We start from the raw sequence: 70,948 nt of genomic DNA on the forward strand, positions 1-70,948 counted from the left end.
CTCAGCAGATTCACTTAACATACAGGCCATTGAACCACTATCAATGAGTCCTCTCAGTTCTACTGAACCTTGCACGGTCACTGGTGCATAGGACAGACTTTCATTGCCGGTTATTCTCTGAGTACGTTGATATATCACATTTGTGTTGCCTTGATTTTTCTCTTTGTATGAAGACAGTTCTATTTCAGGATCAGTTTCATTTATAGTTTTTAGCTGCACCTTTCCCTTCAAGGTGCAGACCTATTAGTTTAAAGCTGGACCTTGATTTTGTGGCCGCTGCCTGACTGGTGCCTCTCTTCTAACCTCCTGCTTTTGTGGGCAGTCTATGGTTTGATGGCCAGGATTGTGACATTTGAAGCACAGGTGGTCATTAAGACAGTGAGACCGAGTGGATTGATCCACATCTTGACATATAGCACAAGGGAAGGAGTGAGACAGCTGTACAGTTCTGCAGGGCCCTCTTGTGGCAGGTTGAGCAGTGTTTTGGTTCATAATAAACTGTTCTAGCAGTGTTACAAGTTTTGTTATTGTCACCTGATCATTGCAACTCTGAACTCCTTGAACCACTGAGCTAAGGACGGGGTGCTCTGGGCTCACTGTTTTTTGGATGTCTTCCTGTAGTGTCAATATGTTTTGCTGTTTTGCTTCCTCCTTGTAGCCAATCTGTCATTTTGGTGGCTGTCTATCAATTTCTGAACTTCACCCACTGTCCATTTCTCCCTAGGCTTGCATCCGAATGCTGTGTACAGTTCATGATTGGGGCAGTGCTTCACAAATATCATGGCGACCGCATGACCCACGTCATCCATCTGTTTGCCCTGTCTTTGTAGACATTCATTAGCTAGATCTGCTACTCGGTTAAGGCGCACCCAGTAGTCTAAGTTATTCTCCCCGTGATAAGGTTTGGTTTCATAAAAATCTTGAATTGGCGTAGTAGAGGAGATGGTCTCACCAAAATGCTGTTTCAAAATACTGAAAATAACCTCAGGGTCTCTGCTGATGGAACAAGAGGGTTGCTGCAGATTCCTATCTTGACTAAATCCTTTGCCCTCCCCATTAACTTTTCCATGATTTCATTACCTCGCTCTGGCATTTTGTGACCTTTCTTTACCAAGTAAGTCTTCATAATTTCCTGCCACTCATACACAGTACATTTATCTGTTCCATCACCTCTGAAAGTGGGTGGCTCACACATGTCAGATTTCATGACAAAGTTAACCTTAGACCAATCTGGCATGCACACTGGGACAGTGTCGGCAGATACCTTGGATGGAGTGATATTACTTGCTGACAGACTCGAAGCAATACCGTGACCAATCTCTTGACCCATCTGCTTGACTAAATCAAGTATAACACTCTACTGCGTAAGGTATTCATCATCATTGGAGTTATCATATCCATCACTCTGACATGTTGTTAGATCAATAACATACTCTTGTTCATTTACTGATGTTACACCAGCACGCCCGGTAAAGCTATGCTCTACCATTCGAGCTATCTGAGCCCCCCTACCAATATGGGGGGTTACAATATCACAGTTAACTCCCCTAGGTTATAAATCCTCACTCACCAGTAAAAGTGGTGGATCACCATTGGGCTTGACCAGAGTACCTGGATTTTTTGGTGTGGACATATTTAAATTGACTGTCTCATGAAGTTGACGGCAGGTGTAGGTAGTCCTCTTCTCTGGAGCACTGCTGTGATTGGCGATGGCTGATCTTGTAGATCCGGGTCACCAACTTCACGTAGCCCCCAGAAGAAAGGCACACGGACTCGGTTTTTATCTGCAGTAAAATATATCAAACATTGATGACATGCATTGACAGGAGGGTCACAGCCACACCCTTACTGCTCTCAGAATATCTATCTCAGACTCAGGAGCGGGAAAACCAACTTCCCAAACAGGGAAGAAGCACTTAAAACCCACTAGTTGTTCTTTCAAAGAAAAAGTCCGAAGACCTCTCGTATTGCCAACCTTACTACAATGGCAGCAAATACTCTTATGCATTCAGCAACGCATAATGAAATGAAATTTTATTTATATCACCCCTTTTCCTGGAGTGAATGGTTTCACCCACTACTCTACCCCCAAACTGCGCGTTCTTTGACATCTACATTGCGCCCGAGGTTTATGGAAACTCAGCATTTACAAACTGATATTTTTTTTTGTGCAAAATACGTGGGGCTCTAACAGACCTATTTGAAGGGACATTAATAATTGGAATAAAGAGCCAGTATTTAAACAAATTCTAAACGTTTAATTGACATGTCACTTTCACTTTCCCTGTAAATAAAAGGTACATTCACATGTGGTTTCTCATAATTCAATAGCGCTCAATAATACAATACTTTTGGAGAACTTGCAAATGCTTCACCTTGAAATAATAAGTTAACATGTTTATCGATTCGTTATTAAATGGTTTAGGAAAAAGCCATCATTTACAGCGGGCAATTTAGCGAAATGAGGAATGACGAATTGTGGAATGAGGAAGAGAGACAGGAGTTGACGATTCTGCATGTACCATTTGCGTGGACCATTCTGTTTCCCAGGACTCGAGCAGACAGATGATGATCTCGAAGAAGTCAGACAAGTCTCCCGCTGAAACGTAAGTTACAATTTTATCTATTACAGATGTAAAGTTAAATGCAGGTGCCACAGTTTCCTTTGAGGCTTATCATCACGTTTTGGATTCACCTGTTACTCACACGCTCTCTATGCACAATTCAATATATGACATTAGCTATCTCTTTGCCTTCTCTAAACTTGTTTGACTTTATCTGTATTTTCCCAAGTCAATGGTATTGAAATTTGTGATCAATTTTGGATTGTGTTCATACATTTCCCTTTTCGGTGATACATTTATTTTTATTCCTTGACATCACAGAGGAAATGAGAGTAAATCATGTGGGTGTGGCATGATGGTGGCAGACTTGAAGCTGTGCCTGTGTGCATTTTTAGACTTGATTTTCCCTAACAAAATATTTAACAACCCCTACTGAAATGTCCATTAATTATAATCCACATAATAATTCACATTTCCTATTGCTGCAAGATTATTTTCCTGTTGTAGCAAACTGGCTCAAATTAAGATCCTACATCTGTATGAGTGCCCGGCAGCTGGTCCTGAGGCAGAGAGCAGAGCTGCTGCGTGCCCTGTGCTGTGGTGGCTCTTCTGAGGGTCTGGAGAGTGTGTTGGACCTACTCCTGTCCTGGGGCATGCTGTTCTGGGAGGAATACCAGAATGTACTGGTACCATGCCGTGGTCTGTGTGCCAACACAAGGGTGCTACTAGATCTGGTGTACACCAAGGGAGATGAGACCTGTCGACTGCTTCTGGCTGCTTTCAAACAGGTAAGATATGTAGGCACAGCTCTTCACAGGTGATGCCGTTCTAAAGGATGTATGAGCATGTTTTGAACAGACTCATTACTGATGTACAGTGGGGAGAACAATTATTTGATACACTGCCGATTTTGCAGGTTTTCCTACTTACAAAGCATGTAGAGGTCTGTAATTTTTAACATAGGTACACTTCAACTGTGAGAGACGGAATCTAAAACAAAAATCCAGGAAATCACGTTGTATGATTTTTAAGTAATTAATTTGCATTTTATTGCAAGACATAAGTATTTGATCACCTTCCAACCAGGAAGAATTCCGGCTCTCACAGACCTGTAAGTTTTTATTTAAGAAGCCCTCCTGTTCTCCACTCATTACCTGTATTAACTGCACCTGTTTGAACTCGTTACCTGAATAAAAGACACCTGTCCACACACTCAATCAAACAGACTCCAACCTCTCCACAATGGCCAAGACCAGAGAGCTGTGTAAGGACATCATGGCTAGAATTGTAGACCTGCACAAGGCTGGGATGGGCTACAGGACAATAGGCAAGCAGCTTGGTGAGAAGGCAACAACTGTTGGCGCAATTATTAGAAAATGGAAGAAGTTCAAGATGACGGTCCATCACCCTCAGTCTGGGGCTCCATGCAAGATCTCACCTTGTGGGGCATCAATGATCATCAGGAAGGTGAGGGATCAGCCCAGAACTACACGCAGGACCTGGTCAATGACCTGAAGAGAGCTGGGACCACAGTCTCAGAAAACCATTAGTAACACACTATGCCATCATGGATTAAAATCCTGCAGCACACGCAAGGTACCCCTGCTCAAGCCAGTGCATGTCCAGGCCCGTCTGAAGTTTGCCAATGACCATCTGGATGATCCAGAGGAGGAATGGGAGAAGGTCATGGGAGAAGGAGCATTTTGGTCTAAACTCCTCCAAACACTCACCGTGTTTGGAGGAAGAAGAAGGATGAGTACAACCTCAAGAACACCATACCAACTGTGAAGCATGGAGGTGGAAATCTTGGCCAACAACCTCCTTCCCTCAGTAAGAGCATTGAAGATGGGTCGTGGCTGGGTCTTCCAGCATGACAATGACCCGAAACACACAGCCAGGGCAACTAAGGAGTGGCTCCGTAAGAAGCATCTCAAGGTCCTGGAGTGGCTTAGCCAGTCTCCAGATCTGAACCCAATAGAAAATCTTTGGAGGGAGCTGAAAGTCCGTATTGCCCAGCGACAGCCCCGAAACCTGAAGGATCTGGAGAAAGTCTGTTTGAAGGAGTGGGCCAAAACCCCTGCTGGTCAAGAACTACAGGAAACGTATGATGTCTGTAATTGCAAACAAAGGTTTCTGTACCAAATATTAAGTTCTGCTTTTCTGATTTATCAAATACTTATGTCATGCAATAAAATAAAAATGAATTACTTAAAAATCATACAATGTGATTTTCTGGATTTTTGTTTTAGATTCCGTCTCTCACAGTTGAAGTGTACCTATGATAAAAATTACAGACCTCTACATGCTTTGTAAGTAGGAAAATCTGCAAAATGTAGTGCATCAAATACTTGTTCTCCACACTGTATGTACAAAACATTAGGAACACCTTCTCTATAGGAACACCTATTGAGTTGCACCCCCTTTTGCCCTCAGAACAGCATCAATTTGTCAGGGCATGGACTCTACAAGGTGCCAAAAGCGTTCCACAGGGTTGCTGGCCCATGTTGACTCCAATGCTTCCCACAGTTGTGTCAAGTTGGCTAGATGTCTTTTGGGTGGTGGACCATTCTTGATACACACAGGAAACTGTTGAGTGTGAAAAGCAGCACACTCAAACCGGTGCGCCTGGCACCTACTACCCTGTTCAAAGGCACTTAAAACTTTTTTCTTGCCCATTCACCCTCTGAATGGCACACACATACCCAATCCATGTCTCAATTGTCTCAAGGCTTAATTTTTTTATTTAACCTGTCTCCTCCCCTTCATCCACACTGATTGAAGTGAATTTAATAAGGGATCATAGCTTTCACATGGATTCACCTGTCATGGAAAAAGCAGGTGTTCCTAACGTATCATCTTAGTAAAAAGCCACTCTGCAAAAATGTTGAGCGTTACAAATCAGTTGCCATGTCCCAAAGATACAGATCATTACATAGATACAAATCATTACATAGGTAAAGATCATTAAAGATACAGATCATTACATAGATACAAATCATTACATAGATAAAGATCATTAAAGATACAAATCATTACATAGATACAGATCATTGAAGATACAGATCATTACATAGATACAAATCATTACATAGATACAGATCATTAAAGATACAGATCATTACATAGATACAAATCATTACATAGATACAGATCATTGAAGATACAGATCATTACATAGATACAGATCATTACATAGATACAGGTCATTACATAGATACAGATCATTACAAAGATACAGATCATTACATAGATACAGATCATTACATAGATACAGATCATTACAAAGATACAGATCATTACATAGATAAAGATCATTAAAGATACAGATCATTACATAGAGACAAATCATTACATAGATAAAGATCATTAAAGATACAGATCATTACATAGATACAGATCATTACATAGATACAGGTCATTACATAGATACAGATCATTACATAGATACAGATCATTACATAGATACAGATCATTACATAGATACAGATCATTACAAAGATACAGATCATTACATAGATAAAGATCATTAAAGATACAGATCATTACATAGAGACAAATCATTACATAGATAAAGATCATTAAAGATACAGATCATTACATAGATACAAATCATTACATAGATACAGATCATTGAAGATACAGATCATTACATAGATACAGATCATTACATAGATACAGGTCATTACATAGATACAGATCATTACAAAGATACAGATCATTACATAGATACAGATCATTACATAGATACAGATCATTACATAGATAAAGATCATTAAAGATACAGATCATTACATAGAGACAAATCATTACATAGATACAGATTATTGAAGATACAGATCATTACATAGAGACAAATCATTACATAGATACAGATCATTGAAGATACAGATCATTACATAGATACAGGTCATTACGTAGATACAGATCATTACAAAGATACAGATCATTACATAGATACAAATCATTACAAAGATACAGATCATTACATAGATAAAGATCATTAAAGATACAGATCATTACATAGATATAGATCATTACATAGATACAAATCATTACATAGATACAGATAATTGAAGATACAGATCATTACATAGATACAAATCATTACATAGATACAGATCATTACATTTTTATTTAATTGTATTGCTTTCAAACAGGTCCTCCCTGAGGCCCAAAGAGCTGGCCTTTCTTTTGGAAACTGTCGTACTGCCAATCTAGAAAATACAAGAGATGATACAAAAGAACTACATGGTACAGCTATCCAGACCCTCCAGACAGACAGGCCTGATCTGGTGAGGAGGCTAAGGGACCATATTGAAGGAGCTCTGGAGGTCCTGCTGCATACGGGCAGCTTTACACCATCTGATTGCGATGAAGTGCAGCTACCTGTGTACACCCCCTCACAACAGGTAACCAACCAACCGCACCCTGAGAACAGTATAACAGCTTTATTTATATCTACATTTCTGGTATGATGTAGAGTACTATGATATTACACAACTTCCCTGTCCTGGAAATTAAGTTCCAGTTTGCACATCTTTGAATCCAAACAGGTCATGCTGTCCTTTGACTTTTTTTGTAAGTAGACATGTTATTTAGGTTCAGATAGTAGGGGTGAATGTGAATTAATTGACTTCTTTGTCATGTAGGCAAGGCGTCTACTGGACCAAGTCAGATCAAAGGGGGAGCCTGCAGCAAAGGTCCTACTGCAATACTTTCAGCAAACAGAGGACCATCCCCCACCATCTAACCAAGAGGCTCCTCCCAAAGGTACTGTATTATATCACAAAGCACTAAAAGTCACACGGCTACTTGCAAGTCATTTGCATACATTTACATTACATTTAAGTCATTTAGCAGACGCTCTTACAGCACTAACACATAGTTGTTACACTAATACTTCTTAGATATTATTTTGTTTGCTATGATGTCCTGTGTATTTCAAACATTCTTATTATTTGTGTGCTGCTGCAGAGTGCTTGTCCTATCAGAAGAAGCTGCGCAGCACTGTGTCGGCCCAGTCACATTTCCTCAGAACGTATGGAGGAACCAGCAGTCTGTCTCTAGAAGACATCTACATAGAGGGTCAGCTGGAGCTTGCCCAGGGTGGCAGTGAGGCCCAGCCCCAGACTGGTGCTCTGGGGCTGGAGGACGTGGTGGGCCTGGTGGGCACCCTGAACCAGGAGGCTGACACTGTGCTAGTCTCTGGGGAGGCAGGCAGTGGGAAGAGCACCCTTCTCCAGAGGCTGCACCTCCTTTGGGCCAGGGGGGCGGCTCTACATGATTTCATCCTCCTCTTCTCCTTCAGCTGCCGCAGGCTGAGCTCGGAACAGAGGGAGCTGTCTCTCAGAGAGCTGCTGTTCCTGCACTGCTGCTGGCCGGACGGGGACCAGGACCGAATCTTTCAGTTCATCCTGGACCATCCGCACCTCATCCTCTTCACCTTCGACGGCCTGGATGAGCTCATGCAGAGCTTCTCGGACTCAGAGCAGAGGCACTGCTGCCCCACCCAGCGTGCCTCCGTCCCCACCCTGCTCTTCAACTTGCTGCAGGGATCCCTCATGAAGGGGGTGAGGAAGGTATGTTTTATGTATACGGCTAAATGAGATGTGTAGCATTTTTATGTGCAATGTATGTATTGTGTATGTGTCAACTGGGTAATGTATACTGTTTATTTTGTATAAAGCAGTTCCTGTATAGAGACAATTTTCCCCTCAGGGACAATAAAGTTTGTCCTCATCCTAATTTAATTTTACCTTTATCCTAAGGTGGTGACCAGCCGGCCAGAGGCAGTGGGTCCCACCCTGAAGCGGTATCTTCGCAAGGAAGTCTTCTTGAAAGGCTTCTCGCCTGGCGGGATCGACTGCTTCGTGAGGAAGTATCATCGCGACCCGACAGTGGCCACCAGGGTCCTGGAGTGTCTACGAAGCAACACAGCTCTACTGGGCCTGTGTCACATCCCGGTTTTCTGCTGGATTGTGTCCAAGTGTTATAAGGAGCTGCTGGGCTGTGGAGAGGGAGAGGGCAGTCCCCAGACCATCACAGATGTTTACCTCATGATCCTGCAGCACTTCTTCCAGCGCCGGGCCTCTCAGAGGAACACGATGGGGATAGGATGGGTGCAGGAGCACCAGGATACTGCCCTGCATCTGGGGCAGCTAGCCATGGAGGGCCTGGGGGCCTCTTGTTACATCTTCACAGGCACAGAGCTACAGAAGTGTGGGGTGACCGAGGAAGACATCTGCATGGGGTTCCTCATCCATAGTAAAGACCTCTCCTCCTCCACTAACTGCAAACACTACGAGTTCCTGCACATTACCATGCAGTGCTTCTTTGCTGCTCTCTACATTGTACTGAACAATAACTCGGACCGGTCCACCATCCCTAAGCTCTTTCAGCCCCAGAACAGGCAGCAACAGCCTGGCTTTCACAGGGCGTGTCTGGGGCACTGCTTGACCCAACAAGAAGGGGCCTTGAAGGAGGCCAATAAGGCAGCAGAGACCCCCAACCTCCAGATAACAGCCACTTTTGTGTCTGGGCTCTTGGCTCAGCGCCACCGTAGCCTGCTGCTCCTCTCCTGCCCTGGGCCCACTCTGGACAAGAAGTCCAAGCAGGTGGTGACGTGCCTGTCCAAAGGCATGCAGAAGCACTTTAAATCCATCCCTCGGCCCGTGGAAGGGGAGAAGAAGAGCATGCACGCCATGCCGGGCTTCGTGTGGCTCATCAAGTGCATCCATGAGATGCAGGACAGCAGGATCGCCAGAGACACTATGGCTAAGCTAGAGGTGGAACACCTGAAGCTGACCTATTGTAACATAGGCCCTGTGGAGTGTACTGCACTGGCCTATGTGCTCCAGCACCTTAGGAACCCTGTGGGGCTTCAGCTAGACTACAACTATGTAGGAGACGTTGGCGTGGAGCAGCTGCTGCCTTGCCTGCATGTCTGCCACTCTGTATAGTAAGTGTGGAAAGCTTTACCATGCTATTTACTATGGCACTCACTATGGGATTAACACAACACGCAGGACACTAAACTAAAGCCTAATAATAAGACTATTTTTTATTTCACTCCTTCAGCCTGAGACACAATAACATATCAGATGAGGGAATTCGTAAATTGATTGAAAAAGGCATCCAGTGTGAGCGCTTTCAGAAGATTGCGTGAGTATGGCCAAATCTATTTTCCACTGTCAGGAGACCTATAGCTAGGCTATGCTATGGCTATGTCAAATATGCAGATGTAAAAAAGAAAACTGATGAGGTTATTACCTTTATTGATCTGGATTAATGTCTCTGAAAGGCTCTTCAACAACAAGCTAACTGATGCCTGCACAGAGTGCTTCACTCACCTCCTGAAGATGAAACAGAATTTTCTCTCTCTAAGGTGAGGATATTTTTCAACTCTCACCATATAAGATACTGTACAATGTTACCTCACACAGCAATCGCTAATACCATATTCAATCGAACACTTTCTCTGACTTTGCATTGCAGGCTGGGAAACAATAACATCACAGCAGCAGGGGCAGGGCAACTGGCGGAGGGACTGAGGTTCAATCGGTCACTACAGTTCTTGGGGTAGGAAGCAGACTATGTCTCTGAGAATTACAAAGTTGTTTTTATGCCTATCACAATGCTGTAATAATATATCTGGTTGACAATTTTAATCTTCTCTCTGTTTTTTAGGCTTTGGGGAAATAAAATAGGTGATCAAGGTGCAGAGGCCATTGCCAATGCTCTCAAAGACAGCCAAACCTTGGTGTGGCTCAGGTAATGTTAGACTAATGAAACATGTACACTACTAACACATCCATACTATCATGGGCAACTATATGTTCAGACAGCCCTGTTATCATTAAAATACTTCCACATAGGAATAAATCTTACTGTCAGATGTATGTTTCATGGCAGCCTGGTAGACAATGGTGTTGGCAATGCAGGAGCATGTGCTCTTGCCCCACTCATCAAGAACAGTACGCTAGAGGAGCTGTGGTGAGTATATTGATAGCACATCTTGAATACTGAAAAAGACTTTGCAGCTACTCACATTCTGCTTTGCCTCAACTGACATTTTGATAGTTGTGGTTGTGCAGTAGATTTGTGGTTGTGCTAAACACATCTTTCACCCTGCTCTCTCATGCCCTCCACAGGTTAACCAAAAACTGCATCACAAGAACAGGTGTGGAGTGTCTAATACTGGCTCTTGAAAGCAACACTAGTGTGAAGGCAGTGTGGTATGTTAGCATAATGCTTTGATCATTTAGACAGCTATATACTGGCTGAGAAATGTAATTTACAAAGTGTCATGTCCTATACATACAGTATAGTATGCTGTGGTCTCCTATGCCTCCCCATACCTCCCCATTCATGTGAAGATTGGATCTCTAATCACTTAAGAAGGTCTCTAATCCAAAGACTGTTCATTAGAGTTAAGTGAATAATTGTTTTCTTTCTAGGTTAAGAGGTAATGAGCTCAGCCCAGAAGAGGTGGAGGAGATGACACAGCGGGAACCCAGGCTTACATTCTGATGATGCCAAGTGCTGGTCAACTATACTGGAGTATTATTGTTTACAGCCATGTGTATGTCTGTTTGTAATTTATGTAACTTCTTCAGTAGCATTTCCCTTAAAATGGTAGTTGTGTTATTTCTAGGTTATTATATGTTTTTACGTACATTATGGATCATGTTGGATGTGATGTTCTCTATGATGTAAACAGTGTGGGCAAGCTTGCTTTATCCATTCACAATAAGTAGCAGCTTCTGACCTGCTCTGCTACTACAGGCAGCTTGCTTTATCCATTCACAATAAGTAGCAGCTTCTGACCTGCTCTGCTACTACAGGCAGCTTGCTTTATCCATTCACAATAAGTAGCAGCTTCTGACCTGCTCTGCTACTACAGGCAGCTTGCTTTATCCATTCACAATAAGTAGCAGCTTCTGACCTGCTCTGCTACTACAGGCAGCTTGCTTTATCCATTCACAATAAGTAGCAGTTTTATCCATTCTGACCTGCTCTGCTACTACAGGCAGCTTGTTTTATCCATTCACAATAAGTAGCAGCTTCTGACCTGCTCTGCTACTACAGGCAGCTTGCTTTATCCATTCACAATAAGTAGCAGCTTCTGACCTGCTCTGCTACTACAGGCAGCTTGTTTTATCCATTCACAATAAGTAGCAGCTTCTGACCTGCTCTGCTACTACAGGCAGCTTGCTTTATCCATTCACAATAAGTAGCAGCTTCTGACCTGCTCTGCTACTACAGGCAGCTTGCTTTATCCATTCACAATAAGTAGCAGCTTCTGACCTGCTCTGCTACTACAGGCAGCTTGTTTTATCCATTCACAATAAGTAGCAGCTTCTGACCTGCTCTGCTACTACAGGCAGCTTGCTTTATCCATTCACAATAAGTAGCAGCTTCTGACCTGCTCTGCTACTACAGGCAGCTTGTTTGGTAGCATTCTTTTCATATTAGTCATATTAGTCATTGTGATAAGGAACTGGTCTGACACTTGTTTTATGTAAGCACCGTTGGGTATGAGCCTATTTTTTTCTGGCTAATTATCAAATAACAGTCAGGTATTTGAACTGGTACATCAGTATTCTTATGTACCCTACCCTATTGTACATTGACTGGCAGTGCTAGTATGTTTGATAACATGGGTTGATTCAGTGGTAACATGACTCTTATTTTATCAGTGAATCACTAACAGTGATTACATTAGTCCTATTGTGTCAGTGCTCTATGGTGGGGATAGAACGGCTTGTTACATTATGTCACCTTGCCTACTGAGAAATGTTAATGTAGGTTATAACATTTTTTAAATGCACTATGCAGAAATCTCTCCGCCGTTTTCTGGTTCGGAAAAATCAAATAGTTTCAGTATATGTGACAACAAGCAAGTATAGTGTAGAGAATACCAAAAAGTTACAAATTGCAGCTTTAATTTGAAGTAAAACAGCAATTCAGTGTACTATTAATGAAATATAATTTCTCCAAAATATAATATGAAGAATTCACATGCTACTTTTATCAATATTTTCACATTATTCTGCACTCATAACAAGTAATTTGCATGTCAACACACACACATGCCTGGTTTGAATTACATGAATCTGTGTACACTGTACAAGTCACAGTATAGAAGATCCCAGACCTATCAACAGCACTGTTCATGTGGGAGGCAATTCATTATGTATATAAACCCTGCACTGCTGATGGATTGTATTGGCCATTGAGAGGCTTTGAAGTAGACATTGACCAATTATGATTTTTCAACGCCAATACCGAATGTTGGAGGACCAAAAAAAAGCAGATACCGATTAATTGGACAATTTATATATATATATATTTGTAATTATAACATTACTGAATGAACAATGAACACTTTTATTTTAACTTAATATAATACATAAATAAAATCAATTTAGTCTCAAATAAATAATGAAACATGTTCAATTTGATTTAAATAATGCAAAAAACAAAGTGTTGGAGAAGAAAGTAAAAGTGCAATATGCGCCATGTAAAAAAGCTAAAGTTTTAAGTTCCTTGCTCAGAACATGAGAACATGAAAGCCGGTAGTTCCTTTCAACATGAGTCTTCAATATTCCCAATGGAGAAGTTTTAGGTTGTAGTTATAGGAATTATGACGTGTCAACTATTTCTCTCTATACCATTTGTATTTCATATACCTTTGACTATTGGATGTTCTTATAGGCACTTTAGTATTGCCATCCTAATCTCGGGAGTTAATAGGCTTGAAGTCATAAACAGTGCTGTGCTTCAAGCATTGCTAAGAGCTGCTGGCAAATGCAGTAAAGTGCTGTTTGAATGAATGCTTACAAGCCTGCTGCTGCCTACTACCGCTCAGACTGCTCTATCAAATATCAAATCATAGACTTAATTATAATATAATAAACACAGAAATACGAGCCTTTGGTCATTAATATGGTCAAATCCCGAAACTCATTTCGAAAACAAAACGCTTATTCTTTCAGTGAAATACGGAACCATTCTGTATTTCTTCAGAACGGGTGGCAACCCTAAGTTTAAATATTGCTGTTACATTGCACAACTTTCAATGTTATGTCATAATTGTGTTCAATTCTGGCAAATTAATTACGGTCTTTGTTAGAAGGAAATGGTCTTCACACATTTCGGAACGAGCCAGGCGGCCCAAATTGCTGCAAACTGTCCGGGGGCTGCATTTATTGCAGCTGAAAATGTTAACAAAGCATTGAGAACAATGCTACCTAAATTTTATCAGCATATTGATTGCACGACACGTAGGGCAAATACTCTTTTTTATATATATATATTTTTTAAGTTAATTAAAAACGAATCCATACAGGAAGTACATGTGGGAACACAAGTATATAAAAATAATATACAAAGAACAATTGGGCTAAGGGTGTCACACCCTGACCATAGTTTGCTTTGTATGTTTCTATGTTTTGGTTGGTCAGGGTGTGATCTGAGTGGGCATTCTATGTTGGATGTCTTGCTTGTCTATTTCTATGTCTGGCCTGATATGGTTCTCAATCAGAGGCAGGTGTTAGTCATTGTCTCTGATTGGGAACCATATTTAGGTAGCTTGGGTTGCACTGTGTGTTTGTGGGTGATTATTCCTGTCTTTGTGTTTGCACCAGATGGGACTGTTTTAGGTTTTCTCACGTTAGTTATCTCATGTGTAGTGTCTTTATAAATTAAAGAACATGAATAACCACCACGCTGCATTTTGGTCTGCCTCTACTTCACCTAAAGAAAACCGTCACAAATGGGTACAATATCACCTTACACCCATCAAATCAAATCAAATTTTATTTGTCACATACACATGGTTAGCAGATGTTAATGCGAATGTAGTGAAATGCTTGTGCTTCTAGTTCTGACAATGCAGTGATAACCAACAAGTAATCTAACTAACAATTCGAAAACTACTGTCTTATACACAGTGTAAGGGGATAAAGAATATGTACATAAGGATATATGAATTGGTGATGGTACAGAGCAGCATACAGTTGATGGTATCGAGTACAGTATATACATATGAGATGAGTATGTAAACAAAGTGGCATAGTTAAAGTGGCTAGTGATACATGTATTACATAAGGATGCAGTCGATGATGTAGAGTACAGTATATACGTAGGCATATGAGATGAATAATGTAGGGTAAGTAACATTATATAAGGTAGTATTGTTTAAAGTGGCTAGTGATATATTTACATCATTTCCCATCAATTCCCATTATTAAAGTGGCTGGAGTTGGGTCAGTGTCAATGACTGTGTTGGCAGCAGCCACTCAATGTTAGTGGTGGCTGTTTAACAGTCTGATGGCCTTGAGATAGAAGCTGTTTTTCAGTCTCTCGGTCCCAGCTTTGATGCACCTGTACTGACCTCGCCTTCTGGATGATAGCGGGGTGAACAGGCAGTGGTTCGGGTGGTTGATGTCCTTGATGATCTTTATGGCCTTCCTGTAACATCGGGTGGTGTAGGTGTCCTGGAGGGCAGGTAGTTTGCCCCGGTGATGTGTTGTGCAGACCTCACTACCCTCTGGAGAGCCTTACGGTTGAGGGCGGAGCAGTTGCCGTACCAGGCGGTGATACAGCCCGCCAGGATGCTCTCGATTGTGCATCTGTAGAAGTTTGTGAGTGCTTTTGGTGACAAGCCGAATTTCTTCAGCCTCCTGAGGTTGAAGAGGCGCTGCTGCGCCTTCTTCACGACGCTGTCAGTGTGAGTGGACCAATTCAGTTTGTCTGTGATGTGTATGCCGAGGAACTTAAAACTTGCTACCCTCTCCACTACTGTTCCATCGATGTGGATAGGGGGGTGTTCCCTCTGCTGTTTCCTGAAGTCCACAATCATCTCCTTAGTTTTGTTGACGTTGAGTGTAAGGTTATTTTCCTGACACCGAGGGCCCTCACCTCCTCCCTGTAGGCCGTCTCGTTGTTGTTGGTAATCAAGCCTACCACTGTTGTGTCGTCCGCAAACTTGATGATTGTGTTGGAGGCGTGCGTGGCCACGCAGTCGTGGGTGAACAGGGAGTACAGGAGAGGGCTCAGAACGCACCCTTGTGGGGCCCCCGTGTTGAGGATCAGCGGGGAGGAGATGTTGTTGCCTACCCTCACCACCTGGGGGCGGCCCGTCAGGAAGTCCAGTACCCAGTTGCACAGGGCGGGGTCGAGACCCAGGGTCTCGAGCTTGATGACGGGCTTGGAGGGTACTATAGTGTTGAATGCCGAGCTGTAGTCGATGAACAGCATTCTCACATAGGTATTCCTCTTGTCCAGGTGGGTTAGGGCAGTGTGCAGTGTGGTTGAGATTGCATCGTCTGTGGACCTATTTGGGCGGTAAGCAAATTGGATTGGGTCTAGGGTGTCAGGTAGGGTGGAGGTGATATGGTCCTTGACTAGTCTCTCAAAGCACTTCATGATGACGGAAGTGAGTGCTACGGGGCGGTAGTCGTTTAGCTCAGTTACCTTAGCTTTCTTGGGAACAGGAACAATGGTGGCCCTCTTGAAGCATGTGGGAACAGCAGACTGGTATAGGGATTGATTGAATATGTCCGTAAACACACCGGCCAGCTGGTCTGCGCATGCTCTGAGGGCGCGGCTGGGGATGCCGTCTGGGCCTGCAGCCTTGCGAGGGTTAACACGTTTAAATGTCTTACTCACCTCGGCTGCAGTGAAGGAGAGACCGCATGTTTTCGTTGCAGGCCGTGTCAGTGGCACTGTATTGTCCTCAAAGCGGGCAAAAAAGTTATTTAGTCTGCCTGGGAGCAAGACATCCTGGTCCGTGACTGGGCTGGGTTTCTTCTTGTAGTCCGTGATTGACTGTAGACCCACATACAGTACATACACTTATAATTCTAACAGCTTTTGTGTAAGTAGAGTATTTAATTGTCTTAAAATATAGTTCAATTTCTTTTTGTAAGGTAAGAAAATGTGGTGTTTTGTTTGTAAATTTACAATTGTGAATATGACATTTTACCAAAAGTATAATGAAATTAATTACATAAAATTGTTTCAGCTTATTTCTATCGTAGGTAAAGAATTCAAGCAGTACATCTTTCCACAATAGTGTAAAAGAGTGTAAGATGTCTTGACACATTTTCCTTACATGAATACAATGCCAAAGAATATGCAACACCATTTCTGGGTGGACATTACAAAAGGTACAATTTGAGTTTATGTTTTCCATAAACATCTTCATATAGTGGTTGGCAGGATAATATTTATAAACCATTTTAAAAGAAACTTCCTTAGTTTTGTTAACAAGTTGGTATGTGTGTGGCAACATCCAAACTTTCTTCCAGCAGATATTACCAATAAATCCATTCCAATAAGGCATGACATAAGGTATAGATAGATACAACATCCTGCTGAAACAAGGTTCGTATCACTGTTGTTGAATGGACCAAAATAAAAACATATCTTACTGATGAGTCAACAGGGTCAATAGAAGGTAGGCTCTGAGGGTCAGGTCTTAACACGTTCCTGAATAATAAAGCAACACCTGAGGGAATGGCATCTAAAACAATTGCAAAATCTTTAGGTGCTAAGAAGACATTGATGAAAAGATAGTGTGTCAAATAGGCAAATGAAAGTCAAAACAAATTCATACAAAGCAAGACTACACAAAATCTTGTAAAGTGATAAAAAAACCTCTGCATTTACCATTTGGCTCTCCAATCTCCTTGCTTATTTTACCATCAAGATATAAAGATAGAATGCCATATGTTAGCCTAGAGATACCAGTTATTAGGACTCTTCCTTTAAAAGCTAAGTCCCTCTGTAGCCATTGATTTAGCTTCTTCTGTTTTTTAATAAGAGGGTTTAAATTTAGTAAGCCTCTAGACTTCTGATCCTTATTAATGGTTATGCCTAAATATGTAAGTTCTTCTTTCACTGGAATACCACAATATGGTGTCACACAATCTTTGACAGCTATGAGTTCACATTTATTAATGTTAAGATATAGACCAGACACTTTGGAAAAGGATTGTAATCACATTGATCGATATGGGAATTTGGTTAGCGTTTTTCAGAAAAAGTGTAGTATCGTCTGCCAGCTGGCTTAATTTTTTTAATTTACCAGCTATGGAAATGCCTTGTACAGGACTGTTATTTAAAGAAGTTGGGTGATTCATAAAAAAACAGATACGGAGAGATAGGACAACCTTGCCTAATTCCTCTCTTTAACCCAAATCTAGGTGAGGTGCCATATTTCAATTTGATAGAGCTGTTACAATTTGTAGAGTCTTAATAGCCTTACAGAACAAATCCCCAAAGCCAAATGTCTCAAGGGAGTGGAAGAGGAACTGATACTCTACTGTGTCAAATGCTTTGTAAAAATAAAAATACAATTTGTAGTGAAGGAACTGGTATCAGTGATGAGAACCATTCAACGCTGGTCTGACCAATCGGAAGCCACGTTCCAAGATTGTTTTGATCACGTAAACTGGAATATGTCCCGGTCAGCCTCAGAGAACAACATTGACCTTATACGTTGACTGTGCATGAGAGATGTCGTACCCACTGTGACTATTAAAACCTACCCTAACCAGAAACTGTGGATGGATGGCGGCATTCGCTCAAAACTGAAAGCGCGATCCACCACACTGAACCATGGAAAGAAGTCTGGAAATATGGCTGAATATAAACAGTGTAGTTATTCCCTCCATAATGCAATCAAACAAGCAAAATGCCATACAGGGTCAAGATGGAGTCGCAATTCTAAGCTCAGACACAAGACGTATGTGGCAGGGTCTTCAGGAAAGCACGGACTACAAAAACAGTCACGTTGCGGATACCGACGTCACACTTCCAGACAAACTAAACACCTTCTTTGCCCGCTTTGAGGATAATACAGTTCCACCGTCGCGGCTCGTTAACAAAGACTGCGCCCCCCCTCTCCTTCTCAGTGGCTGACGTGAGTAAAACATTTCAACTTGTTAACCCTGTATCCCTGTATCGCTGTCTTAGGCGTCTCACAGTACCGATATTACAATTTATTGCCCTGGCCACATCAGCAGTCTTCATGCCTCCTTGCAGCATGCCTAAGGCACGTTCACGCAGATGAGCAGGGACCCTGGGCATCATTATTTTCATGTTTCAGAGTCAGTAGAAAGGGCTCCTAAGTTTTCATAACTGTGACCTTAATTGCTTACCGTTTGTAAGCTGTTAGTGTCTTAAAGACTGTTCCACAGGTGCATGTTCATTAATTATTTATGGTTCATTGAACAAACATGGGAAACGGTGTTTAAACCCTTTTACAATGAAGATCTGTGAAGTTATTTGGATTTTTACGAATTATCTTTGAAAGACAGGGTCCTGAAAAAGAGACGTTTCTTTTTTTGCTGAGTATATGTTACTTTTTCCTTGACTGGAATATTGCATATAGATCAGGCCAAGATAGAGGCACGATGGCTTCAACACAGCGTCCCCTATATGTCATCTAGTGTACAGGGTCTACCAGTGTTATCACTAGTTACCACAGCCACAACGTCAATATGGGCCATATCGTAAAAATTCACGGAGAAAAAATTGCCTTTTGGTCTTATTTTAATGTTAGGGTTAGGCATACGGTTAGCAGTGTGGTTAATGTTATGGCTATGTTTAAATTAAAACGTTAAGAAGATATATTGTAGAAATAGGCGGGCTTTAAAGCATTGTGGTTGTTTAACTAGTGAAGACCGTCTGCCAGGGAGACGAATACAGGTTTAGAGAGAACCACTCATTCGCAGATTCTTCAATATCCGTCAACCAAACTCGTGGGAAAACCCCGGGGGGTGGGACTTAATGATTAAACTGAAACCCAAGCCTATTGGCACTTGTGATGGATGCAGATTGGCCAATGGGTTATGATTTGGCATATTTTCAGGAGACAACATTTCGGGGTCTATTGGTTCTGTAAATTATGTTTATTCCTCTCGCTATAAGGCCTGATTTATTTAGTCTGTCACGTAATATATGTTTTGTGTGTCAGTATTTAATAGTATAGTCTAAGAGTCGTTCGGAAAAATATTTAAAAGCAGTAGATAACATGCTCTTGTTGCATGGGACAGCTAGCTATCCATACTAGCTACTCTGTCTAGCTAATTTCGAGGCTGTCATATCAATTATCAGCTGGGTTGCTATCAACAAGCTAGCCAGTTAATTGTACAAACGTATCAAAACGTCAGCTACTAAAGGACAGCATTGGAATGAGCAGGTGACATCACACTCCAGCACTGAATTGACGTTTGAATAAGGTAAGAAAACGAGCTAGCTAACGACGTTATGTCACAATATTAGCTATATTTCATGTTTGCTTCCTCGTCATACGTCAGATTATGATATGGATGCACCTGATCAAATATCGCATGGTTTGCTATACTGGCTAGCTAGTCCTACAGCAAACATGTCCTAGTATGTGTGCTGTTTACACTAATTGACATGTTCCATGGGTGTTTTCTCAATGAGGGTCCTTCCTCATCCATGATTAAGCAAGGCTTGGCAGTGACCCATTCATTCATCCTTCTCTCACGCATCATCATCATCATCATCATCATCATCACTCGCTGCTGCTGACTGGCTTGATTCAGTGATGTCACTGATGGAATATGCAAGACCACTGCTGCAATGATGATACAATTACTCCGATGTTAATAATATTTAATCTGTTGGAGCTTTTGAATGTTGTGATGGTGTGTTTAAATAGTCAGTGTTACATCCCAGTCATTTTATTTTCAGGAAGTCAGCACCATCAGTATGTGGCTATATTGTACTTCACACATTCACACTGTTAAAAGGCAAAGCAAAAGGGACAAGTGGGCTACTTTCAGAAGTAGTTGTCATGTCAGATAATGCCCATGTAAGCACTGCAGTAGTGCATGTTGTTGACCAAGGGTCATTCAATTATGTGTATTTTGAAAGGGTAGTAGGCCTTTTGCCCTCACTCCTTCCTTATGGTAGACTGTTAGAATAACATCACAACATAGTAATTGTCTGTCATGTTATTTTGCTCCCTCCTCAAGCTCAAATAGGGGCATGATAAACAACAAGTCCTCTATGTGAAAATGTGAACTGTGAAAATTGATGTTATGCATAGATGCGCAGCCTAAGAGGAGTTGCAATGCAAACCAAGGCTAACACAGCTGTCACAGATGAAAAAAAATAATATTTTATTTAATCTTTATTTAACTTGGCAAGTTGGTTAAGAACAAATTCCAGCCAAACTCTAACATTGACAAAGCTGGGCCAATTGTGCGCTGCCGTATGGGACTCCCAAACACGGCCTGGAAATGAACCAGGGTCTGTCGTGATGCCTCTAGCACTGAGATGCAGTGCCTTAGACCGCTGCGCCAATCGGGATCCCCAAACTTGCTTGATTGATGCACAGACATGAGGTGTGAATAGCCTAGATGTGAGAGTGGCCAGAGAACCATAAAGAGGAGTCATGTCAGAGGTGCTTGGATCCCCCCTTCATATTGGGTTTGCCAAAACAGGTCTACCCTGTATTAAAGTGGCGGTGACTCTATTGTTTGTCAGGAAGAGGCGTTTGACTGCTTTAGTCTGAATTCCCCTTCACAGCTCCCTTAACACATTCTGACCATATCTGATCATCACACAGCTAGGGGAAATCCAAAATTTCTCAAATTCTGAGTCGGGCCCGAGTGAGTTTTGAATAACGTGTTTATAACGGTGTGTTTGAATAACGGCTGGCTTAGAATCCATTTGTGTTAATATTGACTGTAGTACCAAGGCCTATGCGGCATCACCCATTTCTCATCTTAAGAGGAGAGTATCAACAGGTTTTGAGCATATTGTCTGCCTTCTTCAAAATTGCCTTTAGTGTAAAGCCATTTGAATTCAGTCAGTTTTTGGACAGCATCCCATTGAAGAAGTGTTAAGAAGGTGACTTTTTGGACCTGAATGCAAAAACATTCAGGAGGTAAAAGTGCTCAAAGTTTACCTATTTTGCATACCCCACCATACCATGAGACATCCGTGTCTTCGTCACTGGAAAAGATAAGTGGTTCAGCTTGATATCATGTCAAACAATTTTATTACTTCTTGAAATGAAGCATTTTAATTTAATTAGCAGTTTCTTTTTTCTTTTTCCAGAAACTATTAAATAGTTTGACAACCCTGTTTGTAAACTTTAAAATGATGTCAATCCCAAACTCTTTATTTTTTTCTAGTGATGACGACATTGATGTTTCATGGTATGGTGGGGTATGCAAAATAAGTAAACTTTGAGCACCTTTATCTCCTGAATGTTTTGGCATTCAGCTACAAAGTCACTTCCTGAGCACTTCTACAATGGGCAAATATGTATGGAAGGTTTCGTTTAAATCAAAAGGGAGCTGTCAAAAAGGGATTGAATTCAAATCAATTTGACCCTTATGTCAAATAGGTTTGTCAGGAATCAGAATACAGGTAGTAACCTTTTTGGCCTATCTGGTTGCAAGATACCGATAGTACACAAGGTTAGGCCTAAGCATGTTTGTGCTCAACTGGTTTTCACTGTCAGTGTTATGAGGTACAGTAGCAGCCTGTAGCTAATGGTGCAATCAGGCTTCACTCCGATAATAGGGACTACATTCTAATGAGGCTACATCCTGTTTGTTTTGATACCAGTTTGAATACCATTTATTCAGAGCTTGTCCCAGATTTGTGTTGCCTAAATGTTCTGTTGTTTTCCCAAAAGGCTCAATGCTTATTTGGGTTAATATAGCCTAGCCATAGGCCATTTTTTGGGGGGGAGAAATTGAGCTGAGATTTATGATAAGTCGGTGATTTAATACAATTAACCTGGAGGCATTCTATGACATTTTAACAACATAGGCATGCTGTTATTATGACATTCTTTTCATACACAGGTCCTTCAAAGTACATTGGGGCATGCGAGCAGATAGTTGAGACCATTATGAGGGCACCCCAGGCCAGCAGGAGCCTGTGAGCGACCATAACACCCTCTCTGTCTACTCTCTAACCAGACAAACTTCCCTTCAGGTGGTAGGCCTAGTTTCTCTCTCACCCGTGTTATGCCCCTGTCACTGCTTTGGGGATAGAGGAACGTCCATAAAGGGAAGCGAGAGGGGCATCATATTGGGTTAGGAAGACAAGCGTACCTTGTATTTCCCCCTGCTATGCCCCAACTGGCCCAGCCCCTACAGCCATGAGCTCTGCCCTGTGGAGCCAGGAGAAGCCCAGTGGGGGCTTCAGGGAGGACTGGCGCTTCTACATGGTGGTCAAGGTAAATATTAATATATTTAAAGAGCCATTGAATGTCACCTGTGTTTTTCTGTTGCCAGATTTCAGTCTTGTACAGTGGTTGCCCCACTAAAAGTTTTGCGATTATGCTGCGGTACTTAGAGGTATTTTGTGGTTTAGTATGGTACGGGGGTAGCACAGAGCAACACATTAAGGGGCATTGCACTAATAATGGCCCTGACTAGGGAAACGTTCCCACTGTTCTTAGTGCCAGTCTGCACATTCAAACTAAAACAATGTAACTAATAATGGCATATTTATGCTTACGCTAATACAATAATGACAAAAATACTCTTTCAAAATGCTGACGTTTATTTAGTTATGGCTCCATAATGAATTACTATGGGAATAAATACCACTGAATTACAGAAATATTGGAACAAAGTTGTCTAAAGGTAAACAAATAGTTGCTTACTGGAAAATACTCTTTCATACATCAATGCCTTTCATTAAAATCAATACACAAGTATATATTTTTAAACCTGCATATTTAGTTAATTTTGCCTGCTAATGTGACATTCTTTTAACTCTGGAAATTGTGTCACTTCTCTTGCGTTCCGTGCAAGCAGTCAGGGTATATGCAGCAGGTTGAGCCACCTGGCTCATCGCGAACTGTGTGAAGACCATTTATTCCTAACAAAGACCGTAATTAATTTGCCAGAATTGTACATAATTATGATGTAACATTGAAGGTTGTATAATGTAATAGCAATATTTAGATTTAGGGATGACACCCGTTAGATAAAATACGGAACGGTTCCATATTTCACTGAAAGAATAAATGTTTTGTTTTCGAAATGATAGTTTCTGGTTTTGACCATATTAATGACCTAAGGCTCGTATTTCTCTGTGTTATTATGGTATAGTTAAGTCTATGATTTGATAGAGCAGTCTGACTGAGCGGTGGTAGGCAGCAGCAGGCTCGTAAGCATTAATTCAAACAGCACTTTTGTGCATTTGCCAGCAGCTCTTCGTTGTGCTTCAAGCATTAAGCTGTTTATGACCTCAAGCCTATCAACTCCCAGGATTAGGCTGGTGTAACCAAAGTGAAATGGCTAGCTAGTTAGCGGGGTGCACTAGTAGCGTTTCATACGGTGACGGCACTCGCTATGAGACCTTGAAGTAGTTGTTCCCCTTGCTCTGCAAGGGCCGCGCAATGGATAATGACGCTTCGAGGGTGGCTGTTTTCGATGTGTTCCTGGTTTGAGCCCAGGTAGGGGCGAGGAGAGGGACAGAAGCTATACTGTTACACTGGCAATGCTAAAGTGCCTATAAGAACATCCAATAGTCAAAGGTATATGAAATACAAATGGTATAGAGATAAATAGTCCTATAATAACTACAACCTAAAACTTCTTACCTGGGAATATTGAAGACCAGGAAAAAAAAGGAAGCACCAGCTTTAATATGTTCTCATGTTCTGAGCAAGGAACTTAAATGTTAGCTTTTTTACATGGCACATATTGCACTTTTACTTTCTTCTCCAACATTGTTCTGCATTATTTAAGCCAAATTGAACATGTTTCATTATTTATTTGAGGCTAAATATTTTTTTATAGGTGTATTCTATTAAGTTAAAATAAGTATTCATTTAGTACTGTTGTAATTGTCATTATTATAAATAAATTAATCGGCCGGTTTAATTGGTATCGGCTTTTTTGGTCCTCCAATATTCGGTATCGGCGTTGAAAAATCATAATCGGTCGACCTCTACTGTGGATGTATTTCAAGGCCACCCTTCAAACTCAGTTCCTCTTTGCTTGACATCATGGGAAAATCCAAAGAAATCCAAGACCTCAGAAGATAATTGTAGACCTCCACAAGTCTGGTTCATCCTTGGGAGCAATTTCGAAATACCTGAAGGTGCCACATTCATCTGTACAAACAATAGTAAGCAAGTATAAACATCATGGGACCACGTAGCTGTCATACCACTCAGGAAGGAAACGTGTTCTGTCTCCTGCAGATGAATGTACTTTGGTGCGAAAAGTGCAAATCAATCCCAGAATAACAGCAAAGGACCCCGTGAAGATGCTGGAGGAAACAGGTACACAAATATCTATATCCACAGTAAAACGAGTCCTATATCGACATAACCTGAAAGGCCGCTCAGCAAGGAAGAAGCCACTGCTCCAAAACCGCCATAAAAAAGCCAGACTATGGTTTGCAACTGCACATGGGGACAAAGATGGTACTTTCTGGAGAAATGTCCTCTGGTCTGATGAAACAAGAAATAGAACTGTTTGGGTGTAATGACCATCATTATGTTTGGAGGAAAAAGGGGGAGGCTTGCAAGCCGAAGAACACCATCCCAAACGTGAAGCACGGGGGTGGCAGCATCATGTTGTGGGGGTGCTTTGCTGCAGGAGGGACTGGTGCACTAAACAAAATAGATGGCATCATGAGGGAGGAAAATTATGTGGATATATTGACGCAACATCTCAAGACATCAATCAGGAATTTAAATCTTGGTCACAAATGGGTCTTCTAAATGGACAATGACGCCAAGCATACTTCCAAAGTTGTGGCAAAATGGCTTAAGGACAACAAAGTCAAGGTATTGGAGTGGCCATCACAAAGCCCTGACCTCAATCCTATAGAACATTTGTGGGCAGAACTGAAAAAGTGTGTGCGAGCAAGGGGGCCTACAAACCTGACTCAGTTACACCAGCTCTGTCGGGAGGAATGGGCCAAAATTCACCCAACATATTGTGGGAAGCTTGTGGAATGTTACCTGAAGCATTTGACCCAAGTTAAACAATTTAAAGGCAATGCTACCAAATACTAATTGAGTGTATGTAAAGTTCTTACCCACTGGGAATGTGATGAAAGAAATAAAAGCTGAAATAAATAATTATTTCTACTATTTTTGTGACATTTCACATTCTTAAAATAAAGTGGTGATCATACTGCTCTAAAATAGGGATTTTTTTTTACTAGGATTAAATGTCAGGAATTGTGAACATTCAGTTTAAATGTATTTGGCTTAGGTGTATGTAAACTTCTGACTTCATCTGTACATGGAAAGCCTACTCCTTCCTCCCCGCCGGGGTATTGAACCCAGGTCTCCCGCATGCTGGCACGACACTGCAATTCTTTAGCTAAATAGCCCAGAACTGTTGTCTACTCCCGACCATCACGTTGTACAGCGCCATATTTTCCATTCCACCCTAATGGAACCCCAGAGGGCTTTTTGTATTTATTTGAATAGAAACACCATAAAATGAATCAAATTAATTAAGCAACATTTCTTCAAATCTGTTCTTACAAAAAAAGGTTTTAAATTCTCTAGTACAGCCACTATTGAAGGCTATCAAATGCTTCCCAAAGATTCCCTCTGGTGGTCAAGCTAGTACTAACTAGCATTAATGGTACCAAATGGATGGCACTTAAATAACATTCCAAAGAATTCTGCAGCTGTGCTGCAGTACACTGCAACTTTTAAAGGACGAACCACTGTTGGTGTGTTTCCTGACCGATTCCGTGTTTGGTTAATGATTCTTGTCTCCCATGAGACACTAGATATGGAAGCCCATTTTACTTCCTCAAAATCCCCACAATTAAGATGCCTGTAATTCATTTTGAAGTTTTTGTCATGGATGATTTTAATGTAAAATAAAATTAAATGTATATATAATTTTATTTTACATCTAACTAAGGTGTTTGGTGCAGTATTTCTCAAGTAAAAAAAAGTGACAGTCACTGTCTATGCTATTGGATAGAGAGTAATCACTGTAGCTGTTCACCCCATGTTGATGTACTAATGGACATTGTCAAATCAAAACCCTATCTTCGTTTACCCATTGTGATTCACAGATGTTCCAAACTCAGTCTAAAACAGACTTATTGAGCAAAATTATCCTATTGACACTAGAATAACTTTCTGGCTCATATCGATGCCAAATAAGCCATTTTCAAAGGGATTCGTTGCTTTTTAAAAGCAGTTGCTCTTTAGGAAATTCCTGAATTTCGCTAGGGTTATTCAAGATTTTTATTCAAGAAGGCTTGTTTATCGAAAGGTTTATTTTGTGTTTCATATTTTGTTGTTTTGGCTATTGTGTGTGTTTTTTTTGTTGAATAAACTCAGGAAGATAAGTCCTGATTTTACTAATGAGTATCTTCGATTATGTTTGGATTGGCTCTTTATTCCCTATATAATGCACTATATCTGCCCAATGGGCCCTGGTCAAAATCGGTGTAGGGAATAGGGTGGCATTTCTAACAGACGGAGACCCTTAATAACTCAACACAATTCTACTAAGGAGTGTACAGTGGAGAAGCCCCCCCAGAAGACCTTGAGGATCCCCCGGGGCAGCCTGGGACAGGCCTGCCAGGAGAGGAACAGCCTGGGGCGCACGCTGCCCCCCAGCAAAGGCAAGAGGAGCATACGCGTCCTCGACCAGACCAACGTGGTGCTGAGCCTGGATGAGCGGTTGGTCTAATTAATGGATAGTGACACTATCATGCTATATTGCAATTTTATATAAAGACAATACAAAACAACAACAATACTCACATTTGATATACACTCCATGACTAAAAGTTTGTGGACACTTGCTGATCAAACATCTCATTCTACAATCATGGGCATTATATGGAGTTGTTCTACCTTTTGCTTCTATAACAGCCTCTACTCTTCTGGGAATAATTTCCACTTGATGTTGGAACATTGCTGCAAGGACTTTCTTCCATTCAGCAACAAAAGCATTTGTGAGGTCGGGCACTGATGTTGGGCGATTAGGCCTGGCTCACAGTCGGTGTTCCAAATCATCCCAAAGGTTTTTGATGGGGTTGAGGTCAGGGCTCTGTGCAGGCCAGTCCTAATCACATGACAATGCACTGGGGCACTGTCATGCTGAAACAGGAAAGGTTGCCACAAAGTTGGAAGCACAGAATCGTCCAGAATGTAATTGTATGCTGTAGTGTTAAGATTTCCCTCCACTGGATTTATGAGGCCTAGCCCGAACCATTAAAAACACCCCCAGACCATTATTTCTCCTCCACCAAACTTTACAGTTGGCACTATGCATTGGGGCTAGCGTTCTCCTGGCATCCGCCAAACCCAGGTTTGTCTGTCGGACTGCTAGATGGTGAAGTGCAAATCATCACTTCAGATAACGTTTCCACTGCTCCAGAGTCCAATGGCAGTGAGCTTTACACCACTCCATCCAACCCTTGGCATTGCGCATGGCTTGTGTGCGGCTGCTCGGCCATGGAAACCCATGTCATGTCACTCCCGACGAACAGTTATTGTGCAGATGTTGCTTTCAGAGGCAGTTTGGAACTTGGTAGTGAGTGTTGTAACCGAGAACAGACTATTTTTACGCCCTTCAGTACTCACTGTCCCTTTCTGTGAGTTTTTGTGGCCTACCACTTCGTGGCTGAGCTGTTGTTGCTCCTAGACGTTTCCACTTCACAATAACAGCACTTACAGTTGATCGGAGCAGGGCAGAAATATCGACTAACTGACTTGTTGGAAAGGTGGCATCCTATGACGGTGCCACATTGAAAGTCACTGAGCTCTTCAGTAAGGCCATTCTACTGCCAATGTTTATCTATGAGGAGTATATGGCTCTGTGCTCGATTTTTATACACCTGTCAGCAACAGGTTTGGCTGAAATAGCCGAATCCACTAAATTGAATGTGTGTCCACATACTTTTGTACAAATAGTGTATGATATATTGACTTAAAAAAACGTTTGAATATTTTCTTGTGTTTTCCTCTGGGATTCAAATGTACATCTTGTTGTGTTTGATTTGCAACCAAATCAGGGACGTCCTGGAGCTGGATGAGAAGCTAGCTGAGCTGCTGTTCCCCATCACCAACTGTGAGGAGCGCTATGCCCTGCTGTGCAACAAGCCCAGGCTGGAGCGGGCCAGGGACATCGACTGTGGCTCCAAGGTGCGCGTGCAGCTGCGTTCGGGGGATGAACCTTTGCCCGGGGTAGTCCGATTTAAAGGATCTCTCCTCCCAGACAGGGCTCTCTCCGGGGTCTGGTTTGGAGTGGAGCTGCTGGTGAGAAACCTCATCTTTACTGTTCTTTTAAAATGCACTTTGTAAGCAATTGACCCTCAGTTACGTATATAGAATAACTTTATTTGTCCCAGAGGGAACTTCAGTTATGTCTGATATCGTCTGTGATTTGTTCTTTGTGAAATGTTCCCTGTTGATTTCATAACAGCTAAGCTAGTAAATGGACTCTCTCTTGCCGTAGCCTACATTCTGTAAAGATGCAGTAAAGTAGCGGGCTACAAAGGCTTGTTTATTGGAGCACAATGTTGTGTTTATTCCTCAGTGTCCAGTTGTAGGCTGGGTGAGTGGGTGAAGGGGCCGGATGAGAGGAAAGGCTGACCCTTACTCACTATAAAGGGTTTAGCACATTCTTGGGTTTCAGATCAGCGTCTTGATTGAATGCCAGACTTGTATCACGATTGAGAATACTTACCACACATTTACAGTCAACAATGTGTACTTCTGATCTTGATCATACAAACATAAATTGAACGATGCCAATACTGAAAAGCCCTACATGGCTCTCAAGAAGAAGTGCAGTGTATAGGATCATGTAACTACACCTTCTAATTGTCCATTATCCCTGTGTAAGAGCAAAGATTATTCAGTTCAGGGCCTGCCGGCTACTCTCAGCAATGAAACATTTTGAGTATGCTGTTATGCCCTCCGCAGTATCGATCTCAAACCCTCATCAAACCCTCATCATCCCTATTCCCTCCCCTGTAGAATGCTGAGTAGGCATTCTGCTGAGTAGCTGAGCTCACCTCTCTGTAAATGACAGCTCATGCCTCTTGTATCAGCTCAGCCCAGTGCTAGGCTTTTCCTGTGATGGTTAAGGTAAAGGTTAGGGAAGAGGTTAAGGGTCAGGGAAATTCTTTGGCATTACTGTGTGAAGGATTAGGGGAAGGGTTAGCGTGTCTGAGTAAGCCACATGCCCCTGGCACTCACAGGTTATCCCACGTTTAACATACTGTATGTAACCTATGCCTCTACATAGGAGGAGGGCAGAGGCCAGGGCTTCACAGAGGGCTCCTACCAGGGCCGACAGCTGTTCCGCTGTGAAGATGAGTGCGGGGTGTTCGTGGCCCTGGACAAGCTGGAGCTGTGGGATGACGAGGAAGAGGAGCTGGGAGAGCTAGAGGTGGATCACGTCATCCTGGTGGAGGAGGAGATGGATTTCCATCCGCTGGAGATCAACTCCAGGGTCCTTGTCCAGACCAGAGAGGGGCCGGAGAGGGGAACCATAATCTTCTGTGACCTGCTGCCTGGGAACGAGAGCCTGGGGTACTATGTGGGAGTAGACATGGTAAGGCTTGAGACGCTGGTCCCATACCGGGGCCTTACTGAGTGGGACCTCTACAACCTTCTCCTGTCTGCTGTAGAATGGCAGACTGGCAATGTAAATACTGTCAGTGGAGATTACCTTTTCCTTTGCTGTTAACACTAGGTAAAGGTGAAATGTCCTCCCTACATATATAATAATGCTATATTTATAGAACATGGCTAACAACTAAATTACATCTCAAGTTAGGCAAGAGCCTAGTTCAAGTAGCCCATGTAAGGTTGTTTGTATGATTTGATTGTCTATCCAGAAAAGAAAATATCATTCCTAATGTTTATTTTGCAGTCTAACAACCAGCCGCTGGTGTTGATGTTTCCTGTTGCCAATATAATCAGATGGCATAGCAGTTAAGGAAAGGGAACATGCATAATGACGGAGGCATTTGACTGCAGGTTGTTAGTAGCAGCAGCAGTGAGCCTACTCGGTCTACTCTGGTCTGGGACACACACAAAGGGCAGTAGTCATGCGGGGAGCTGGGGAGTGAAGTAAAGTTGCAGGGTGCGTCCCCATTGGCACCCTATTCCCTATGTAGTGAACTACTTTTGACTCGAGTCCTATGGGCACAAATGTAGTGCACTAAATTGGCAATGGGGTTCCATTGGGGACGCATATACAGCACTGGGCTGTATGACCAGTAGCGTGGCACAGGGCCAGCGGGTTGGCCAGGCAGTCGAGGAAAGGAGAGGAGAGTCCACTGCTCAGTCCACTCTGCTTCAGCCTCGCCCAGCATACAGAGAACATCAACAACACTCTGACACGCCATATACAAAACAGCTTAGTGTTAGGTGATATTTGTGTAACGTTTTTGTTTATTTGGATCCATTTTTGTTCACAATGGGGCCAACCTTCCAAGAGTACATAGATTAGTGTGGTGGAGTGGAGCAACCAGTACTGGAGAACTTTGACCCTGCTTCCTGGGGATTGGAATAAGCACCCCTCTGTTTTGAAGATACGGGGAGGTACATTTTGAGAAATGAGAGAGGGAAGGTGAAGAGGGAGTTAAAGTTCAAGTGCAGACAGAGGACCATTACTGGGTAGAGGGGGTAGTTGACTGGATAGAGAAGCGCTGTCGTAGTGATGACACGACTGCTGCTGAGACTGCGACTGTAAGTACAGGTTTTAGGAGATGAGGAACGCCCGCAGCAGTAATCGGTTGCTGTCTCCGGCTCTTCCAGGACAATCCTATTGGGGACTGGGATGGTGTTATCGATGGGAAGCTGCTGTGTAATTTCGCCAGTCTGGAACACACCCGTCTAGTCCCCATCTGTGACGTAATGCCAGGTGAGTCCAGTGGTCCAGTAGTCTATTCTCTCCTTTTTTTCCTCACATCAAATGTATATTGTTATTTCAATTTATTACAATTTCATCAAGTGCAAAACTATATATTTTTCAAATATTCTCTACCTTATTTGGATCCTATAAATGATAACCGAAGAAGCTTCAGCTATTGCCTATTAGCCATATAGTCAGCCAGGCAGTTATATGAGTGTAGTATTTGTGGTGGGGGGTGTGTGAACACAGCAGCACTAAGTGGAGTGTTGTATGTTTTACTAGCAGCAGCAGCAGTAACAGAGGCTCTTTTGCTTGATGGCTCTGCTTGTTTTTGAAAGTCAAGTGAGATGCTGCATAGCAACAGAAGCAGTAGTAACAGTAGTAACAGTAGTAGTAGCAGCAGCAGCAGCAGCAGCGTCAGCAGCGTCAGCGTCTGCAGCGTCAGCAGCGTCGGCAGCGTCGGCAGCGGCAGCAGCGTCAGCAGCGGCAGCGTTAGCGGCAGCAGCGGCAGCGTCAGCAGCAGTGGCAGTAGCAGCTTCAGCAGCGTCGGCAGCAGTGGCAGCGGCAGTAGCAGTGGCAGTAGCAGCTTCAGCAGCGTCAGCAGCGGCAGCAGTAGCAGCGGCGGCAGCAGCAGCGGCGGCAGCAGTAGCAGCGTCAGCAGCAGCGGCAGCAGCAGTGGCAGTAGCAGCGGCAGTAGCAGCAGTGTCAGCAGCGGCAGCAGCAGTAGTAGCGTCAGCAGTAGTAGCAGCAGCAACAGCGTCAGCAGCAACAGCGTCAGCAGCAGTAGCAGTGGCAGCGTCAGCAGCAGTGGCAGCGTCAGCAGCAGTGGCAGCGTCAGCAGCAGTGGCAGCGTCAGCAGCAGTAGCAGCTGTAGCAGCAGTAGCAGCTGTAGCAGCTGTAGCAGCGGCAGCGGCAGCAGCGGCAGCAGTAGCAGCAGCGGCAGCAGCGTTAGCAGCGGTGTCGGCAGCAGTAGCGGCGGCGTCGGCAGCAGTAGCGGCGGCGTCGGCAGCAGTAGCGGCGGCGTCGGCAGCAGTAGCGGCGTCAGCAGCGGCAGTAGCAGTGTCAGCAGCAGCAGTAGTAGCGTCAGCAGTAGTAGCAGCAGCAACAGTAGCAGCAGTGGCAGCGTCAGCAGCAGTGGCAGCGTCAGCAGCAGTGGCAGCGTCAACAGCAGCAGTGGCAGCAGCAGCAGCGTCAGCAGCAGCAGCGTCAGCGGCAGCAGCAGCGGCGTCAGCGGCAGCTGTAGCGGCGGCGTCGGCAGCTGTAGCGGCGGCGTCGGCAGCTGTAGCGGCGGCGTCGGCATCAGTAGCGGCGGCGTCGGCATCAGTAGCGGCGGCGTCGGAATCAGTAGCGGCGTCAGCGGCGTCGGCGGCGTCGGCAACAGTAGCGGCGGCGTCGGCAGCATTAGCGGCGGCGTCGGCACCAGCAGCGGCGGCGTCGGCAGCAGTAGCGGCGTCGTCGTCGGCGTCGGCGGCAGCAGCGGCAGTAGCGGCGTCGGTAGCGGCAACGGCGGCAGCAGTAGCGGTAACGGCGGCGGCGGCAGCGGTAATGGCGGCGGCAGTAGTAGCAGTAGTAACAGCAGCAGCAGTAACAGCAGCAGTAGCAGTAGTAACAGTAGCAGTAGTAACAGCAGCAGTAGCAGTAGTAACAGCAGCAGTTGCAGTTGTAACAGCAGCTGCAGTGGTCGCAGTAGCGGTAGTAGCAGCAGCAGCAGCAGTCGTAGTAACAGCAGCAGTCGTAGTAACAGCAGCAGTCGTAGTAACAGCAGCAGTCGTAGTAACAGCAGCAGCAGTCGCAGTAGCAGCAGTCGTAGTAACAGCAGCAGTCGTAGCAGCAGCAGCATCAGCGGTAACAGCAGCAGCAGTAGCAGTGGTAACAGCAGCAGCAGTAGCAGTGGTAACAGTAGCAGCAGTCGTAGCAGCAGCAGTCGTAGCAGCGGCAGCAGCAGTCGTTGCAGCAGTCGTTGCAGCAGCAGCAGTCGTTGCAGCAGTCGCAGCAGCAGCAGCAGTCGTAGCAGCAGCAGCAGCAGTCGTAGCAGCAGCAGCAGTCGTAGTAGCAGCAGCAGTCGTAGCAGCAGCAGCATCAGCGGTAACAGCAGCAGCAGTAGCAGTGGTAACAGTAGCAGCAGTCGTAACAGCAGCTGCAGTGGTAGTAGTAGCAGCGGCAGTCGTAGCGGCGGCGGCCGTAGCGGCAGAAGCCGGAGCCGCAGCGGCAGCAGCAGTCGTAGCAGCAGCAGTCGGAGCAGCAGCAGTCGTAGCAGAAGCAGTCGCAGCAGCGGCAGCAGCCGTGGCAGCAGCCGTGGCAGCAGCCTTGGCAGCAGCCGTAGAAGCAGCAGCCTTAGCAGCAGCCATAGCAACAGTAACAGTAGTAGCAGCAGCAGTAGTAGCAGCAGCAGTAGTAGCAGCAGAAGTAGTAACAGCAGCAGAAGTAGTAACAGCAGCAGAAGTAGTAACAGCAGCAGCAGTAGTAACAACAACAGCAGCAGTAGTAACAACAACAGCAGCAGTAGTAACAACAACAGCAGCAGTAGTAACAACAACAACAGCAGCAGCAGTAACAACAACAACAACAGCAGCAGTAGTAACAACAACAACAGCAGCAGTAGTAACAACAACAACAACAGCAGCAGTAGTAACAACAACAACAACAGCAGCAGTAGTAACAACAACAACAACAGCAGCAGTAGTAACAACAACAACAACAGCAGCAGTAGTAACAACAACAACAACAGCAGCAGTAGTAACAACAACAACAGCAGCAGCAACAACAACAACAACAGCAGCAGCAGTAACAACAACAACAGCAGCAGCAGTAACAACAACAACAGCAGCAGCAGTAACAACAACAACAGCAGCAGCAGTAACAACAACAACAGCAGCAGCAGTAACAACAACAACAGCAGCAGCAGTAACAACAACAACAGCAGCAGCAGTAACAACAACAGCAGCAGCAGTAACAACAACAGCAGCAGTAGTAACAGCAGCAGCAGTAGTAACAGCAGCAGCAGTAGTAACAGCAGCAGCAGTAGTAACAGCAGCAGCAGTAGTAACAGCAGCAGCAGTAGTAACAGCAGCAGCAGTAGTAACAGCAGCAGCAGTAGTAACAGCAGCAGCAGTAGCAGTGGTAACAGCAGCAGTGGTAACAGCAGCAGCAGTAGCAATGGTAACAGTAGCAGCAGCCATAGCAGCAGCAGCAGCAGCAGCAGTCGTAGCAGCAGCAGCAGCAGCAGCAGTCGTAGTAGCAGCAGCAGCAGTTGTAGCAGCAGCAGTTGTAGCAGCAGCAGTTGTAGCAGCAGCAGTTGAAGCAGCAGCAGCAGTCGTAGTAGTAGCAGCAGCAGCAGCAGCAGCAGCAGTCGTAGCAGCAGCAGCAGCAGTGGTAACAGCAGCAGCAGTAGCAGTGGTAACAGCAGCAGCAGTAGCAGTGGTAACAGCAGCAGCAGTAGCAGTGGTAACAGCAGCAGCAGTAGCAGTGGTAACAGCAGCAGCAGTAGCAGCGGTAACAGCAGCAGTAGCAGCAGCGGTAACAGCAGCAGTAGCAGCAGCAGTCGTAGCAGCAGCAGCAGTCGTAGCAGCAGCAGCAGTCGTAGCAGAAGCAGCAGCAGCAGTCGTTGCAGCAGTCGTAGCAGCAGCAGCAGTCGTAGCAGCAGCAGCCGCAGTAGCTGCAGCCGTAGCAGCTGCACCAGTAGCAGCCTTAGCAGCCGTCGCAGCCTTAGCAGCCGTCGCAGCCTTAGCAGCCGTCGCAGCAGCAGCAGCAGTCGTAGCAGCAGCAGCAGCAGTCGTAGCAGCAGCAGTAATAGCAGCAGTCGTGGCAGCAGCAGCAGTCGTGGCAGCAGCCGCAGTAGCTGCAGCCGTAGCAGCAGTCGTAGCAGCAGCAGTCGTTACAGCAGTAGCCACAGCAGCAGTAGCCACAGCAGCAGCAGCAGTAGCCACAGCAGCAGCAGCAGTAGCAGCAGCAGTCATTGCATCAGCAGCAGTCGTTGCAGCAGCAGCAGTCGTTGCAGCAGCAGTCGTTGCAGCAGTCGTAGCAGCAGCAGTCGTAGCAGTCGCAGCAGCATCAGCAGTCGTAGCAGCAGCAGCAGCAGCAGCAGCAGTCGTAGTAGCAGCAGCAGTCGTCGCAGCAGCAGTCGTAGCAGTCGTAGCAGCAGCAGTCGCAGCAGCATCAGCAGTAGCAGCGGTAACAGCAGCAGCAGTAGCAGTGGTAACAGCAGTAGCAGTGGTAACAGTAGCAGCAGTCGTAACAGCAGCTGCAGTGGTAGTAGTAGCAGCGGCAGTCGTAGCGGCGGCGGCCGTAGCAGCAGCCGTAGCGGCAGAAGCGGCAGAAGCCGGAGCCGCAGCGGCAGCAGCAGTCGTAGCAGCAGCAGCAGTCGTAGCAGAAGCAGCAGCAGCAGTCGTTGCAGCAGCAGCAGTCGTAGCAGAAGCAGCAGCAGCAGTCGTTGCAGCAGTCGTTGCAGCAGTCGTTGCAGCAGCAGCAGTCGTAGCAGCAGCAGCAGTCGTCGTAGCAGCAGCAGTCGTAGCAGCAGCAGCATCAGCGGTAACAGCAGCAGCAGCATCAGCGGTAACAGCAGCAGCAGTAGCAGTGGTAACAGCAGCAGCAGTAGCAGTGGTAACAGTAGCAGCAGTCGTAACAGCAGCTGCAGTGGTAGTAGTAGCAGCGGCAGTCGTAGCGGCGGCGGCCGTAGCAGCAGCCGTAGCGGCAGAAGCGGCAGAAGCCGGAGCCGCAGCAGCAGCAGTCGTAGCAGCAGCAGTCGTAGCAGCAGCAGTCGTAGCAGCAGCAGTCGTAGCAGCAGCAGCAGTCGTAGCAGCGGCAGCAGCAGTCGTTGCAGCAGTCGTTGCAGCAGTCGTTGCAGCAGCAGCAGTCGTTGCAGCAGTCGTTGCAGCAGAAGCAGTCGTAGCAGCAGAAGCAGTCGTAGCAGCAGCAGCAGTCGTAGCAGCAGCAGCAGTCGTAGCAGCAGCAGCAGTCGTAGCAGCAGCAGCAGTCGTAGTAGCAGCAGCAGTCGTAGCAGTCGTAGCAGCAGCAGCATCAGCGGTAACAGCAGCAGCAGTAGCAGTGGTAACAGTAGCAGCAGTCGTAACAGCAGCTGCAGTGGTAGTAGTAGCAGCGGCAGTCGTAGCGGCGGCTGCCGTAGCGGCAGAAGCCGGAGCCGCAGCGGCAGCAGCAGTCGTAGCAGCAGCAGTCGTAGCAGCAGCAGTCGTAGCAGAAGCAGTCGCAGCAGCGGCAGCAGCCGTGGCAGCAGCCGTGGCAGCAGCCTTAGCAGCCGTAGAAGCAGCAGCCTTAGCAGCAGCCATAGCAACAGTAACAGTAGTAGCAGTAACAGTAGTAGCAGTAACAGTAGTAGCAGTAACAGTAGTAGCAGTAACAGTAGTAGCAGTAACAGTAGTAGCAGTAACAGTAGTAGCAGTAACAGTAGTAACAGTAGTAGCAGCAGCAGCAGTAGTAACAACAACAGCAGCAGTAGTAACAACAACAGCAGCAGCAGCAGTAGTAACAACAACAACAGCAGCAGTAGTAACAACAACAGCAGCAGTAGTAACAACAACAACAGCAGCAGTAGTAACAACAACAACAGCAGCAGTAGTAACAACAACAGCAGCAGTAGTAACAACAACAGCAGCAGCAGTAACAACAGCAGCAGTAGTAACAACAACAACAGCAGCAGCAGTAACAACAACAGCAGCAGTAGTAACAACAGCAGCAGCAGTAACAACAACAACAGCAGCAGTAGTAACAACAACAACAGCAGCAGTAGTAACAACAACAACAGCAGCAGTAGTAACAACAACAACAGCAGCAGCAGTATTAACAACAACAACAGCAGCAGCAGTAACAACAACAACAGCAGCAGCAGTAACAACAACAACAGCAGCAGCAGTAACAACAACAACAACAGCAGCAGTAACAACAACAACAACAGCAGCAGTAACAACAACAGCAGCAGCAGTAACAACAACAACAGCAGCAGCAGTAACAACAACAACAGCAGCAGCAGTAACAACAACAACAGCAGCAGCAGTAACAACAACAACAGCAGCAGCAGTAACAACAACAACAACAGCAGCAGTAACAACAACAACAACAGCAGCAGTAGTAACAACAACAACAGCAGCAGTAGTAACAACAACAACAGCAGCAGTAGTAACAACAACAACAACAGCAGCAGTAGTAACAACAACAACAACAGCAGCAGTAGTAACAACAACAACAGCAGCAGTAGTAACAACAACAACAGCAGCAGTAGTAACAACAACAACAGCAGCAGTAGTAACAACAACAACAGCAGCAGTAGTAACAACAACAACAACAGCAGTAAGTAACAACAACAGCAGCAGTAGTAACAACAACAACAGCAGCAGTAGTAACAACAACAGCAGTAGTAACAACAGCAGCAGCAGTAACAACAACAGCAGCAGTAGTAACAACAGCAGCAGCAGCAGTAGTAACAACAACAACAGCAGCAGTAGTAACAACAACAACAGCAGCAGTAGTAACAACAACAACAACAGCAGCAGTAGTAACAACAACAACAGCAGCAGTAGTAACAACAACAACAGCAGCAGTAGTAACAACAACAACAGCAGCAGTAGTAACAACAACAACAGCAGCAGTAGTAACAACAACAGCAGCAGCAGTAACAACAACAACAGCAGCAGCAGTAACAACAACAACAGCAGCAGCAGTAACAACAACAACAGCAGCAGCAGTAACAACAACAACAGCAGCAGCAGTAACAACAACAACAGCAGCAGCAGTAACAACAACAACAGCAGCAGCAGTAACAACAACAACAGCAGCAGCAGTAACAACAACAACAGCAGCAGCAGTAACAACAACAACAGCAGCAGCAGTAACAACAACAACAGCAGCAGCAGTAACAACAACAACAGCAGCAGCAGTAACAACAACAACAGCAGCAGCAGTAACAACAACAACAGCAGCAGCAGTAGTAACAACAACAACAACAGCAGCAGTAGTAACAACAACAACAGCAGCAGTAGTAACAACAGCAGCAGTAGTAACAACAGCAGCAGTAGTAACAACAGCAACAACAGCAGCAGCAGTAACAACAGCAACAACAGCAGCAGCAGTAACAACAACAACAGCAGCAGCAGTAACAACAACAACAGCAGCAGCAGTAACAACAACAGCAGCAGCAGTAACAACAACAACAGCAGCAGCAGTAACAACAACAACAGCAGCAGCAGTAACAACAACAGCAGCAGCAGTAACAACAACAACAACAGCAGCAGCAGTAACAACAACAACAGCAGCAGCAGTAACAACAACAGCAGCAGCAGTAACAACAACAACAACAGCAGCAGTAACAACAACAACAACAGCAGCAGTAGTAACAACAACAGCAGCAGCAGTAGTAACAACAGCAGCAGTAGTAACAACAGCAGCAGTAGTAACAACAGCAGCAGTAGTAACAACAACAGCAGCAGCAGTAACAACAACAACAGCAGCAGCAGTAACAACAACAACAGCAGTAACAACAACAACAGCAGCAGCAGTAGTAACAACAACAGCAGCAGTAGTAACAGCAGCAGCAGCAGCAGCAGCAGCAGCAGCAGTAACAGCAGCAGCAGTCAGTAACAGCAGCAGCAGTAGTAACAGCAGCAGCAGTAGTAACAGCAGCAGCAGTAGTAACAGCAGCAGCAGTAGTAACAGCAGCAGCAGTAGTAACAGCAGCAGCAGTAGTAACAGCAGCAGCAGTAGCAGTGGTAACAGCAGCAGTGGTAACAGCAGCAGCAGTAGCAATGGTAACAGTAGCAGCAGCCATAGCAGCAGCAGCAGTCGTAGCAGCAGCAGCAGCAGTCGTAGCAGCAGCAGCAGCAGCAGTCGTAGCAGCAGCAGTCGTAGCAGCAGCAGCAGTTGAAGTAGCAGCAGCAGTCGTAGCAGCAGCAGTTGAAGCAGCAGCAGCAGTCGTAGCAGCAGCAGCAGCAGCAGCAGCAGCAGCAGCAGTCGTAGCAGCAGCAGCAGTCGTAGCAGCAGCAGCAGTCGTAGCAGCAGCCGTCGTAGCAGTGGTAACAGCAGCAGCAGTAGCAGTGGTAACAGCAGCAGCAGTAGCAGTGGTAACAGCAGCAGCAGTAGCAGTGGCAGCAGCAGTAGCAGTGGTAACAGCAGCAGCAGTAGCAGTGGTAACAGCAGCAGCAGTAGCAGTGGTAACAGCAGCAGCAGTAGCAGTGGTAACAGCAGCAGTAGCAGCAGCGGTAACAGCAGTAGCAGCAGCGGTAACAGCAGCAGTAGCAGCAGCGGTAACAGCAGCAGTAGCAGCAGCGGTAACAGCAGCAGTAGCAGCAGCAGTTGAAGCAGCAGCAGCAGTCGTAGCAGCAGCAGCAGTCGTAGCAGCAGCAGCAGTCGTAGCAGCAGCAGCAGTCGACTACCGCCCCGTAGCACTCACTTCCGTCATCATGAAGTGCTTTGAGAGACTAGTCAAGGACCATATCACCTCCACCCTACCTGACACCCTAGACCCACTCCAATTTGCTTACCGCCCAAATAGGTCCACAGACGATGCAATCTCAACCACACTGCACACTGCCCTAACCCACCTGGACAAGAGGAATACCTATGTGAGAATGCTGTTCATCGACTACAGCTCGGCATTCAACACCATAGTACCCTCCAAGCTCGTCATCAAGCTCGAGACCCTGGGTCTCGACCCCGCCCTGTGCAACTGGGTACTGGACTTCCTGACGGGCCGCCCCCAGGTGGTGAGGGTAGGCAACAACATCTCCTCCCCGCTGATCCTCAACACGGGTGCCCCACAAGGGTGCGTTCTGAGCCCTCTCCTGTACTCCCTGTTCACCCACGACTGCGTGGCCACGCACGCTCCAACTCAATCATCAAGTTTGCGGACGACACAACAGTGGTAGGCTTGATTACCAACAACGACGAGACGGCCTACAGGGAGGAGGTGAGGGCCCTCGGAGTGTGGTGTCAGGAAAATAACCTTACACTCAACGTCAACAAAACTAAGGAGATGATTGTGGACTTCAGGAAACAGCAAAGGGAACAACCCCTATCCACATCGATGGAACAGTAGTGGAGAGGGTAGCAAGTTTTAAGTTCCTCGGCATACACATCACAGACAAACTGAATTGGTCCACTCACACTGACAGCGTCGTGAAGAAGGCGCAGCAGCGCCTCTTCAACCTCAGGAGGCTGAAGAAATTCGGCTTGTCACCAAAAGCACTCACAAACTTCTACAGATGCACAATCGAGAGCATCCTGGCGGGCTGTATCACCGCCTGGTACGGCAACTGCTCCGCCCTCAACCGTAAGGCTCTCCAGAGGGTAGTGAGGACTGCACAACGCATCACCGGGGCGAACTACCTGCCCTCCAGGACACCTACACCACCCGATGTTACAGGAAGGCCATAAAGATCATCAAGGACATCAACCACCCGAACCACTGCCTGTTCACCCCGCTATCATCCAGAAGGCGAGGTCAGTACAGGTGCATCAAAGCTGGGACCGAGAGACTGAAAAACAGCTTCTATCTCAAGGCCATCAGACTGTTAAACAGCCACCACTAACATTGAGTGGCTGCTGCCAACACACTGTCATTGACACTGACCCAACTCCAGCCACTTTAATCATGGGAATTGATGGGAAATGATGTAAATATATCACTAGCCACTTTAAACAATGCTACCTTATATAATGTTACTTACCCTACATTATTCATCTCATATGCATACGTATATACTGTACTCTACATCATCGACTGCATCCTTATGTAATACATGTATCACTAGCCACTTTAACTATGTAACTTTGTTTACTTTGTCTACACACTCATCTCATATGTATATACTGTACTCGATACCATCTACTGTATGCTGCTCTGTACCATCACTCATTCATATATCCTTATGTACATATTCCTTATCCCCTTACACTGTGTATAAGACAGTAGTTTTGGAATTGTTAGTTAGATTACTTGTTGGTTATCACTGCATTGTCGGAACTAGAAGCACAAGCATTTCGCTACACTCGCATTAACATCTGCTAACCATGTGTATGTGACAAATAAAATTTGATTTGATTTTCAGTAGCAGTGGTAACAGTAGCAGCAGCCGCAGTGGTAACAGTAGCAGCAGCCATAGTAGCAGCAGCAGCAGCAGTCGTAGCAGCAGCAGTCGTAGTAGCAGCAGCAGCAGCAGTCGTTGCAGCAGCAGCAGTTGAAGCAGCAGTCGTAGCAGCAGCAGCAGTCGTAGCAGCAGCAGTCGTAGCAGCAGCAGTCGTAGCAGCAGTCGTAGCAGCAGCAGCAGTAGTAGCAGCAGTAGCAGTCGTAGCAGCAGCAGCAGCAGTTGTAGTAGCAGCAGTAACAGTAGCAACAGTAACAGCAGCAGCAGTAGCAGTAGTAACAGCAGCAGCAGTAGCAGTGGTAACAGCAGCAGCAGCAGAAGCAGTCGCAGCAGCAGAAGCAGTCGCAGCAGCAGCAGCCGTCGAAGCAGCCGCAGCAGCCGTAGCGGCAGCAGCAGCAGCCTTAGCAGCAGCAGCAGCAGCAGTCGTAGCAGTCGCAGCAACAGCAGCAGCAGTCGTAGCAGTCGTAGCAACAGCAGCAGCAGTCGTAGCAGTCGTAGCAACAGCAGCAGCAGTAGCAGCAGCAGCAGCAGCAGTCGTAGCAGCAGTCGTAGCAGCAGCCGCAGCAGCAGTCGTAGCAGCAGCCGCAGCAGCAGTCGTGGCAGCAGCCGCAGCAGCAGTCGTAGCAGCAGCAGCAGTCGTAGCAGCAGCAGCAGTCGTAGCAGCAGCAGCAGTAGTAGCAGCAGTAGTAGCAGCAGCAGTCGCAGCAGTTGTAGTAGCAGCAGCAGCGGCAGCAGCAGTTGTAGTAGCAGCAGTAACAGCAGCAGCAGTAGCAGTAGTAACAGCAGCAGCAGTATCAGTGGTAACAGCAGTAGCAGTGGTAACAGCAGCAGTGGTAACAGCAGTAGTAGCAGCAGTAGTAGCAGCAGTAGTAGCAGCAGCAGTCGCAGCAGTCGCAGCAGCAGAAGCAGTCGCAGCAGTCGCAGCAGTTGCAGCCGTCGAAGCAGCCGTAGCGGCAGCAGCAGCAGCCTTAGCAGCAGCAGCCTTAGCAGCAGCAGTCGTAGCAGCAGCAGCAGTAGTAGCAGCAGCAGCAGCAGTCGTAGCAGCAGTCGTAGCAGCAGTCGTAGCAGCAGCAGTCATAGTAGTAGTAGTAGTAGTAGCAGCAGCAGACATAGCAGCAGACATAGCAACAGCAGCAGCAGCAGCAGCAGCAGTCGTAGCAGCAGAAGCAGCAGAAGCAGTCGCAGTAGCAGAAGCAGTCGCAGTAGCAGAAGCAGTCGTAGCAGCAGCAGAAGCAGCAGTCGTAGCAGCAGCAGTCGCAGCAATTGTAGTAGCAGCAGCAGAGGCAGCAGCAGTCGTCGTCGTAGCAGAGGCAGCAGCAGCGGCAGCAGCAGTCGTCGTCGTAGCAGAGGCAGCAGCAGTCGTAGCAGCAGCCGCAGCAGTCGTAGCAGCAGCCGCAGCAGTCGTAGCAGCAGCCGCAGCAGTCGTAACAGCAGTCGTAGCAGCAGTCGTAGCCGCAGCAGCAGCAGCAGTAGCAGCAGCAGTCGTAGCAGCAGTAGCAGCAGCAGTCGTAGCAGCAGCAGCAGTCGTAGCAGCAGCAGCAGCAGCAGCAGTAGCAGCAGCAGCAGCCGTAGCAGCAGCAGCAGCAGTCGTAGTCGTAGCAGAGGCAGCAGCAGTCGTAGCAGAGGCAGCAGCAGTCGTAACAGCAGTCGTAACAGCAGCAGCAGTCGTAACAGCAGCAGCAGCAGCCGTAACAGCAGCAGCAGCAGCCGTAACAGCAGCAGCAGTCGTCGTAACAGCAGCAGCAGTCGTCGTAACAGCAGCAGCAGTCGTCGTAACAGCAGCAGCAGTCGTAACAGCAGTCGTAGCAGCAGTCGTAGCCGCAGCAGCAGCAGTCGTAGCAGCAGTAGCAGCAGCAGTCGTAGCAGTCGTAGCAGCAGCAGTCGTAGCAGCAGCAGCAGTCGTAGCAGCAGCAGTCGTAGCCGTAGCAGAGGCAGCAGCAGTCGTAGTCGTAGCAGAGGCAGCAGCAGTCGTAGTCGTAGCAGAGGCAGCAGCAGTCGTAGCAGAGGCAGCAGCAGTCGTAGCAGAGTCGTAACAGCAGCAGCAGTCGTAACAGCAGCAGTCGTAACAGCAGCAGCAGTCGTAACAGCAGCAGCAGTCGTCGTAACAGCAGCAGCAGTCGTCGTAACAGCAGCAGCAGTCGTAACAGCAGCAGCCGTCGTTACAGCAGCAGTCGTAGCAGCAGCAGCAGCAGCAGTCGTAGCAGCAGCAGCAGTCGTAGCAGCAGCAGCAGCAGTCGTAGCAGCAGCAGTCGTGGCAGAGGCAGCAGCAGTCGTAACAGCAGTCGTAACAGCAGCAGCAGTCGTAGCAGAGACAGCAGCAGTCGTAACAGCAGTCGTAACAGCAGCAGCAGTCGTAACAGCAGCAGCAGTCGTCGTAACAGCAGCAGTCGTAACAGCAGCAGCCGTCGTTACAGCAGCAGTCGTAGCAGCAGCAGCAGCAGTCGTAGCAGCAGCAGCAGTCGTAGCAGCAGCAGCAGCAGTCGTAGCAGCAGCAGTCGTAGCAGCCGCAGCAGCAGTCGTAGCAGCAGTCGTAGCAGCAGTCGTAGTAGCAGCAGTCGTAGCAGCAGTCACAGCAGTTGTAGTAGTAGCAGCAGCAGCAGTCGTAGAAGCAGCAGCAGCAGTCGTAGCAGCAGCAGTCGTAGCAGCAGCAGTCACAGCAGTCGTAGCAGCAGCAGTAGCAGCAGCAGCAGTCGTAGCAGCAGCAGCAGTCGTAGCAGCAGCAGCAGTCGTAGCAGCAGCAGCAGCAGTCGTAGCAGCAGCAGTCGTAACGGCAGTAGCCGCACAGCAGTCGCAGCAGCAGCAGCAGCCTTAGCAGCAGCAGCAGCAGTCGTAGTAGCAGCAGCAGTCGTAGAAGCAGCAGCAGCAGTCGTAGCAGCAGCAGTCGTAGCAGCAGCAGTCACAGCAGTCGTAGCAGCAGCAGTAGCAGCAGCAGCAGCAGTCGTAGCAGCAGCAGCAGTCGTAGCAGCAGCAGTCGTAACGGCAGCAGCCGCACAGCAGTCGCAGCAGCAGCAGCCGTCGAAGCAGCCGTGGCGGCGGCAGCAGCCGTGGCGGCGGCGGCAGCAGCCGTGGCGGCCGTGGCGGGCGGCAGCGGCCGTGGTGGGGGCGGGCGGCCGCGGCCGTGGCGGCGGCGGCTGCGGCCGTGGCGGGCGGCGGCGGTCGTGGCGGCGGCGGCGGCAGCGGTCGTAGCGGCAGCAACAATCGGCGGCGGCGGCCGTAGCGGCAGCAGTCAGAAGGGCGGCGGCGGCAGCAGTCGTGAGCGGCAGCAGTCGTAGCGGCGGCAACAGCAGTCGTAGCGGCAGCAGTCGTAGCGGCCGCAGCAGCAGTCGTAGCGGCAGCAGCAGCAGTCGTAGCGGCAGCAGCAGCAGTCGTAGCGGCAGCAGCAGCAGTCGTAGCAGCAGCAGCAGTCGTAGCAGCAGCAGCAGTCGTAGAAGCAGCAGCAGCAGTCGTAGAAGCAGCAGCAGCAGTCGTAGAAGCAGCAGCAGTCGTAGAAGCAGCAGCAGCAGTCGTAGCAGCAGCAGCAGCAGTCGTAGCAGCAGCAGTCGCAGCAGCAGCAGCCGCAGCAGCAGCAGCAGCAGCAGCAGCAGCAGCAGCAGCCGTAGCAGCAGCAGCCGTAGCAGCAGCAGTCGTAGCAGCAGCAGTCGTAGCAGCAGCAGCAGTCATAACAGCAGCAGCAGCAGTCGTAGCAGCAGCAGCAGCAGCAGTCGTAGCAGCAGCAGCAGTCGTAATGGCAGTAGCCGCAGCAGCAGTCGTAGTAGCAGCAGCAGTCGCAGCAGCAGCAGCAGCAGCAGTCGTAGCAGCAGCAGCAGCAGCAGTCGTAGCAGCAGAAGCAGTCGCAGAAGCAGTTGCAGCAGTCGCAGAAGCAGTTGCAGCAGTTGCAGCAGTCGCAGCAGCAGAAGCCGTCGAAGCAGCCGTAGCGGCAGCAGCCGTAGCGGCAGCAGCCTTAGCAGCAGCAGTAGTAGCAGCAGCAGTAGTAACAGCAGTAACAGCAGCCGTAGTAACAACAACAGCAGCAGCCGTAGTAACAACAACAGCAGCAGCCGTAGTAACAACAACAGCAGCAGCCGTAGTAACAACAGCAGCAGCAGCCGTAGTAACAACAGCAGCAGCAGCCGTAGTAACAACAGCAGCAGCAGCCGTAGTAACAACAGCAGCAGCAGCCGTAGTAACAACAGCAGCAGCAGCCGTAGTAACAACAGCAGCAGCAGCCGTAGTAACAACAGCAGCAGCAGCCGTAGTAACAACAGCAGCAGCAGCCGTAGTAACAACAGCAGCAGCAGCCGTAGTAACAACAGCAGCAGTAGTAACAACAACAACAGCAGCCGTAGTAACAACAGCAGCAGTAGTAACAACAACAACAGCAGCAGTAGTAACAACAACAGCAGCAGCAGTAGTAACAGCAGCAGTAGTAACAACAACAGCAGCAGTAACAACAACAGCAGCAGCAGTAGTAGCAGCAGCAGTAGTAACAGCAGTAACAGCAGCCGTAGTAACAACAACAGCAGCAGCCGTAGTAACAACAACAGCAGCAGCCGTAGTAACAACAACAGCAGCAGCCGTAGTAACAACAGCAGCAGCCGTAGTAACAACAGCAGCAGCAGTAGTAACAACAGCAGCAGCAGTAGTAACAACAGCAGCAGCAGTAGTAACAACAGCAGCAGCAGTAGTAACAACAACAGCAGCAGTAGTAACAGCAGCAGTAGTAGCAGCAGCAGCAGCAGTAGTAACAGCAGCAGCAGTAGTAACAGCAGCAGCAGTAGTAACAGCAGCAGCAGCAGTAGTAACAGTAACAGCAGCATTCGCAGCAGCAGCAGTAGTAACAGCAGCAGTAGTAACAGCAGCAGTAGTAACAGCAGCAGCAGTAACAGCAGCAGCAGTAGTAACAGCAGCAGCAGTAGTAACAGCAGTAGTAACAGCAGCAGTAGTAACAGCAGCAGTAGTAACAGCAGCAGCAGCAGTAGTAACAGCAGCAGCAGTAGTAACAGCAGCAGCAGCAGTAGTAACAGCAGCAGCAGCAGCAGTAGTAACAGCAGCAGCAGCAGTAGTAACAGCAGCAGCAGCAGTAGTAACAGCAGCAGTAGTAACAACAGCGGCAACAGAGGCTCTTTTGTTTGATGGCTCTGCTTGTGTTGAAAGTCAAGTGAGATGCTGCTCCTCTCAGCCTCTTTGTTCTAGCCATTGGTTTTATTGATTTGTTTTTGTGTGCTGTCTGACTCTGAACCCCAACAATGGTTCAGATGCTTTGACTTTCATGGTCTTCTTGGACATGGTCTTCGTGTGTGTGGGTGGGTGGGGTTTGTACAATTCGTTAAACAGCTTGGAAAATTCCAGAAAATTATGTCATGGCTTTAGAAGCTTCTGATTAACTAGAAGCTTCTGCTAATTGACATGATTTGAGTCAATTGGAGGTGTACCTGTGGATGTATTTCAAGGCCTACATTCAAACTCATTGCCTCTTTGCTTAATATCATGGGTAAATCTAAAGAAATCAGACCTCCACAAGTCTGGTTTATCCCTGGGAGCAATTTACAAATGCCTGAAGGTACCACGTTCATCTGTACAAACAATAGTACGCAAGTATAAACACCATGGGACCATGCAGCCGTCATACCGCTCAGGACGGAGACACGTTCTGTCTCCTAAAGACGAATGTACTTTGGTGCGAAAAGTGCAAATCAATCCCAGAACTGCAGCAAAGGACCCTGTGAAGATGCTGGAGGAAACGGGTACAAAAGTATCTTTATCCACAGTAAAACGAGTCCTATATCGATATAACCTGAAAGGCCGCTCAGCAAGGAAGAAGCCACTGCTCCAAAACCGCCATAAAGCCAGACTACGGTTTGCAACTGCACATAGGGACAAAGGATGTACTTTTTGGAGAATTGTACTCTCGTCTGATGAAACAAAAATAGAACTGTTTGGGCATAATGCCCATCATTATGTTTGGAGGAAAAAGGGGGAGGCTTGCTAGCCGAAGAACACCATCCCAAACGTGAAGCACAGGGGTGGCAGCATCAAGTTGTGGTGGTGCTTTGCTGCAGGAGGGACTGGTGCACTTCACAAAATAGATGGCATCATGAGGTAGGACAATTGTGGCTATATTGTGGCAACATTTCAAGACATCATTTAAATATTGGTCGCAAATGGGTCTTCCAAATGCTCAATGACCCCAAGCATATTTCCAAAGTTGTGGCAAAATGGCTTAAGGACAAGAAAAGCCCTGACCTCAATCTTTATAGAAAATGTGTGGGCAGACCTGAAAAAGTGTGTGCGAGCAAGGAGGCCTACAAACCTGACTCACTTATTCCTCCTGACAGAGCTGGTGTGAGCCAAAATGCACCCAACTTATTGTGGGAAGCTTGTGGAAGGCTAACCAAAACGTTTGACCCAAGTTTAACAATTTAAAGGCAATGCTACCAAATACACTTAATTAGTATGTAAACTTCTGACCCACTGAGAATGCGACGAAAGAAATAAAAGCTGAAATCACTCTACTATTATTCTGACATTTCACATTCTTAAAATAAAGTGGTGATCCTAAATGACCTAAGACAGGGAATTTTTACTAGGATTAAATGTCAGGAATTGTGAAACTCAGTTTAAATGTATTTGGCTAATGTGTATGTAAACTTCCAACTGTATATACTGTATACCTGCCAGCACCTGCAACAAGACAGACAGCTGTGCAGTGTTGGGGTATATCAGTGTTGTTCCACACTGTTGTTTTACTGGACTGTGTGTTTACAGAATACTCCATGCAGGACCAGAGGCTGCAGAAGCACAGTTTTACCCCCAGAGGCAGCAGCAGTGACAAGTCCTCCTCTGGCCAAAGTAAACCAAAGAGCAAAGGTACTGCTGCTGGCTTCAAGTGCATGTACTAGCTAACACTGTAACAATTTAACATGGTGTTAGTGTGCTGATGGTTCTGTCATTGGGAAATAATATCATTAAGGCATGATGACTGAATTTTGGAAAATTGAAGTTTGGCAAGATTCCATTTGTGTGAATGGTCCATTTGGATTCCAGAGCTGATGTGAATGGTTTGGAGTGGTGAGAGTTAGTGAACCATTGTGTTCCTTGCATGGCTACTGACCTGCACAGTGTGCTGACGATCTGCCTCCGTTCCCTCTCTCTATGCCTTTCTCTCTCCCTCCTCTCCCCACCTATCCTGCTGTCATTAAAGAACGCCTCATAATAATGGCTGCAATGGAGCAAATGGAATGGTATTGAAAAACATGGTTTTCATGGGTTTGATACTATTCCATTTACTCCATTCCAGCCGCTATTATGAGGCGTTCTCCCCCCAGCAGCCTCCACTGCAGCAAACACACACCTGCTTTCTGTTTCTCTGTTGACTTGTGTTATCTCCAGGCTTAGGTCTTCAGTGTGGGAGTAGAAGCAAGTCAGAATTGTATTATACTTTAAATGGCAGCTCTGTTGACCACCCAGTCCAGGCCAAATCCAAATGCACATGGTACATTGATGAAGGTAAAGCCCCAGCAAGATACAGTACTGAGACTCCCATCTGTCTTGATAGCAGGGTCTTGTTAATGCATGGTTGTTCTACAGTATTCATTTACCAATCAGTGAACAAATAAAGAATGCGTTTGATCTGTAACTTAATTGTTGTATTGTTTAGGTAGATATCATTATTTAAATTTTTACTGTGATTTGATTAAAAAAGCTTGCTATCAAGACTAGGGCTGTGGTGATACCAGTATCCAATATATTTTTTCCATTGCAAAAATAAAAACATGAAGCAGATCACTCTTTTGGTTCTTTTTAAAATACCTGCTGTATGTAAAAAATAGTGTGTTCTATAGCTTGGAAAATAAATAAATGTGACTGGATGACAACACAATGGGGGTTGTTTTCCTAAAGTTAAATCCGCTTTGTGTTTTGTTTCCTTGAGACTATGCTAACGAGTATCGTGATACTGGAATTGTCCTGGCCCTGATGAAGACCCTTCACTGAGAGTCCTCCATCTATTCATTCCCATTAACTGTGAGATCCACCTGCATGGTGCAATTGTGGTGTCATGGTCTTCCTCAAATCACAAAGGCTTTTAATAATGCTTTAACATTTCTTGCATTTATTCACTCTCAGAATAATTAAATTAGGTAAAATACTGTACTTTATTCTTGATGGTTTCCTGTAAGCATTAGTGTAAGCCTTCAGTACTTGGTTTAAGTGAGGACGTGGATATGTTTCATGGGATGGTGTGGGGTAGTTTAGGTAGGTAGCCTACATGCGGTCAAATATAGTTTTCCTTACAGCGTGGTGGTGGTGATGAATGGATAATTACACAAGTGAAACCAAGGGATTGAAAATGATTGAGTCATGTAAAGCCTGTGTGTCAAGTTATGGAGCTATCAGTGGACTCTAGGGTGAGGAAGACCCAGTGGAGATGACTCCTCTATGTCGCAGGAATGAGAGAAATCCTGTCACAGCTGTTTCCTCTGTTCTGTTTCATCACCTCTGTTTTGTTTTTCATCACTGCCTTCTTACCCATATGTTCAGGTCCATCATATTCATATTTGATGGTGTATTGTACTTTCCATTGGTGACGTGATGATCTTATGACTCACCCATCTTGTCTGGATTATTCTGTGGCTGTCTCCATGTGGAGGCATTTAGATTTTCTCACATACTCTCAGTGACACAACTGTTAACGTTTTTCAACTCCCATGGGAGGTAAATTAAAACGTCCTTGTGTCACACAAGATATATTTTGTGGTTCTGTTTACAGTGAATGTAAAAGTGTATCCACTTTATAGTGAAAGGTTACATTTGGTTTGCTAATGCTGATATGAAGCTGTGACACCACCTGCACACTCCCTATTCACAACATTGGCAAAAAAAAACTAATTAATATCTGATGAGTCCACAATGCTAGAAGCTCTCTGTCAGTGTAATATCTGCTGCAGTGAAAATTGATTGTCTGTTGTTTTCCTCTGCAGTAGGGGAAGACCCTGCCAAGTCCCTCACAGACACGCCCCCTGACTTCAATGAAACCACACCTCCTACCAGGGCCCCACCCTCTGCTTCCTTGTCCAATGACAACAAGTTCCACTCCCTGCCCTTCAGCCTGAGCCGTAAGACTGGGCCCAATGGCAGCATGAGTCATGGACCCCTCTCGCTCTCCGTGCAGTCAGTGATGGGAGAGCAGATGGGAGAGCAGATGCCAGAGCCCCCATTGCCCAGCCCTCCCTCCCCGAGGCCCCCCTCACCCCCCAGCTCTCGCGGGGGTGGGGGAGTGCCTGGTCTGGAGGTGGGGTCCCTAGTGGAGGTGAAGGAGAACCCGCCCCTGTGTGGGGTCATCCGCTGGGTGGGGCTGCCCCCGGGACTACCAGAGCCACTGGCTGGCCTGGAGCTGGTGAGAGATCATTACACTGACTGGAAGGATTGTCTCTTTGTCGCCTCTGAGACCTGGCTATTTTGTCTTATGTTTTTCGCAATAACATTGTCACAGCAAGTGAACTAAAGAATTTCAGGAAAACTTCAGAGAAACCAACATTTGGTTAATTGAATGGTAGAATCATCCAAATCCAGTATCATAACTAGCTATATGTTTGGTGTAATAGCATACAGGTAACTGCACTCATAACATCATGATGGCCTTGTCTGGTTCTGCTCTCTCAGGAGGAAGAGTGTGTTGGCTGTACAGACGGCACCTTTCAAGGTACCCGTTACTTCAACTGCGCGCCCAAGAAGGCCCTGTTTGTGAAGCTGAAATGCTGCCGGCCGGACTCCCGTTTCCCCTCCCTACACCACTCCTCCAACCCCATTGAGAGATGCAACTCTATCGGTGAGTCACTGGTGTCACCTGTCAGTCCTGCGCTGAATAACAAATTGACCCCTAGGTACTCCCTAAGATTGGACGGGTAAAGGCTATACAGGGACATTTCCACCCAGCTAAGCAGTCCGGCCCAGGATTGTCAACTTAAACTTCACCGTTTGTGTCTGTCCAGCTTTCGGGGGTTATCTGAGTGAGGTGGTGCATGAGAACACTCCTCCACGCACTGAGAATGACGGTCTAGACATCATGGTGGGCAAGAAGAAAGGTATCCAGGGACACTACAACTCCTGCTACCTGGACTCCACACTCTTCTGGTGAGGACATAGAAAAGAGATCTGAGTTTTCACTTCTTCCTTGCGTATATTATTATAGAGTTCTTAACCTCATTCCTATGTCACTGTAGTGAGTTTTTTTAAGTCTCTCAACAGGGAGTCATGTTTATTCTTTCCCTCCTTTCCCCTCTTTAGCCTGTTTTCCTTCAGCTCAGTCCTGGACACAGTTCTGCTGAGGCCGAGATCCAAGACTGACGTAGATTATTACCGAGAGACACAGGAGCTGCTACGCACAGAGATAGTCAACCCCCTGCGCATGTAAGTAGGAAACTACTCATCGTGTTTTGTTCAGACACATTAATTCAGTATGTCATCTGGCAAACCAATGCTTAACATGTAATTTCTAAGCACTTTCATTAGTTTTCTAGACACAGCCAAGTATCATAACTGTGAGATCAACTGTGAGATCCTCTGATTCTATTTTTATTTGTCTTGGTAGACATGGCTATGTGTGTGCCACTAAAGTGATGAAGCTCAGAAGGATACTGGAGAAGGTAGAAGCTGCCTCAGGGTTCACATCTGAAGAAAAAGGTGTCTAATGCCTTTATCAAAATACTAAAGATTTGGGGTTTTGTTATTAATGTCATAAACTTCTAAATGTTTTAAGCTTGTTATTAACTTAATGGTCACCTCACAGATCCTGAGGAGTTCCTCAATATTCTGTTCCATCACATATTGAGGGTAGACCCCTTACTCAAGCTGAGGTCAGTCTACATTAAACGTACTCCTAAACATATCCTCTTGTTATTGCTTATCTAAACTATTTCTGCTAATAGTATACACATTTTAATAATATTTAGACATGCATCTAAGATGAGCTCAAATTAGTATGATTTCCAATGCATTACACATGATATTCTGTTTGTGTCTGTCGTGTCTAGGTCAGCAGGTCAGAAGGTTCAGGACTGCTACTTCTACCAGATCTTCATGGATAAGAAGGACAAAGTGGGCGTGCCAACGAGCCAGCAGCTCATAGAGTGGTCCTTCATCAACAGTGACCTCAAGTTTGCTGAGGTGACCTGTCTGTATGTCTGGCTGGCTGTCTGTCAGTGGTTGGGTTGCTCAGAGGTGACTGATTTGCTGATTGCAATCAAGAAGCAATTCACTCTAGGAGCATGAAGGGAGAGTCAACTTGACTATCAATTCTAATGATTAGCTGAGTTAATCAATGACAGGCTGAGCTACTATGGGAAATTGGCAGGATCAGTAGTTTGTAGAACACACATACAGTTCTCTTTTGTGGAATTTTAGTGGGATTTTGTTTGTTATGTAATGGCTGTTCCTCAGTAAGGTAAGATGGTGCTGACAGATATGGCAGCTCTGCTTCTAGGTCCAAAGCAACTTTGCTGTATTTTTTTTTTTTTTTTTTTTTTTTTGTGTTATTTCTTACATTATTAGCCCATCATTTTGGGGGTGTTATTACATACAGCAGTAAGAACTTTTGGATATCAGAGCGGTGGTAACTCGCCAGAATTACAACCAGGAATACGACTTTCTCGAATTGGATCCTTTGTTCGTACCCTCCAGGGTAATTGAACTTATTCCAGAGCCTGCTCCAAAACACCGCCTGCGGAGAAGAGGTATTTAGAGTGAAATTCTAGTCCGACTCCGGAGGCGTGCACACCATCCACCGCTTATATTATTCGCTAATGTTCAGTCTCTGGAAAATAAAGTAGACGAGCTCAGAGCGAGGATCTCCTTCCAGAGAGACATCAGGGATTGTAACATACTCTGTTTCACAGAAACATGGCTATCTCGGGATATACTGAGTTCTCAATACATCGCGCAGACGGGAATAAAGAACTCTCCGGGAAGAAGAAAGGCGGGGGTGTATGTTTCATGAATAACTATTCATGGCGTGACTGTGATAACATATAGAAACTCAAGTCCTTTTGTTCACCCGACCTAAAATCAGCCACAATCAAATGCCGACTGAATTAACTCTCAAGAGAATTCTCTTTGGTTATAGTCACAGCCGTGTAAATTCCCTCTCAAGTCGATACCACGGCGGCTCTCAAAGAACTACATTGGACTTTATGCAAACTGGAAACCACATATCCTGAGGCTGGATTTATTGTAGCTGGGGATTTTAACAAAGCAAATTTGAGGAAAACGCTATCGAAGTTTTACCGACTGTAGTACTCTCTCTAGAAAAACATTGGACCACTGCTTCTCAATTTTTCAAAATGCCTACAAGGCCCTCCCCCACCCTCGCTTCGACAAATCTGAGCATGACTCCATTTTGTTCCTCCCTTCCTATAGGCAGAAACAGAGGAAGTGCCCTTGCTAAGGTCTTTTCAACGCTGGTCTGACCAATCGGAATCCATGCTTCAAGATTGTTTTGATCACGTGGACTGGGATATGTTGCGGGTAGCCTCTGAGAATAACATTGACGAATACACGGATACGGTGACTGAGTTCATCAGGAAGTGTATAGGTGTTGTACCCACTGTGACTATTGAAACCTACCCAAACCAGAAACCTTGACTAGATGGCAGCATTCACATAAAAATGAAAGCGTGAACCACCGCATTTAACCATGGCAAAATGACTGAGAATATGGCCAAATACAAACAGTGTAGTTCCCTCCCGTAAGGCAATCAAACAGGAAAAATGTCAGTACAGAGACAAAGTGGAGTTGCAATTCAACGGCTCAGACACGAGATGTATGTGGCAGGGTCTACAGACAATCACGGACTACAAAGGGAACACAGTCTTGCTTGAAGATGTCCACCATTGTTTCTGTACCCAAGAAAGCAAAGGTAACTGAACTAAATGACTATCGCCCTGTAGAGCTCACTTCTGTCATCATGAAGTACTTTGAGAGACTAGTCAAGGATCATATCACCTCTACCTTACCTGACACCCTAGACCCATTTCAATTTGCTTACCGCCCCAATAGATCCACAGACAATGCAATCGCACTGCATACTGCCCTATCCCATCTGGAAAAGAGGAATACCTATGTAAGAATGCTGTTCATTGACTATAGCTCAGCATTCAACACCGTAGTGCCCTCCAAGCTCATCATTAAGCTCGGGGCCCTGGGTCTCAACCCCACCCTGTGCAACTGCATCCTGGACTTCCTGATGGGCTGCCCCCAGGTGGTGAAGGTAGGAAACAACACCTTTACTTTGCTGATCCTCAACACCGGGGCCCCACAAGGGTGCGTGCTCAGCCCCTTCCTGTACTCCCTGTTCATCCATGACTGCGTGGCCACGCATGCTTCCAACTCAATCATCAAGTTTGCAGACACAACTGTAGTAGGCCTGATTACCATCAATGACGAGACAGCCTACAGGGAGGAGGTAAGGGTCCTGGGAGAGTGGTGCCAGGAAAGTAAATTCTCACTCAACGTCAACAAAACAAAGCACTGATCGTGGACTTCAGGAAACAGCAGAGGGAGCACGCTCCTATCCACATTGTCGGTACCTCAGTGGAGAAGGTGGAAAACTTCCCTTCGGCGTACACATCACTGAAGATCTGAAATGGTCCACCCACAGACAGTGTGGTGAAGAAGGCGCAACAGCGCCTCTTCAACCTCAGGAGGCTGAAGAAATTTGGCTTGGCCCCTAAAACCCAAACAAACTTTCAGATGCACAAGAGCATCCTGTTGGGCTGTATCACCGCCTGGTACGGCAACTCCCAACGCATCACCAAGGGCAAACTACATACCCTCCAGGACACGTACAGCCCCCGATGTCACAGGAAGGCCAAAAAGATCATCAAGGACATCAACCACCACTTCACCCCGCTATCACCCGGAAGGCGAGGTCAGTACAGGTACATTAACGCTGGGACCGAGAGACTGAAAAGCAGCCAATATCTCAAGACCATCAGACTTATAAATAGACATCATTAGCTGTCTTCCACCCGGTTACGCAACCCTGCACCTTAGAGGCTCCCGGCAGGCGCAGCAGTCTAAGGCACTGCATCTCAGTGCTAGAGGCGTCACTACAGACCCTGGTTCGATTCCAGGCTGTATCATAACCGGACAGGATTGGGAGTCCCATAGGGCGGCGCACAATTGGTCCAGCGTCGTCCTGGTTAGGGTTTGGAAGGGTTAGGCCATCATTGTACGTAAGAATTTCTTCGTAACTGATTTGCCTAGTTAAATAAAGATTAAATACATATAAAATAGGCTGCTGCCCTATATACATACTGTAGACTTGGAATCACTGGCCACTTTAATGGAACACTTGTCAATTTAATAATGTTTACATACTACTTTACTCATCTCATATTTATATACTGTATTCTATTCTACATTATTTTAGTCAATGCCACTCCGACATTGCTCGATCTAATATTTATATATTTCTTAATTTCATTCTTTTGGATTTGTGTGAATTGTTAGATACTACTGCACTGTTGGAGCTAGGAACACAAGCATTTCGCTACACCTGCAATAACATCTGCTAAATATGTGTATGTTACCAATACAATTTGATGTGGTGACTTCATGCGTCTTCTCTCTGTTCAGGCTCCTTCCTGCCTTATCATCCAAATGCCTCGCTTTGGGAAGGACTTCAAGATGTTCAACAAGATCTTCCCCTCACTAGAGTTAGACATCACAGACTTACTTGAAGACAGTGCGTAAAAAGTTATTTTATTTGAATGTGGTTGAAGTTGGATTATCATTATTGATTGATAACTTTTCCATATCATAAATCTACTGTTCTCCATCGACATATGGTTGTGTGTGGGTGTGTATAGTCAACCCTCAACCCTGTGCTTCTCTCTCAGCTCCCAGGGAGTGTCGAATCTGCGGGGGTCTGGCTCTGTATGAATGCAGGGAGTGCTATGAGGACGGTGACATCACTGCCGGGAAGATAAAACAGTTCTGTGAAAAGTGCAATACACAGGTAACCAACAGAGGGTGCCATTTCCCCAACATATAAACTAAGGGGATCTCATCAGGGACTTGCAGTAGTTGTAAAGCAGTGTAGTTCCAGTACAATCCACTTGGGGGCGACAAGTCCTAAGGAATGCCTGAGTTGTATTTTATACTGGGTGGTTTGAGCCCTGAATGCTGATCGGCTGATACCTGTGGTATAAGGTCTGATATACCACGGCTATGACAAAACATGTATTTTTACTTCTCTAATTACGTTGGTAATCAGTTTATAATGGGGCGGCAGGGTAGTGGTTAGAGTGTTGGACTAGTAACCGGAAGGTTGTAAGTTCAAACCCCTGAGCTGACAAATCTGTCATTCTGCCCCTGAACAGGCAGTTAACCCACTGTTCCTAGGCCGTCATTGAAAATAAGAATTTGTTCTTAACTGACTTGCCTGGTTAAATAAATAAAATAAAATAAATAATAGCAATAAGGCACCTCGGGGGTTTGTGGTATATGACCAATATACCATGGCTAAAGGCTGTATCCAGGCACTTCTCGCTGCGTCGTGCCTAAGAACAGCCATTAGCCGTGGTATATTGGCCATATACCATACTCCCTCGTGCCTTATTACTTAAATAACGTATAGCTGAAGACAAAATATTTACCTTGAACTTTGAGGCATATTTGTGAATGTGTGATTTATTTTTTTTAAACTAATGAATTGTGAAACTTGTCATTCTTCAGTTTTATTCTTTACTCTGTAGTTGCCATCGATCTGTGAGAACTGGATAAGAGCGTCTGCTAAATGACTTAAATGTAATGTAAATGTAAACTGTTATTAGACCGATTTTATAACTAGTGATTAGAAATACTTACAAAATCCCTAAGAAATAGGTAAATACTTATTTCCAACCATTATGTGTATGTGTCATACGTGTATGTGTTCCCTCAGGTTCACCTCCACCCGAGGAGGAAGGCCCATCGCCACGGCAAGTTGTCCGTCCCCAAGGAACTGCAAGAGGGTGTGTGGCGGCAGGGTAGCTTCCCTCGCCAGAGGATGGAGCTGTTCGCTGTGCTCTGCATCGAGACCAGTCACTACGTAGCGTTCATCAAGTACGGCCACCAAGACTCTGCATGGCTCTTCTTCGACAGTATGGCCGACCGCGACGGTATGGGGAGAAATCTTCTTCAGGAGTTATTGGATAACTTTTCACTTTTTGTTGTGGGGGAAGCAGTATTTTGAATAATTTACAAAGTTATTATGAACTGTCAAGCTATTTTTGATTTTGTTCATAATTATGAATAGATGTTCAGCTCCATAGTAAATATTTTGGATTAATTCACACACATAGATTATATTACGTAGAAATATAACTAGAACACTTGCCATTGCTTTAATACCACAGATCTGAGTGCTCTGTCTGGGTTTGTTTTTCCACAAGGAGGGCAGAATGGCTTCAACATCCCCCAGGTGTCTCCATGTCCGGAGGTGGGGGCCTATCTGAAGATGACCCCTGAGGAGCTGCACGCCCTGGACCCCAAGAGCATCCAGGGCCAGGCCCGCCGTCTGCTGTGTGACGCCTACATGTGCATGTACCAGAGCCCCACCATGAGCCTGTACAAGTAGAGCCCCTGGAGCAGGAGACTCAAAGACAGGCAGACAGACAGACGGCAGAGCTGCAGTCCAGGGCTCTCTCCCTGTGTCCCCACCTCCTCCTCAATGCCTGCCCCTGTCTCCTCAGTCTACTCTGCCCAAAGTGAAGACTATAAAAGAGAAAAGCTTATTTGCACTGTGCATTTGTTGAAGTGTTGTTGTTCTTGTTTTCCCTCTGTGGTGAACAACAAAACAAGCTGATCTTGACGTCAGTAGCTTCCCTGTGCCTCGTAGCTGAGTGGTGGGGGACGGCGGTCGATGGAGACACGAGAAGTCCGCTGAATATTATTCTCTTCCTGTGGAGAGGAAGAGGAGAGAGAGAGAGAGAGAGAGAGAGAGAGAGAGGGGGACAGCATGCTCGCCTCGGCTGACCAAACATGCGAAACAAAAACAAGCCATGTTAATGGAAGGACAGAGGCGACCTCATTTACCTAAAGCAGGGGGAGTCCTGCTTTTCTTAATCAGTGTAAGAGATGGGAGCGCTCCATAATTCAACTCATAGTGTAAATAATGCCATGTTCAAAACCCTCAACCAACTATGTATACGGTTTAAACAGCTTGTCTTAAGACCTCCTTAGTACCATGATCCATTATGTCAGATGTGTACCACCACCAACAGTATATTTGTGTCAACCGAATTTAGCATTAGGCTCAACCAGAATACTATTGGTGGTATAGATTTCATGAAAGTGTGTGTGTTCCAAATGGATATATGGTAAAGGCGGCTGTATGACAGTTCTCCATGCAGTCAGAGGACAGGTCAGGTACTCTAAAGCCTGGCAGGTGTTTTTGAATTAACAGTTTGTGGAAATATTCAACTGAAATTTTAAATTGTAGATTTTTCTTTTTTGTAAGTCTCAAGGCATTGTGTGTGAGCAAACTAAATTATTTTATATCTAAACTTTTAACTGCACTCAAGACATAGCAAACTCCTGCTTGACATTTGTCATACTCAATACTTATCTATCTGATGAGACAAACAGTATATGCCTTTTGTGTCTTTTTCAGACATTTGTGACAGTCAACTCCCCAACCATGGATCAAAATCAAGTAACTTTAAATACAGTATATACCTAATTATATTTTAATCTGAATATATTTACATTCTCGTATTTTCTTTTTTGAAGGAAATGTTAAAACTATATTAAATATAATCTTTACTCCTCCCATCTCTCACCAGATATTGAAGTGAGTTCTTGTGATTCATGCTGTCCCATTAATACTACTGAATGTTACCACCAGTGGCATGCTGGGTAGTGTAGTTTAATGTCACAATGAAGGCCGGATTGGGAGGTTCAATGCTTGTTTCTAGATGACTACAACCTCCACAAAGCCCCATTGTGATTGTTTTCCCAGGGACCCTCAAAGGGGACATTATTACTGTGTGTGCTTGTTTCTGCACTGCTGAAGTTTAATGCTCGTCACAGACAGACAGGAGGACTTTCTTTACTCCACTGGAGCCTGTGAGTCTCTGATATGGATATCTATGAATATTGACTTGTGCATCTATCTGTAAAGTATAAAACCTATATAACGGATGCAAATGAATATCAGTGCTGTTCTCGTAAATGTTAACTCAATTAAAACCCCTGTTTTGAAAAGTATGAAAAGTGTTTATTTGTGTGTTGGAGATGTTTGCCATGTGCCTGGCAGTTTGCTTTGTTTGGCACGTCTGAGTACGAGTGAATTGGGGTACGCTTGTCATGTAGCTTGATTCAACTCTGGTGTCCGTGTCCTCACCTGTCAGAGGTGCAGGTCTCATTAGCATGGTGTCTCTGTAGGGGCTCAGCACAGCGGGGATTCTGCTCTGGTTGATGCGTTTGTCAGAGAGACGGGGTGCAGATGGGACTAACCTCCCCGTGGGCAGAGACACAGCAGCTGGACACTGGTCCGACAGGGAGCTCGAGGCCCAGCCAGCACATTAACACAAGGTTCTATTTTCTTCTCTTTATCACCTTAAACTACAGTCTACTGGAAAAGGCAGAAATAAATGTTTTAAACCTATCTCTGATCAATCGTTATAATAGTGAAAAGGGTATGCTTTTTTGAGTTAGTCATAACTCACTGGGCACAGACATCAATTCAATGTTTATTCCACATGGCTCAATGTTATTTTATTGAAATGGCGTGGAAACAACGTTGATTCAACCAGTGTGTGCCCAGCGGGTGCATGGCTACATTTCTAGCTTAGTGAGTGACTTGCGGTGCCTGTCTGTGAGGACTGCAGCATTTCAAGCTCTTGAAAAGTCTCATCTATGTTTAAGCAGTTGTTGACAATGTGTGAGCAAGTGGGTTTATGCCTTTAGTCATAGGCTTATTACAATATGGGCCCCAGTTTAGTCCTCTTTAAAACAACAGTCAATCATCTGCTGTCCAGGAAATAAATACAAATTGGGTGCAATATTCTTAACCATAAAGAATGACAGATCAGTTTTAAGATGGCGGTTTGTTTGACTACTTGTGTGACTGGCTTTTCATTGTTATTATCCCTGTGGCCTGTATGTTGGGATTAAGTTCCATATACCCTATGACCCAATTCCCCAGACACTTCGCAACAAATAGATAAATCAACCTGTATTATACATGCATTTCCCCCACAGGAACCCTCTTACACACCGTACACCCATTTAGTTTTTAGTCAAACTTGAAACCAGCTTAGCAAGCTGACTTCAGAAGTGCCAGATAAGTATTTGTCAACACAACAGCTGGCGCCACAATGCCCTCTTGTATCTTAATGCCACAGCATATGCCAGCCGCTCGTAGCTTGTGATAATTTAGCCGGGACTGGTACTTCAGGAGCAGATGGGCTCAAGTATTGTTATTCTCACTCCAGCTCAGAGGCCCTGGGGGAGAATGCTAAATAAAATCAAAGCAGATGGACCTTGCTGGGCTGTTTATGATAAACAGCCAATGGCCCTCCAACACCGCTGGGTTGGGGCTGCTGGGAAAGGGGCAGGGTCTACCACCTAGAGTCTCCACTGGACAGCAGCAAATATTACACTGGTGGATTTGGCCTCTGGAAAGACCTCGAACTTACTTAGCCTGGAAAACACACAGAATATTGCTTTTACTACTGTGCTGTTTTAGTGAAGTGAAACAAAGCGATTTTCATTGTGGATCCAAGACTGTATTCTTCTCCAACCCCTGTCTACTTATGGTACAGTCACACACAACAGAAGCCCAGACAGACACACTCAGAATCACTTTCTCCCTTTTATTTTAGTGCTGTGTTTTGATGTATTTTTTTTGTCTGAATTTCCTGTTCTTTCTCACGTATAATAGTCAGTCCCATATTTTAACTCGGGACTATTTTGTTCTTTTTTTCTTATACTTTCCCAAGATTGGCTGATGTTGTTCTTGGTATTCTCACATCTACTCCATGCACGGGACCTTGAAAAAGACATGGGCGGTATGGTTTTTATTGTAAACAGCCTCCCATCACATCAGGTAGTGATTCTGCTGCCTGTCTACTATACATAGGAATGCAGAATGGTTGGTTCACACTCAGCATTGCACTTGAAATCCAGTCTCATTCCCATGGGAAAGACAGCCAGTAAACAAAGAAATCCTATCAGAGCCTAGAGAGAGAAGGTAAATGTAAAAGCCCATTCAGACAACAGGAAAACAGTGATTTCCGACACTAAAGATGAAAAGGGAGCTGAGAGAGAACAATTTCAAGCCAATCAGTCCTAACTCAATATACCACTTAGGTGCTGTTTTAACTCTATTGTGATAAGGGGTTTTATTTAGTGGCTTTAAAGGTCACAGTCTGATGAAGTCAAAGCAGTGCAATCAAACTAATGTTTAGAACTGAAACTATTAACTCTGCAGTTCTTCAATCACTTTGAGACCTTTTAAATATCTGTGTTGTAAGATAGTTTCCATTAATTCGCAATCCTGTTCAAATGGCCAGCTGCAGAAGCAGTTATTTTTCATACTTAAATTAAATTACATGATTTTTACACAGAGAAACTACTCAAATCAAATCTATTTATGTAGCCCTTCTTACATCAGCTGATATCTCAGTGCTGTACAGAAACTCAGCCTAAAACCCCTAAACAGCAAGCATTGCAGGTGTAGAAGCATGGTGGCCAGGAAAAACTCCCTAGAAAGGTCAAAACCTAGGAAGAAATCTAGAGAGGAACCAGGCTATGAGGGGTGGCCAGTCCTCGTCTGGCTGTGCCAGGTGAAGATCATAACAGAACATGGCCAAGATGTTCAAATGTTCATAAATTACCAGCATGGTCAAATAACAATAATCGCTCCTGCTGTCTCTGTAGAGTTGTAAACCGCAGGTCTGGGACAGGTAGCACGTTCGGTGAACAGGTCAGGGTTCCATAGCCGCAGGCAGAACAGTTAACTGGAGCAGCAGCACGGCCAGGTGGACTGGGGACAGCAAGGAGTCATCATGCAAGGTAGTCCTGAGGCATTGTCCTAGGGCTCAGGTCCTCCTCCGAGAGAGCGAGAAAGAAAGTAAGAGAGAATTAGAGAGCATACATAAATTCGCACAGGACACCGGCTAAGACAAGATAAATACTCCAGATATAACAGACTGACCCTAGCCCCCCGACACAAACTACTGCAGCATAAATACTGGAGGCTGAGACAGGAGGGGTCAGGAGACACTGTGGCCCCATCCGATGATACCCCCAGAGAGGGCCAAACGGGTAGGATATAACCCCACCCACTTTGCCAAAGCACAGCCCCCACACAACTAGAGGGATATCTTCAACCACCAACCATCCTGAGACAAGTGCCGAGTATAGCCCACAAAGATCTCCGCCACGGCACAACCCAAGGAGGGGGCACCAACCCAGACAGGAAGATCACATCAGTGACTCAACCCACTCAAGTGACGCACCCCTTCTAGGGACGGTATGGAAGAGCACCAGTAAACCAGTAACTCAGCCCCTGTCATAGGGTTAGAGGCAGAGAATCCCAGTGGAAAGAGGGGAATCAGCCAGGCAGAGATCGCAAGGGCGGTTCGTTGCTCCAGAGCCTTTCCATTCACCTTCACACTCCTGGGCCAGACTACAGTCAATCATATGACCCACTGAAGAGATGAGTCTTCAATAAAGACTTAAAGGTTGAGACCAAGTCTGCGTCTGTCACATGGGAAGGCAGACCATGCCATAAAAATGGAGCTCTATTGAAGAAAGCCCTGCCTCCAGCTGTATGCTTAGAAATTTGAGGGACAAGTAGGAGGCCTACGTCTTGTGACCGTAGCGTACGTGTAGGTATGTACGGCAGGACCAAATTGAATAGATAGGTAGGAGCAAGCCCATGTAACGCTTTGTAGGTTAGCAATAAAACCTTGAAATCAGTCCTTGCCTTAACAGGAAGACCGTGTAGGGAGGCTAGCACTGGAGTAATATGATCAAATTGTTTGGTTCTAGTCAGGATTCTAGCAGCCGTATTTAGCACTAACTGAAGTTTATTTAGTGCCTTATCCTGGTAGCCGGAAGGTAGAACATTGCAGTAGTCTAACCTAGAAGTAACAAAAGCATGGATTAGTTTTTCATCATTTTTGGACAGACAATTTATGATTTTTGCAATGTTATGTAGATGGAAAAAAGCTGTCCTTGAAACAGTCTTGATATGTTCGTCAAAAGAGAGATCAGGATCCAGAGTAACACTGAGGTCCTTCACAGTTTTATTTGAGATGACTGTACAACCATCAAGATTAATTGTCAGATTCAACAGAAGATCTCTTTGTTTCTTGGGACCAAGAACAAGCATCTCTGTTTTGTCTGAGTTTAAAAGTAGAAAGTTTGCCCCCATCCACTTCCTTATGTTTGAAACACATGCTTCCAGCGAGGGCAATTTTGGGGCTCCAACTCTAAACTATATTCTGATTCAAATACTATTCTCTGACAAAATGAGTTTGTAATCATACCTCAACATTTTGATGTAGGAATGATGCATGCCTCTTGTAACGGAATACATTGTTCTATTTGATGCAACATGAGGGTCAAGTACTACACCTCCCTTCTGCTCTCCACAGATGAACCAGTTCACTTGCTTACGTATGTATCTCTTCACACTTGTGTTGCTTACACATCTCCCCCCTCTGAAATGATGTTCAGTAGGAGGATGCTAGTGACGGATGAAGAATTAATTGCCTCTAAAGCAACCGTTGCCAGATGTTGTTCCTCCTAACAGCCAGGTGTGGGCAAATTACATATGCAGGATGTGCGTAAAATATTTTAAGTCGTATCTTTCACTTAAGGTGTGAAGTGTTTTTATTGCCCATCACTGCTCTGTAGTGTGTGTGTGTGTGTGTGTGTGTGTGTGTGTGTATGGAGAAGGGGGGGCAGGCTAGGCCGATGGCCCCCTCAGGGGGTCTGTATGGTGCTGGGCCAGTGGCCCCCCACCAGGGTCTGTATGGCACTGGGCCGGTGGCCCCCTCTGGGGATCTGTATGGCGTCTGTAATGAAAAGGGGGCTGGGAGTGACAGCAAGACGTGGCAGCAATGGCAGCGGGATGGGACTGGTGGTGTCTGTGTGTGTGCGTGCATGTAGGCCCCCACACCTGTGTACTGCCTATTCCCCTCCTGCTGCTACCTTTAACACTGCGTTGTTTACAGGTGCTGACTGGATTGGCACGCAAGCTGCTTTCCAGATTAAATATGAGTGAGTGTTTCAAGTTTTAATGTCACATGCACAAGTACAGTGAAAGGCCTTTCTTCCAAGCTCTGACCCCAACAATGCTTTAATCAATAACAATGTAATAGTAAAAATAACAAGGTAGAACAAAGACACACGAGATGTGAAATAAGAAGAACACGATAAAGTAAGTAAGCATGCTATATACAGGGTCGGTTCCAGTAGCATATTTACAATGTGAAGGGATACTGGATCATTAGGGGTAGATATGTAAGGTGACTAGGCATCAGGATGTAGAGTCAGTGTAAAAGTATGCATATTATGTGTGTGTGTGTGTGTGTGTGTGTGTGTGTGAGCAAATGATGGGAGTGAGTGTTTGTATGTGTGTTGGAGTATCAGTGTTTGTTTGTATGTGTGTTGGAGTATCAGTGTTTGTTTGTATGTGTGTTGGAGTATCAGTGAGTGTTTGTATGTGTGTTGGAGTATCAGTGTGTGTTTGTATGTGTGTTGGAGTATCAGTGTGTGTTTGTATGTGTGTTGGAGTATCAGTGTGTGTTTGTATGTGTGTTGGAGTATCAGTGTGTGTTTGTATGTGTGTTGGAGTATCAGTGAGTGTTTGTATGTGTGTTGGAGTATCAGTGTGTGTTTGTATGTGTGTTGGAGTATCAGTGTGTGTTTGTATGTGTGTTGGAGTATCAGTGTGTGTTTGTATGTGTGTTGGAGTGTCAGTGTTTGTTTGTATGTGTGTTGGAGTATCAGTGTGTGTTTGTATGTGTGTTGGAGTATCAGTGTGTGTTTGTATGTGTGTTGGAGTATCAGTGAGTGTTTGTATGTGTGTTGGAGTATCAGTGTGTGTTTGTGTGTGTTTGTGAGTGTTTGTATGTGTGTTGTGTTGGTGTTTGTATCAGTGTGTGTTTGTATGTGTGTTGGAGTATCAGTGTGTGTTTGTATGTGTGTTGGAGTATCAGTGTGTGTTTGTATGTGTGTTGGAGTATCAGTGTTTGTTTGTATGTGTGTTGGAGTATCAGTGTGTGTTTGTATGTGTGTTGGAGTATCAGTGAGTGTTTGTATGTGTGTTGGAGTATCAGTGTGTGTTTATATGTGTGTGGGAGTATCATGTGTGTGTATCAGTGTGTTTGTATGTGTGTTGGAGTATCAGTGTGTGTTTGTATGTGTGTTGGAGTATCAGTGTGTGTTTGTATGTGTGTTGGAGTATCAGTGTGTGTTTGTATGTGTGTTGGAGTATCAGTGAGTGTTTGTATGTGTGTTGGAGTATCAGTGTGTGTTTGTATGTGTGTTGGAGTATCAGTGAGTGTTTGTATGTGTGTTGGAGTATCAGTGAGTGTTTGTATGTGTGTTGGAGTATCAGTGTGTGTTTGTATGTGTGTTGGAGTATCAGTGTGTGTTTGTATGTGTGTTGGAGTATCAGTGAGTGTTTGTATGTGTGTTGGAGTATCAGTGTGTGTTTGTATGTGTGTTGGAGTATCAGTGTGTGTTTGTATGTGTGTTGGAGTATCAGTGTGTGTTTGTATGTGTGTGGGAGTATCAGTGAGTGTTTGTATGTGTGTTGGAGTATCAGTGAGTGTTTGTATGTGTGTTGGAGTATCAGTGAGTGTTTGTATGTGTGTTGGAGTATCAGTGTGTGTTTGTATGTGTGTTGGAGTATCAGTGTTGTTTGTATTGTGTTGTATCAGTGTGTGTATGTGTTTGTGTTGGAGTATCAGTGTGTGTTTGTATGTGTGTTGGAGTATCAGTGTGTGTTTGTATGTGTGTTGGAGTATCAGTGTGTGTTTGTATGTGTGTTGGAGTATCAGTGTTTGTTTGTATGTGTGTTGGAGTATCAGTTTGTATGTGTTTGTATGTGTGTTGGAGTATCAGTGTGTGTTTGTATGTGTGTTGTCAGTGTGTGTTTGTATGTGTGTTGGAGTATCAGTGTGTTTGTATGTGTGTTGGAGTATCAGTGTTTGTATGTGTGTTGGAGTATCAGTGTGTGTTTGTATGTGTGTTGGAGTATCAGTGAGTGTTTGTATGTGTGTTGGAGTATCAGTGTGTGTTTGTATGTGTGTTGTATCAGTGTGTGTTTGTATGTGTGTTGGAGTATCAGTGTGTGTTTGTATGTGTGTTGGAGTATCAGTGTGTGTTTGTATGTGTGTTGGAGTATCAGTGTTTGTTTGTATGTGTGTTGGAGTATCAGTGAGTGTTTGTATGTGTGTTGGAGTATCAGTGTGTGTAGAGAGAGCGCAAAAATAAGAATAAAATACAAAGGGCAACTCAGATAGTCCTTATACCCACACCATTAACCTCTCTGCGCACAGAACCCGTTAGCGGGATGAAATTCGACAACATACGGTGATCGCTACATAAATTGTCATATTAAACATTCATGAAGATACAAGTGTCTCACATGTTTCGAAAGCCTAGAATCTTGCTTCTTTCGCGTTGGATTACTGCGAAAGAATACGATGCGATTATCTGAGGATAGAGCCACATAAAAACAACTATTTCAACCAGCACAGGCGTAACAAAATCACAAACTGCAATAAAATAAATTGTTTACTTTTGACGATCTTCCTCTGATTGCTATCCCAATACTCATTGTTACACAATGAATGGTGTTTTGTTTGATAAAATCAATTTTTATAGCCTAACACGAAACATTTTGTGAACTGCTTGTGTCGTGAATTCCGTCTCATTCCATTTTCGACGACACATTCGATGTAAATACACACACTAAACGTGACTTTTCCAGTCATGTTTGGTTTCATTGCAATCAACTGGTTTGTTTGTAACACAACCGAACCTGATGGGTCATTTCGCGGGACGTATTGACTGAAAGAAACCGATTTGAAGACAACAAGTAATGACATCATTGTGCACCAATGATTTGCCCGCTGTTTCGTTGATTGACTGTATTTTAACCCAATGACTACTGATCGTCTTGAAATCTAGCTGGGTAGATAGCCAATGAGCTGAGGTAAATGGCATTATGTAATGTTTATGAATTGGAAGACCAACCTATGTAGTAAACTCCGACGTAAAGAGGTTCATTCGCCATTGAAGATTCATACCGGAAGGAGCCACGCATGTTGCGCACAGCATTGTTTTGGTAAAGCGCATCTTCAGCTGTTTATATATCAATCAGTGTGGCGACTAAGTCAGGGAAAGCTAAATCTAAGTCTAGATATACAGATGTACACACAATTTTAGAAGAAATTGATCAAGGACGATGGAGGAATATTTTTTGAACGGAGAGGACATCGTTTTGGACTGGTAAGTTCTTCTCATGCTAATGCCGTTGTTTGAAATGAATAATATAAAATATTATTTGTGAAATGAAATAGCCTATTTGTCACGCCTTGGTTTTAGTATTTTGTGTTTTCGTTATATATTTGGTCAGGCCAGGGTGTGACATGGGTTTATTTTGTTGTGTTTCGTATTGGGGTTTTGTAGGCATTGGGATTGCGGCTGAGTAGGGGTGTCTAGCATAGGCTTGGCTTCCTGAGGCAGTTCTCAATCAGAGGCAGGTGATTCTCGTTGTCTCTGATTGGGAACCATATTTAGGTAGCCTAGGTTTCACTGTGTGTTTTGTGGGTGATTGTTCCTGTCTCTGTGTTAGTTGTCACCAGACAGGCTGTATAGGTTTTCACGTTCCGTTTGTTGTTTTGTATTTATATAGTTATTTAATGTATCGTCTATTCTTCATTAAAGAACATGAGTAACCACCACGCTGCATTTTGGTCCGCTTCTCCTTCAACAGACGAACGCCGTTACACTATTTGAGGCTGTTGATGGGAGGGCAGGCCCACAACAATGTCCAAAGTGAAGTGGAGACAGTAGATACAGCTGGTCTGTTGTAATATAATAAAGACAGTAGATCTAGCTGGTCTGTCATAATATAATAGAGACAGTAGATCTTATGAATCACTTCAGTAGATCTTATGTTGCAGGTTAGGGGAACTAACTACAAAGGTTAGGAGAACTAAAGGTGAATTGGCTTAAGGGCTGTGGCAACATTAGGCCTGCTGTTTAATCAGCTTCTTTATATGCCACACCTGTCAGGTGGATGGAGTATCTTGGCAAAGGAGAAATGCTCACTAACAGGGAAGTAAATACATTTGTGCACAACATTTTTTTCACCTCATGAAATATGGGACAAACACTTTATATGTTGCGTTTATATATTTGTTCAGTATATATGTCATGTGTATATGACAAATTAGCAAACTTTAACTTGAACTTAGAAGGGAAGGGGGGTGGCAACCAGAAAGAGAGGGGAAAAGATGGCCAGCTTTGTGGTTCGATTGGAAACTCAGCAAAAAAAAGAAACATCCCTTTTTCAGGACCCTGTCTTTCAAAGATAATTCGTAAAAATCCAGATAACTTCACAGATCTTCATTGTAAAAGGGTTTAAACACCGTTTCCCATGTTTGTTCAATGAACCATAAACAATTAATGAACATGCACCTGTGGAACGGTCTTTAAGACACTAACAGCTTACAAACGGTAGGCAATAGGACACTAAAGAGGCCTTTCTACTGACTCTGAAAACACCAAAAGAAAGATGCCCAGGGTCCCTGCTCATCTGCGTGAACGTGCCTTAGGCATGCTGCAAGGAGGCATGAGGACTGCAGATGTGGCCAGGGGTATACATTGCAATGTCCGTACTGTGAGACGCCTAAGACAGCGCTACAGGACTGACAGCTGATTGTACTCGCAGTGGCAGACCACATGTAACAACACCCACACAACACAGGATCGGTACATCCGAACATCACACTTGCGGGACAGGTACAGGATGACAACAACAACTGCCTGAGTTACACCAGGAACGGATAATCCCTAAATCAGTGCTCAGACTGTCCGCAATAGGCTGAGAGAGGCTGTGGAACTTGTTCAATCTATGTCTGTTGTTGAATCTTATGTTCATACAAATATTTACACATGTTAAGTTTGCTGAAAATAAACGCAGGTGATAGTGAGGGGACGTTTCTTTTTTTGCTGAGTTTAGGTGAACAAAATATTTAAAACTTAAGTCCTTAATTTATGTGTCCTCAAATGTCATAGAGGTCTTATAACTTATTCCCTTGTACAGGTAAAACATTTTTGGCCCATGTCTCACTTTATATTCATATACCTTAGGCCCTAGGGGCTATGTAGCTTCTGTCATGTTTGGAGTTGTGTTGCTTTGTTATGCGGATCATTTTTATTTACAGTTTAGTTACACTGGTCGTGTCAGTATACAGTAACTTTGAAGAGCAACTGCCCCTAAAAACTATTTCTCATTTAGAAAACAGACCATGCCGTATCGATATTCTACTGTCAAAAAGTGTAAATAGGACAATTTTGGTCTGTCTTGTCCAAAATTGAGTTTTGTAAGAGTTGTGGTCGTGACTGCATCACAGTCCTGTCCATGGCTGGCAGCACACAAGTAATCATCATTTAGGAGAGCAGCTGCACGTGACACGACCGCAATGCCTGTAATATATTTGGGTTGATTTTGGATATCCCTATGGTGCTAATTAGGGACCATAGGTAAATTGCACAATGTACATGGGATAATGTGTTAAAATTCCAATAGCTTCAAATTTCAATGACTTAAAAACCTAAAACTAACTATAAATTGTAGAAAATCATATACAAATATTAAAAGCTTTTAATGATTAAACTAAAAGGTGTGCAACATGAAAATATTGTCTAATTTACATTGTGGATTTTATTGACAGTCCCTAACTAGCCCTGGAGATAGGCTATCCAAAGTCAAGAGACTCACCAGGCAAGACACAGACACAGCAACAGAAGAGTAGGATATGATGGAGAGAGACACCAGAAGAACAGAACAGGCCATAACAGAAAAAGATAGACAAAGGAGATGGTAACAGACAAGACACAGACAGCAACAGACAAGACACAGACAAAGTGACAGAAGAGGGCAGATGGAGAGAGAACAGAGGTGGGTTGAGCACACAGTAGACTGTATCACTTTAAGTTGCTCTATAGAGAGAACAGAGGTAGGTTGAGTACACAGTAGACTGTATCACTTCAAGCTGCTCTATAGAGAGAACAGAGGTGGGTTGAGTACACAGTAGACTATCACTTCAAGCTGCTCTATAGAGAGAACAGAGGTGGGTTGAGTACACAGTAGACTGTATCACTTCAAGCTGCTCTATAGAGAGAACAGAGGTG

General features: G+C 45.2%; 2 protein-coding genes and 1 long non-coding RNA gene across 8 annotated transcripts; 2 read left to right on the top strand and 1 right to left on the bottom strand.

The window, feature by feature from the left end:
- The first annotated feature begins 1,572 nt into the window (after window positions 1-1,572).
- On the top strand, window positions 1,573-11,166 carry nod2 (nucleotide-binding oligomerization domain containing 2). 2 transcript variants are annotated; one of them, XM_035768036.2, is made up of 14 exons: window positions 1,573-2,297; window positions 2,426-2,606; window positions 3,054-3,352; window positions 6,722-6,973; window positions 7,214-7,334; window positions 7,539-8,143; window positions 8,333-9,522; window positions 9,642-9,725; window positions 9,865-9,948; window positions 10,059-10,142; window positions 10,251-10,334; window positions 10,476-10,556; window positions 10,715-10,798; window positions 11,021-11,166. In XM_035768036.2, the coding sequence occupies exons 3-14, from the start codon at window positions 3,104-3,106 to the stop codon at window positions 11,091-11,093; spliced, it is 2,991 nt and encodes a 996-aa protein (XP_035623929.1). In that variant the 5' UTR covers window positions 1,573-2,297; window positions 2,426-2,606; window positions 3,054-3,103; the 3' UTR covers window positions 11,094-11,166. The 2 variants fall into 2 exon arrangements, with proteins under 2 accessions (XP_035623929.1, XP_035623928.1); XM_035768035.2 differs by having other exon boundaries at window positions 2,426-3,352.
- On the bottom strand, window positions 11,110-12,931 carry LOC127919148 (uncharacterized). Of its 3 annotated transcripts, none has more exons than XR_008102074.1 (3): window positions 11,930-12,931; window positions 11,576-11,870; window positions 11,110-11,390 (listed from the first exon to the last, which is right to left on the bottom strand). It is a non-coding gene; the product is annotated as an uncharacterized LOC127919148 (long non-coding RNA). The 3 variants fall into 3 exon arrangements; XR_008102073.1 differs by having other exon boundaries at window positions 11,110-11,449; XR_008102072.1 differs by having other exon boundaries at window positions 11,110-11,508.
- A 6,449-nt stretch (window positions 12,932-19,380) lies between these two features.
- On the top strand, window positions 19,381-59,188 carry LOC118382141 (ubiquitin carboxyl-terminal hydrolase CYLD-like). Of its 3 annotated transcripts, none has more exons than XM_052502566.1 (19): window positions 19,381-19,816; window positions 22,430-22,806; window positions 27,086-27,255; window positions 28,596-28,839; window positions 29,834-30,142; window positions 31,354-31,459; window positions 48,283-48,384; window positions 48,907-49,023; window positions 50,496-50,911; window positions 51,178-51,343; window positions 51,507-51,648; window positions 51,802-51,924; window positions 52,106-52,197; window positions 52,304-52,370; window positions 52,548-52,680; window positions 56,150-56,258; window positions 56,413-56,531; window positions 57,459-57,675; window positions 57,949-59,188. In XM_052502566.1, the coding sequence occupies exons 2-19, from the start codon at window positions 22,729-22,731 to the stop codon at window positions 58,131-58,133; spliced, it is 2,895 nt and encodes a 964-aa protein (XP_052358526.1). In that variant the 5' UTR covers window positions 19,381-19,816; window positions 22,430-22,728; the 3' UTR covers window positions 58,134-59,188. The 3 variants fall into 3 exon arrangements, with proteins under 3 accessions (XP_052358526.1, XP_052358528.1, XP_052358529.1); XM_052502568.1 differs by having other exon boundaries at window positions 22,563-22,806; XM_052502569.1 differs by lacking the exon at window positions 48,907-49,023 and having other exon boundaries at window positions 19,384-19,816.
- Window positions 59,189-70,948: the final 11,760 nt, after the last annotated feature.

This window comes from Oncorhynchus keta, unplaced genomic scaffold (genome assembly GCF_023373465.1).
Source record: "Oncorhynchus keta strain PuntledgeMale-10-30-2019 unplaced genomic scaffold, Oket_V2 Un_contig_1587_pilon_pilon, whole genome shotgun sequence".
Classification (NCBI taxonomy): Eukaryota; Metazoa; Chordata; class Actinopteri; order Salmoniformes; family Salmonidae; genus Oncorhynchus; species Oncorhynchus keta.

Bases quoted from the DNA above. Each gene is read 5' to 3' on its own strand.
- nod2 (XM_035768035.2), top strand. From the start codon at position 3,002: ATGTCCATTAATTATAATCCACATAATAATTCACATTTCCTATTGCTG. The intron at 9,523-9,641 runs GTAAGTGTGGAA...TCACTCCTTCAG, and splicing joins CATGTCTGCCACTCTGTATA to CCTGAGACACAATAACATAT. The intron at 10,557-10,714 runs GTGAGTATATTG...TGCCCTCCACAG, and splicing joins AGTACGCTAGAGGAGCTGTG to GTTAACCAAAAACTGCATCA.
- LOC118382141 (XM_052502566.1), top strand. From the start codon at position 22,729: ATGAGCTCTGCCCTGTGGAGCCAGGAGAAGCCCAGTGGGGGCTTCAGG. The intron at 48,385-48,906 runs GTACTGCTGCTG...TGTTATCTCCAG, and splicing joins AAGTAAACCAAAGAGCAAAG to GCTTAGGTCTTCAGTGTGGG. The intron at 51,344-51,506 runs GTGAGTCACTGG...GTGTCTGTCCAG, and splicing joins TGAGAGATGCAACTCTATCG to CTTTCGGGGGTTATCTGAGT.